Here is a 72,089-nt window from a genome sequence, read left to right on the forward strand (position 1 = left end):
GCAAATATGACTATAATATGTTGACTATAACTGACATCACAAAAACGTTCTGGAACAAACCGACCTGATTAAAGAGAACTAGCGTAACTCGTGCAATTTTTCGTTGGACTTCTTCGAATCATACAAAAAATCTCAACACAAAGCCAATAGCACCAAGCAAAAGCGAGAAAACGTAAGCATAGCGGATTCCATTGTCTAAAAAATACACACAATAAGTATATTGAATCTTTGTTCCAATGCCAAAAAACTTTTAAAAAAACTTTTCCTAAGTGTACAGCTCTTCCCCGAGACAAATTAAGGACCAGCCGCTTAGGCAGGGGAGTTTCCTACAACCTGGTCTATCGATTAAACCCTTAATCCCAAATCTGGATGGGTAGTTTTTGAAGAAATCGAAAAGATTTGAAAAAAAGCCAAAAAAGTCAAAAAAGTGGTTTTTCCTAAGTCTATAGCTCTTCCCCTAGGCAAGTTAAGAGGACCAGCCGCTTGTGCCGGCGGGGGAGTTTCCTACAACCTGGTCTATCGATTAAACCCTTAATCCCAAATCTGGATGGGTAGTTTTTGAAGAAATCGAAAAAATTTGAAAAAATGGCCTAAACACCAAAAAATTGACTATTCCTAAGTGTTTAGCTCTTCCCCTAGACAAATTGAGGACCAGCCGCTTGGGCAGGGGAGTTTCCTACAACCTGGTCTATCGATTAAGCCCTTAATCCCAAATCTGGACGGGTAGTTTTTGAGGAAATCGGAAAGATTTGAAAAAAGGCCAAAAAAGTCAAAAAAAGTGACTTTTCCTAAGTCTACAGCTCTTCCCCGAGACAAATTAAGGACCAGCCGCTTAGTCAGGGGAGTTTCCTACAACCTGGTTTATCGATTAAACCCTTAATTCCAAATCTGGATGGGTAGTTTTTGAGGAAATCGATAATTTCCGAAAAAATAGGCAAAAAAATCAAAAAAGTGACTTTTCCTAAGTCTATAGCTCTTCCCCTAAGCAAATTAGGGACCAGCCGCTTGGGCAGGGGAGTTTCCTACAATCTGGTCTATCGATTAAACCCTTAATCCCAAATCTGGACGGGTAGTTTTTGAGGAAATCGAAAATTTCCGAAAAAATGGGCAAAAAGTGAAAAAGTACCGAGTTGTGAAGCTTTTCTAAGACCGTAGGGGGGTGGGGTAGGGTAAAAATTGCCCTAAATTTCATGCAGGCAGGTAGGTGAAACGCTACTAAATCCATTGGTACCACTTTTATGAGAATCTGACGGGTAGTTTTTTTGGGAAAGCGAATTTTTCGAAAAAGCGTCTCAAAAAAAAAAAAAAAAAAAAAAAATAAAAAAAACCAGATCTCATCTGGAGAAAAAAAATCGTTTTCATAAAACCTGTTTAATAAATCAAACAGGAATTGAGGAACATAAGAAGGCAGACTCACCGGTAGGCCTCCGCCTTCAGCAATGCAGCTTTGAGGAAAATATCTTGGATGTTAGTTGGGAAATTATGGATATGTCGAACAAATAAACAAAACTGTTAACATATAATGAAAGAGAAACCGGGCTTGAACACCGCTATGAGTTTAGGAGCAGGGAGTTAACAATGAAAACTTCTTTGCAAAACATTTTTGACGTTTTATATAAAACGTACATTTCTAAATTGAAATTATGACTCAGAATTTTCCAGTTAATCTTTTAAAAGTATTTTATTCTAAAATTATCAGACCAGGAGCGGTGTAAGCTATTGATTAAGGTGTTGTTTCTTGAATCATGAGAAAAAAGTGCTTTTTTGTGAAGTGGTGCTTTTTTTGATATGAAGTTATTGCCGCAGGATTTGCTAAATAAAGCACTTTTGATCAGGGAAAATCTATTCTTTTCTGTTTTTTTTTCTATAAAATTGTCAATTTGTCATCTTCTTACAACTCACAGATCTTCGTTTGGGTTTTTTCTTTATTTTTCTAGAAAGCTTGAGAACGAATGCGAAAATTTTTATCGAGATTTTTATAAAAATTGTAGGATTAATAGTCTTTCTTTTTCTCATTATTAATTTTGGTTCATTTTTGAAAAGCTAGTGTAATCATGGAAATCTACGATCTGATTGAAGAGATGTGTTTATGTAATTTTTGTTGAATGGAGCAACTGAGCTGAATATTATTTATCAAACAAACTGTGAGCCAGGAAAATACCCTTTTTGAGATCTTTGGGAAGTTTTTCCGACTCCAAACAATCACAAATTTCCTTATATTTCTTGGGGCGGCATTAGAAAGACATGGTTCTTGATCAGAAAGAACCATGTCAAACTGCGGAGGATTCTCAGTGTTACTAGTTTCTGATATTGAATTTTGTATTTCTGCTGATTATATATATATATATATAATCTGAATGTATATATATATATATATATATATATATATATGTGTGTGTGTGTGTGTGTATGTGTGTGTATGTGTGTGTGTGTTTGTGTGATTGTGTGTAATTATAGTGTATTACAAATAAAAAGTTTCGTCGGAAATTGTTTTGTCGGAAGTTGTTTGGTCGGAAGTTGTTTTATGCAGAGTATGCTAGTGGCCTTCGCAATGTGTTTGGCCAGGGAAATTCTCCGTTTTAGAAAGCTGCTTGCCGTGGGTTCAGTACATATGCTGAGATTCATTCAAAGCGATCTGAAAAAAATTTCCGTTCTGTTGCCAGCCGCGTACTGAATCTCAAAAGCTAGCAATTGAAAAAGACATCCATCATCTACTAAGTTTTCATACTGGTCTTTTTTGCGGTCTTTCACTTCAGCGGCAGCCATAGCATGGTACCAAACCGAGCCCGCATAAATCCTACTGGAGTCTTTAGAGTCTACCACCGTTACATCCCTCAAAAACTGAGTATAAATAGCCCTAGCAACGAGCGCCAAACCGTCTGGTCGCTTCTGGGCGTTAAGACTAGAGCATCTCCCCGTCGTTTCGAGGCAAGAAAGACCATGCGAACTAGTTTCGGTAACGTTTTTTCCGCACACGCATTTATGCTGTTCTTAAACTTTGAGCCTAATCGAAGTCCTATAGTGAGTCTGAAATGCTGGATCGATAGTTTTAAGCTTAGACTTTTACACAGGATGATTTTCAGTCACTGAACCAGATTTATCTTAGAACGCATTTAATCTTCTTACTTCCCTTGGTTAGAATCATATGTAACCAACGTTCAAGTGCTTTTTACCACTAGAAAACTAAAATTCTGTTTCCCATCGCTGAAGTAAGCATTTTCTAATGACCTCAAGTCACGAGTGGTTTAAAAACTGCCATGTAGTGGAAGCACTTCCAACTATGTCGGACAAACTGTTCGACATTTGACCACTAGAACTAGGGGCCCAGCTAAAAACTGGAGAGACCTGTTTGATTATTTTTCATTTTTCTAACGACTCTTTAATTTTCGAATTAATTAAATTTTGTCCAAGCATTGCAAATATGACTATAATATGTTGACTATAACTGACATCACAAAAACGTTCTGGAACAAACCGACCTGATTAAAGAGAACTAGCGTAACTCGTGCAATTTTTCGTTGGACTTCTTCGAATCATACAAAAAATCTCAACACAAAGCCAATAGCACCAAGCAAAAGCGAGAAAACGTAAGCATAGCGGATTCCATTGTCTAAAAAATACACACAATAAGTATATTGAATCTTTGTTCCAATGCCAAAAAACTTTTAAAAAAACTTTTCCTAAGTGTACAGCTCTTCCCCGAGACAAATTAAGGACCAGCCGCTTAGGCAGGGGAGTTTCCTACAACCTGGTCTATCGATTAAACCCTTAATCCCAAATCTGGATGGGTAGTTTTTGAAGAAATCGAAAAGATTTGAAAAAAAGCCAAAAAAGTCAAAAAAAGTGGTTTTTCCTAAGTCTATAGCTCTTCCCCTAGGCAAGTTAAGAGGACCAGCCGCTTGTGCGGGCGGGGGAGTTTCCTACAACCTGGTCTATCGATTAAACCCTTAATCCCAAATCTGGATGGGTAGTTTTTGAAGAAATCGAAAAAATTTGAAAAAATGGCCTAAACACCAAAAAATTGACTATTCCTAAGTGTTTAGCTCTTCCCCTAGACAAATTGAGGACCAGCCGCTTGGGCAGGGGAGTTTCCTACAACCTGGTCTATCGATTAAGCCCTTAATCCCAAATCTGGACGGGTAGTTTTTGAGGAAATCGGAAAGATTTGAAAAAAGGCCAAAAAAGTCAAAAAAAGTGACTTTTCCTAAGTCTATAGCTCTTCCCCTAGGCAAGTTAAGGACCATCCGCTTGTGCGGGGGAGTTTCCTACAACCTGGTTTATCGATTAAACCCTTAATTCCAAATCTGGATGGGTAGTTTTTGAGGAAATCGATAATTTCCGAAAAAATAGGCAAAAAAATCAAAAAAGTGACTTTTCCTAAGTCTATAGCTCTTCCCCTAAGCAAATTAGGGACCAGCCGCTTGGGCAGGGGAGTTTCCTACAATCTGGTCTATCGATTAAACCCTTAATCCCAAATCTGGACGGGTAGTTTTTGAGGAAATCGAAAATTTCCGAAAAAATGGGCAAAAAGTGAAAAAGTACCGAGTTGTGAAGCTTTTCTAAGACCGTAGGGGGGTGGGGTAGGGTAAAAATTGCCCTAAATTTCATGCAGGCAGGTAGGTGAAACGCTACTAAATCCATTGGTACCACTTTTATGAGAATCTGACGGGTAGTTTTTTGGGAAAGCGAATTTTTCGAAAAAGCGTCTCAAAAAAAAAAAAATAAAAAAAAAAATAAAAAAAACCAGATCTCATCTGGAGAAAAAAAATCGTTTTCATAAAACCTGTTTAATAAATCAAACAGGAATTGAGGAACATAAGAAGGCAGACTCACCGGTAGGCCTCCGCCTTCAGCAATGCAGCTTTGAGGAAAATATCTTGGATGTTAGTTGGGAAATTATGGATATGTCGAACAAATAAACAAAACTGTTAACATATAATGAAAGAGAAACCGGGCTTGAACACCGCTATGAGTTTAGGAGCAGGGAGTTAACAATGAAAACTTCTTTGCAAAACATTTTTGACGTTTTATATAAAACGTACATTTCTAAATTGAAATTATGACTCAGAATTTTCCAGTTAATCTTTTAAAAGTATTTTATTCTAAATAGTTATTTTAAAAGTCAACTGTGATTGGCTTTTTTTTAAATGTTGGCTTAAAACCAAAATGTATGTGAAGTATTGTCATTAATATTTGTAATTTGCTTTTTATCGTCATTTAGAAAAACGCACGTGCACTAAACTTGATGTTTTTGCCTTCTGATTTCTGCATTTTGAAAGAGAAAAAATCTTTTTTTTTCAAGTTTATCCGGGTAAAAGCTTTTGTTGCCCCCCACGAGTAAAACTAAGACATGATTCAACAACAACTGACGGAATCTCAGCAACACGAAGAGCTGATTGAAAAAGAGACAAAATTCAGAAATGCGCTAACAACAAAAAGTCGACGGAAGAAACAAAACAAATCCATATAATCGAAAGTCAGCCAAGCACCTGATGCAGGCATATCGATGTGGTATTTCCGAGAAACTGAATTATTTTCCCACAACATTGTAACAGAAGATGAAAATCACAAAAAACAATAACTGTGAAAAAAGATGACTGCAAACTGCGTACACTGACAATCATTGCTCCCCCCGAAGCAGAACATTTTTATAACTAGCTTCAAAAGCGAAGGAATTCCAAGCTCTCATAGACCCAAAAACCGTTACCCCAAAATAGCCAACATCAATTTTTTGAATTTGCCTTATGTATGCAACGATATTGAGGCAAAAATATTTCTCCAAATACCGGAAGACATAATTCATAGCCTTATTATCCAACGTGAGACCTGTATTGTAACCAAACCGGTTTAGTATGTTGATACAGGAAGAGCCATTTTAAAAGTAAAAATACAAAAAGAAGAAGAAGAGAAAAAGCTGACGGACTGTTCTTATAAATCGAGAATGAATGGCTTCAAAATATGGGAAAGTATGGAAATCTCGTTTCAAATACCTTCACTACTTAAATGTCAAAAATGAGAGATCTCTCGACGCCCAAGCAGTAGGTCAATACGATGATTGGTGCAACATAGGAAATCAACAAACCAATAATCAGTCTCCACGAAAACCAAGCTCCACTAAAACCAGCGACGAGAAAAACGATAACGAAACAACAAGCGATAAGTCTTGTATCGGCAACGATAATGTCAAAGGAAAGAATGTCGAAATACCACCATCCAAAATTTGCTTATTGAATCAAAAACAAACAGTGCAGCATAGAAAAACAAAAGGATGAAGTTCTCAACAATCAGATCGTAGATTTTCATTCTTACTCTGCCAAGGAAAAAAAGACAGTTTAAATATCGAAACTAACAAACGAAAATTCTCATCTGACGGAAGAAAGCTTACAAAAAAAGAGCGTGAAATTTCACTAACCTCTTGGTCATTTTTGACACCGAAGAAAGGGCCTAAAATGAAATCTAAAACTTCTGGAGAAGACTGGTTGGAGAGAAGTTTTAGCAATTTTTCTGTGTGTCAAAAACCAGATATTTTTTTTGATTATCATTTTCAGCAAAGGAAATCTAGCTAAATTGCGGTCACTTAATAAAAAAAGTCAAGTATTAAAAAAAGTCGTCCGGTGTCATTTTGTGCATTCAGGAAGCAAAATTATCAAAACTTACAATTATACATCTGAGTTTACTGGATAAAAATAGGGTTTCATTTGAATTCAAACCGGGCCTAAATAATTTGGGTGATTTCCTAATGTTATGCTCATCAATTTGAGTCCTGCAAAAACAATTGCTTCAAGTACAGGTTTTCAAATGTTAAAATTTGTCAAACTTGATTGGTTTGTTATCAGCTTTTATGCGAACTCAAACTTATTACAAGCAACTTTGAGTTCCAAAATTTAGCATCAAATTTTTCCCTATTAATCAAAAACTATCATGCGCGTGATTTTAAAGCACTCAGTTATGACAATATTCACAGTTCTTCAATTATTAAGTTAAATGATGCACATATGAAACGATTTACCCAACTCAAAGAACAAATTATTTATTGTTTTGGCCGTGTTGATTTCGCACTCAAGAATGTTTTTGCAATTATACACACTATGACGAACAACTTAATTTTTTTGCGCGCTTAAATTATGTTTTTTTGAATTTAGAAGTAAGTTATGACTAAAATATTAATCTCTGACCATTTTCTCTCAAACGTTTTTGTTAAGCCATCAAACATGTATCAACGCGGCCCTAGTTACTGGAATTTATATGAAAAGTTTTTAAAATACAATGCTAGCTTAATTCGTAAAGATCCAAAAAAAAACTTTTTTGAAATAAATCAACAATTAATTACGAAAACTTTAAGTATAATTTTCAAGACTTTTTGAAATTTATTCTATAGAACAAAAAACGTTTAGATCAGAAAGAACTCTATAATTTATCCATAATCTCTAAATAATTTAAATGTTCAGGAATTTTTTTTCTCAGAGATTGCATTCACAGCAGAAAAGGTCCATATCCGAGTTTATTTGGAAATTATCATTTGCTGCAGGAAGACTTTCAAAATGTCTCAAAGGAAAAAGGTTTTTCAAATTTTCGAAAAAATCAGAAAACTCTCAGCTATACTTTTGAGCGTGTGCCCAAACTTTGCAGTCAATGGACTTCAAAGAACACAATTAATTCAATCAAGCGAGTTCATGTGGATCAGAACGTTTATCATACGGATGAGAGTATTCTTAACCATTTTTAAAAATATTTTCAAATAATTTTACATCAGACTCCGAAAAACTAGTGATGACTTTTTCAAAATACTAGAAATCAAACAAACTAGAGAAAAATGTGAAAGATGAATACAATCATTTTACAGATGATGAAATTCACTTGGCTATAAACAAACTGAATTTTAAAAGCTCTTCTGGACCAGACGGCCTAACATCCCGGCTATACAAGACTTTCATGGATGAATTTTGCTCAATTTTCGCTAAAGTATTCCCTCATTTTGCTCAAGGCGGAAAACTCTCAAACAATTTTTTTAAGCAATAATCAAATTGCTCCCGAAATCTGAAAATGCCGAAGCAGTACAAGATTTTCACCTGTTTAGTCTCATGAAAACCGACGCGTAAATGTGTGGCCATGTAATCTGTAAAAGAATCTGCAAAAAAGATCTTTTCAAAATTGTAAGAGTTCATCACCACGCGTATTTGTCTAAACGACAAAAACACACAGAAAAACGAATGTTGAAATAAGCTATTTCTCCAGAACGATTGGCTAACCGAGGTTCATATGCAGTAGAATTAAACTTTTCTAAAGAATTTGAGTTGACAGACCACTTCTCATCAAAATTTTGAAAGAGTTGAACCTTGATAAATTTTCCGTTAGAGCTAATAAAACCTTTTTAATAAGACGAAAAAGCAGTAATTGAGGTAAATGGTCTCTTATCTATCGGCTTCAAAATTCATCGCGGTAAGAGACAAGGTTGCCCTTTTTCCGCATTTTTTTTCACAATTTTCATCGAACCCCTTCTTCAAGCAATTGAATCTAAAGAAGCAATTGAAGGTTTCTGGTTATTGTGTTGCAAACAAACTCAACTGGTGATGAACATAAGTAGAAGTAAATTAATTTCTTTACCTGATTTATCACCCTATAAAACAGTCAAGGAAACGAAAATACTTCGTTTCTTGTTTTACAGGTGCAAAAAATGAAAATATTGAACAAATGTTGAGTTCTCAAATTCAAAAACAAAGTGGATTAATTTCACTTAGTAAATTTTTGAGAACAAATTCATTAACACTGTCAGTTTATGTTATCCCTAAATTTTTTCATATGGCTCGTCATACTAAAGTTAACTTGAAAACCGTTAGTAACTGCCAAGGTTCATTGAAAGCTGAATTGAAAAAATCAAACAGACTCGATATAAGAAAGAAGTTAGAATGTGGAGTAGGTTTACCATGCCTTCACTCCAACTTTTCAGTCTTGAAATTATCGATTTCTTTGCTTTCGATATATTGTTACCAACAAAAACTATTCCCTGAAAGAAATCGAAAATTTGTTGAGAAATACGAACATTTCAGTTGAAAAAAATTCGAGTGATTTTGCAATATTTTCAAATGGTACAAACAGCCGTTCAATTATAACGCTGCAGGCAAAATCGCGAGATGTTTCTTATTTCTGCTTACAAAACTGAAATTTTCATCGAGCTGCAAATTTCCGCTTGTTTTTCGCTGCAAACCGTTATCTCTGTTCAGAAGAAGAATTAAGTAATTTTACAGGCAAAGCTTGGAAACACTCAATGCTTGATGTCCGGGAAAAATACTTTCTTTATAAAATCGCATACGCTGTTTTTAAAGATCGCTGTTTTTTTTTTTCTTGAGAGAATGTACGAATTTTTTTTGTAATTTGTACTGCGAAACATTCGAACACCTAATTTTCAGTTGTCCCTCGCTACAAACTTCAAAAAACATATTACAGATTAACAATTGGCGGGACATTTCTGCATCAACAAACATGGCAAAGCTGAAGTAAGTTGTTGCAGTTATTCGTGGTGCATACTCGAAATCAGCGAAGTTATGGAAAATCAAATTGCAAATTTTTGTGTCATGGGAAGTATGGATGATAAGAAATAAAAATTGCTCCTTCTGATATAAACTACCCAGGATATGTTAGACCTGAGCAAGAAATCAGGTTACCCGGTATTCGGTAAAAGTAATGTTAACTGACAAAAAAACTGCTCAGAAGAAGAAAGTAGATATTTCAAGCGTACCAGGATACTCTGTATCCAGTACTACAAAATTTATTTGAAACACAAGTCAAAGAAAAAACAAAAAACAGTTTGCCGAACAGGATACCCAGTAACAGGTTGAACAAGAAGTGAACAGGAACAGTTCAGAATTTAACTAGACGAGCTCTTAATAATTTACAACCAGTTTCTTGTGTTAGCAATTAATTTACTAACTCGATGAGTTGTTTTCGATTAATATGATGTATTTGATTTACCTGTTGATTATGAAACTAAAATCTAAGTAAAAATCCTGCCGATGCTCATAGTTGCGAAATTATTTGAAGTTTACTTTTTATCAAAAATTTCTTGAACCATATCTTTCTGGTTCTTTTTGGGTTTTTATTAAACAATCCATTGGGGGCACAACTTTGCCCAACATTAGCAGTACTGTTGTGATTCTGGGGAGCGACAACATCTAAAAAATGGAAGTTTTTTTTCTCGATTTTTTATAGATGATTTCGAAGTTTTTTCTCATATTAATTGGAAATTGCTTGAGTATTTCAGAAGCGCAAGTTCTGTACATCTTTTACACGTTCTCACTGGTGCCCAGATCTTTTTACGAATGGTGGAAAAAGTTAAATTACCTGAACTTTTTAAAGCTTCCTCTCGTGACAGATTGCCCATCAACGCTGCTTTGAAAAAGATTTTTGGTTACTTACATGATTTGAGTCAACCAGAACTTCGTGTTGCATTGAGATTTGCGAGTCTCGAAACTGTTCATCCGATAATGTTCTCTTCGAAAACACTAAGCCTTATTCTTCAAGCTTAATCTTGTTCACTGTTACGTTCGTTGGAAATAGCTCTGTTCTTACATGGATTTTATGGTTCAATTTGGTTGTTACAATATTTTTTTACACAAATACTCATGCAGCTAAGTAATTGTTTTTTACGATGATTCGAATGATCAAGTCTTGTGTAAAATCATGACAAAATTTTAAAGGAAAAAAAGTATAATCCTAGGTTGCGCACTGGAAACTGAGTGATGCTAAAAAACGCTTTAAGGGAGAAATTAGGCGTGCATGATTTTCCTAACAGTTACAAAGTAATAGGAACTTCCATCGAAAACTAGCTAGGAATATTTCAAAAATTTATTATGTGCCGTTTCTCAGAAATGGACAAACATATTAATAGAACGACGTTTAAAAATTTCTCATGTTTCCAGAAAATGAGAATTCGAGCCTTATTCAAACTTTAGAAAGCTGGCAGATCGGTGCTGTATATTTATTAAAGTTTTGTTTGGAAACGTCGATTTTTTTTGCCCTATGTCAAAACTCGTTAAATATTCTCATAAGATTCTGCGCCGCAGTTGTTTTTTTTTTTTTGCAGAAAACTGGCAACAAAGCTTTTCGACTACTTTTTGGATCATTTTGAATTAAAAAAATGACGTTTTTTGGCCTCGCTTGTTACTCAAATTGAGTGTATTTTAGCGCTCATAGTAAAAATTTTGGTTTAACAGCGAGAGCTCTGGGACGCTACTGCTAGGGTGGGAGTTGCTGTGAACAAAAATGCGTGTGACTGATTCGTGCGAATTTCTTTCGTGTGAATCAGGAAGCGTTTTCCTTGAAACGAAGAGAACGGATAGTTGTGGAAATCACGATTATTGAGACAAGTCACGTTCACTTTACTCTCTCAGCTTAATAAGATTCTCGGTTACTGGTTTAGTTTAACTCACTCCTTCGTTTGTTTTTTTATATGTTTTGGCCCTTCCTAAGTTTTAGATGGTCCATTTTTCGACCATTTGATTTTGATATTTCTGCTGGGGCATTTTTGAGCTTTACCTTCGTGACATTGCTTTTCTCGAATTTCCCCTCTCCAACTTAAGTTTTATCCTTGAATTGAAATTTAACAAATTTGTCTTGGGTTTTGTGGCTGATTTAATATTTTTTTACTTCTTTTACTTCTTTTATTTTAAGAACATGTTTTTTAATTCCAAAAATTTGATCTCGGTAACTATATTTTGTTAGAGAATAACTGTTCATATGAATTTTTTCAATCAAAATTTTTAAAATTTTTTTTATAGCTTTAGATTTTTAGAAATCCAAAGCCTTTGTGACTGGGTTATATGAGGAGGGACAAGTGAAGTAACTTCGGTTACCAAGATAATTTTTGACCTTCTGATTATTACAAAATTTAGAAAAAATTTTAAGGAACAGCTAATTTTTACTCGATCTCAAATTTTCATGATTTCTTATTTCGTTTATGCAAAGCATGTTTTTATTCAGCAGTGAAAATCAATTTAAGTGTTAGAGTGATGTATTGAACAACAGTTATGCCGGCTCAAAAAAATACAGCTGCCAAGGGTGATTATGTGTACTCTGATGAATCCTTCGATGAAGACTCATACAATTCCGACAATGATGCTAGAAAAGCAGGAAGAGGTTCTGTTTTACATGATAGATTAAAGTCCGCTACTACTACTAACATCTGCTCGAGTGTACAATCGCCTATCACACCTATTACTAACAAAACTAACTCGCGGCAATTGCAAATTAAATCTCAGTTGCTCAAAAACAGAGGTTGGTTGCTTTCTGTTGGTTGCGTGGAAAAAAGATTGCACCCGAATTTAAAATTTCTCCCCATTTTTGATGGCTTGGACAAAAAAGCTCATTTTAATCTTGCTTCACCAATAATGGTTTTTCTTTGAAGACTTTGTGAAAAATTTGGGAATACAGTCTTTGATGAATGGCTGCTCATATTGAATTTTAGTTTCAAGCTCAATTTTACGAAACAAAGCTAATAGTTTATTTTGTATTTTTTTTAACCATAGGCATTCGTTTCAAACGCCAGTGATGCGCAGCTCCGCTTTGCCTAGGGGCTGAATTTAAAATCATTAATTTAAAGGTGCACCATGACTAGGGTTGTGCAGTTACTAATAAGTAAAATTCGTTTACTAGTAAGTGTTGAATGACTAGTTCACCAACTAAAAGTAAACAGTTTGAAACGCATGTTCCTGAATGCACGGTCAATAAAAAAGACTGAAGCAACCATCTCCCTCTCCTTAGACCTGGCACATCATAATAACGACGTTTCTTGTCTAACAGAAACATGGCTGAAAAGCGAAATCGAAGACTCCTATATATATATTCCCGATTATAATCTACTTCGTCATGACCGCAACCCCGAAAACTCAAACAAGTCAACTGGAGGTGAGGTTTGTGCCTACATTCGATCTACATTCAATGTTAAAAAACTCACACATAACAACTGCAACTTGTTTGAAGTGTTGTGGCTCCTCGTCGACATATCTCCCCGCATATCCTCTTTGTTGTATATTATCCTCCACTCCATTGATCAATAGAAAGGAAAACTATTTAGACTATCTCACAAAAACGTTCGACGAATTTCTTAGACAGTACCCACACGCAGCGTTCATTATTGGTGGCGATTTCAACGACTTCGACACTGGCGCAATAGAATCTTCTCTTGGGATACACTCAGTTTTCACGGGTGTCACCCATAAGCGACCGCAGCTTGATTACGTTATGGTATTGCAGAAGGCACCAGTGAAGCAATGCTTCTCTATGAAGACTACAATAAAGACAGACCACTTAGCACTTGTTGTCAAACCTAGAGTTCCCATACCTACAGTACGGCGTAAGGTGTCTTCCGTGATCAACGACATCACAAAAGATGCCAATTGAACCTCGCTTTGGATGAATTTGATTTCAGTCCCCTTTTTTCGATCAAAGACCCTCAGATTGCCTCGGACTATATGATCGATACTCTGTTTGATCTATACAATTTATATTGCCAACTCAAAACCGTTAAGCTTTCCAATAAAGACCCACTCTACATGAGCCCACTAGTGAAACTCCTATTGAAGAAAACACAGCAACTGATGAGAAGACACAAACATCGTGATGCCGATCTCGTATCCTCGCAAATCAGTGCCCTGCTTGTTAGCAATATTGCCTCGGACAAAAAAGCTAAAGGGTCAGCTAAGTGGTGGAAAAAAGTCAACACCTTGTCTGGTTGGAAGCAGAAAGAAGTATTACGCATTCCTTTCTCAGCAGAAGAAATGAATAAGTACTTCTGCAGTATATCCACTGTTACCAACTATCAAGATCATGTTTTCCTAGATTGTACTTCATCAGAGTTGCCTCAACTAGAGCTACATCAAGTTTATATTTATCTAAAGCGGGTCAAGATCACTGCGGCTGGGCATGACGATCTCCCACATTGGTTTATCAGAGAAAATGCACACAATCTGGCTGAACCGTTACATCATCTCTATAACCTTTGTATTCGATATCAAATATTTCCTAATGTGTTCAATTTATCTAAAGTAGTACCCATTACGAAGTCGAAAGTTATCACTCAATGCAACATGCTTCGGCCCATATCTGTTAACCCGATACTTGCTCGGATTTTTACGATCAAGACTCGTATACGATCAATTTGTTTCCAATTCATACAATTTGTGGCTGAATAAGAACCAATTTGGTTTCAGGAACAAATCTTTGACTATTTGTGCGCTCATCAAATTAATGGACGACTGCAAGTCTCTCGAGAAACAGGGATGCGCTTATATCCGAATCTTTTCTTTGGATCTTAGCAAAGCCTTTGACAGAGTGCCACACCATCTCATAATCTCACAATTATCTAAAGTTGTCCCGAGTGTGAATCCCTATATTGTAAACTTGATTCGTTCTTTTTTGATGCACCGGAAACAGTTTGTTGTTTATGACAACCCCAGATAATCAACGAGCAGTACCAATAGTGGTGTACCGCAGGGGACTGTGATAGGTCCCCCGTGTTTCAATTTTTCATATGACGACTGTCAAGTTACTCAAACCCTGGCGACATCTGCAAAGTTTGCGCATGACAACACCCCCTGCATCGGTGGTAAACATGGAGTTGTTTCGGCGAATCAAGCCACCGGTCACATCATGGAATGGTTTGAATCCAATAATCTTATCTTGAACAACGAGAAATCCAAAGAAGTTCAGATCAAATTATCTCACTCAATTACTATTCAACCTGTTCATGACATTGAGATCACCGACAAACTTAAAATTTTAGGCATCACGTTCACCGATAAACTCTCTTTTGAACCTCACATAACAAAGGCAACCAGAAAAGCCTCATCACAGCTATTTCTGCTGATTAAACTGAAAAGCCGTGGATACACCAAAACTGAACTCAATCTTCTCTACAATCAGCTTGTTATGCCCATCCTATCGTATGGTATTCAAGTATGGGGGGGGGGCGCACCCCATATTTGCTCGACAAGGTAGACCGAGTCCAGAGGAGGGCTGTTGATGCAAGCGTTATTCAAGGGTTTGTCTCAATCAACGACTTAGTAAGGAAAGAGGAGGAAAAACTTTACCGAATTATATCGAGAGATGACAATCATATTCTTTCAAGTATAATTCCATCTCGATCAGAGTATAGCGAAGCAAAATTGAGAGCGCGAAACCCAGTCGGCATTTATTTGATGAAAGAAAATATATGCGGCATTTCCCTGACAGGTTCTTGAGAAACTACAATTTGTAAATGTGTTTGCCAATCATGTTTATTGGGAAATCTCTGAGAGGTCTCGGAATATAAGCGCTTTTAGTACGGTTCTATAACTTGGCATACAAATCACTGATATTGCCACGAACCATTTGACCGGAATGAAATTTCGGATTCTAATTGATTTTCCATGAGAAACTACAATTTGTAAATGTATTTGTTAATCAGCAGTTGTACTTTACTGATTTCAATTAAGACTCATTTATTTATTTAGTTAAGTTACTTGTAAGTTACCACTTTTTTTTTACTAATAAGTTACTTTTACTTAGCAGTAAGTTTCACAATGTCAGGGTCTGCTTGAAATTACCAATTTTGAGGACTTTTCGTTTTACACAAACTCAAAATACGCTAAATAATCACTATGATCAGTATTATCACGTAAAGCAGCGTTGCAGTATATGAAAACACGTTTATCTGCTCTATCGATTGATAATTGAGCCTCATTTCTTTCAAAATTTTCTTTTTGGTTCAACTTACTAGTAATAAGCCTTATTTTACTTACTAGTAAGCTACTGGTACATTTACTAGTAACTTACTTACTAGTAAAAAATTTTGCACAACCCTAATCATAACCTACTTCTTATGGTGTTTTTTTGCGCGTTCACATAAATTTCAATAACAGGTGATAGAAATGTTTCCTTTTTGTTCAGGTGATGTGAAATAAATTGTTTGTGGCCGACCTTTTTGCATAAAAAAAAATATTTTGAGTAGTTGAAACTTTTTATTTCAGGCAAGAAAAGAAAAAACTCCCAGCTAAGCATTCTACCGTCCCAATTCAAAGATGAGGCCATCCAGCAGTGGTGTCACGAGCAAATTACGAAGCGAAAGAACCTGCAGAATAAAGTAGGAAATTCTTCTCACCAATATAATGCGTTTTGTATATAATGAAAAATTCGTTAATCTGATTATCCTGAATTACCGAACAATTTTACCGTAAACTCTGGCCCCAACATTTTGTGATGTTGAATCTAACTTTTGAGGTCATGAAATAGACATAAATCTTTGTGACTATATCATCTTAAACGAGAAGAGCCGGTTACTGTGCAAATTCTCAGCCTAGTGCAAAGCAATCAGTTGCACCAGAGTAGTCTTTCAGACCTTTACTGAGGGGTCTGAAACACCAGGATTTGACTCTGAAAAGGGGTGGCAAGCTGCATAAAAACCCAGCTTACCAGTCCCCCTGCCTTAATTGGTACTTAGACATCTTTTTTTAACTGGCAGTCCCAAACAAGAAGTTTAAAGGCGGACGCCCCTCTCCTCAGGGATTCAACCCCTGCCTTAATTGGTCCTTAGTCATCTTTTTTAACTTGAGAGTCCCAACAAAAGTTTAAAGGCGCCTTCGACGCCAATATATATCTTTTTTGAGGGTAGAGCGCGCGCCGTAAAAACGCAATTTTGTGTCAAAAGTCTTCTCAAAAGTGCGTAAAAGTGTCGTTTTTGACCTGTTTGTTTTTTTTCAGAAAGTTCGCCTGCCGAAATAAGGTCTTTTTAGAGACATGCACTCTACCTCGACAAAATCCTAGATCTGAATTTGAACACACCATTGCTAAAATCTTTCACAGCCCCGGGTAATCATCGGAATAAAGCCTAATGCATTTGAACTTTTTCTGCTCAAATTTTCAAAACATCTGGTGGTTAATTGGTTGTTGTGGAGATTTATGAAAATTAATATTGTGGTGATTTAAGGAAACGTGATATCAACAAGTTGTACAGTGAACCACCACTGGTATTTTGTAAACCCTTACATTGCAAACTTAATGTAAACCCTGATATGAGAGCATCAGTAAAGCAATCGAATTGCACTTTTGGTCAAAATAAATAATTGTATTAAACAATTTTAAGTTTAAAAATTTGAAGCTCATTTGTATTAGCTCATCAGTTAATTTTACTTTGATAAACGTATGAAATCAAAATACGGATGGATAAGTTTTTTTTAAATAATTCGCGATGACATTGAGTTGTTTAAAAATTGTGCATTGAACGGCCTCCAAATAGTTTCCAAAACAGAAAGCAGCTAAATTCCAAAAATTTATTGGACAACAGTTACTTGTCAGTTGAAAGATTCTCAATCGAACCCAACAGTTCATGTTTAATTTCACACTCTCAAAAAGGATAAAAAATTGAATTTGGAGACGTTCTATAAAGAAATTTTAAAGAAAAGCAGATTAAGGGTTTTTTATTCGATATACTGATTCACACTTATTTGTTTTTCCCAATTTTTCTTGAAGTAATTTTTGTTCAGGTTGTAAATTGAATTTTGCATTTTCATTCTTAAACAGCGGAAGTTGTTTTTCGAAAAATTAACTCTAGATTAGTTCGTTTATTATAATAAATTCAAATCAATTGAACAACGGGTCTGGCGTAGAGGTAAAACATTCGAATCCACCCGGAACTTAATTTTTGTTTTCAAACTAGAAATGTTCTGCTTTTTTGGGGCAATCGTCCGCCTTTTTATTTTTTTTTCAGCGTAGTTACCGGAAACTTTTTCAGAGATTTACTTTCCTTCCAATATTTTTGAGGTCAATTAGTAGAAGTAATTGATTTGATTTTTTGTGGAAATGTTTTTTGCGTTTTTCGAAAAATTTTAATACTAATTTCACAAAGAAAATTTTAAAAAATTTTTCATCAAAAAAGTTTTTATTGTCGATTAGCACAGATTAATTATTCATGCAAATATTATTCCAGCAATTAGCATTATTTGGTTGTTACCGCTTCATAATTTTTGTTCCGATGAAACTTTAACCTCAGTTTTTTATTTGGCATGTTGTTTTTTTTTTGAATGATTTTTATTCCAGACAAATTGTTAGAATTTTCAGACAAATTGATACAAGTCGGTTTAGTTTCCGAATTGGGTCTTGCATTAACTACATATAAAGCACTCGTAGATAATATATAAGCCGTACATTTTGGTTGATTTTCGGCTTATTGGCTGTTGATATTAATTTTGTTTGTCGGCTTTTCTACCTAAAATTTTGGTTCGTACGAACTTTTAGTCTTTTTTTGAAGACCAATAAGACTCTGGCTCAATTTTTCTCAATGCTCAAAATCAACCCCATAAGGTTGTCTTGAAATACTTAAATAATTTTAATTATGAAAAAAAAAACTTTTTGTTTTTCTAGTTCCTTTTCAATTTTCTTTCGCTCGAAGTCTTCTTAGCTACTTCTTCAGCGTCATGCTGTTTTAATTATATATTGTTGAATCGCAAGTGGTGCGAAGCTCAGCTTCGCCTTTTTGTTTAATTTGTCATCCGCGTCATGTCGTGTTCCTTTTTTTTAAGGCTTGCAACGTTTTTTTTGGATGAAGTAAATTTACTTAGTTTGGTAAGCAGGCAGTTATAATGTCTTGTTTCGTCTTTCGAATACAGTAGCTGATTTTTTGTGCTCGCTGTTATTTTTCTCGAGATAAATTTTGAATTCTTATCTTAAAATTTTTGATGCATCTGAAAGATATTGATTAGCTAAAAGTGAATGACATTAGTTTATATACCTCATTGAAGATCTCGCCTCCCTGTTTTTCTTCGTTAAGTTATGCTGGTTTAAAAACTGCCAATTGAGGATAATTAATGCGCGGAAAACTTTTCTTTGCAAACTAAAAACTTCTATGTCTTGCTAGGCTTCTTTAAACATAAAAGTACAATTACTATTTAGAATAAATGTTTGGAGCTGTCGCCTTTAGTTTTATGCATGTATTTACTCCGTGATTTGATCAATAAACTGGAGTTTCGCCGCATAGACCATGCATTCATGGTTAGATTTCTCTTGACCCTTAAGACTGTTTTTTTCCTATGTCTGCAGTGTTTTGACCTCCTAACCACTCCCAGGAAGCGTATAGCTGGTCGAGTGTGGTATCATATTAGAGCGTCTCCAGTCGTGATTTGAATTCTGAAAAGTTTTTACGACAGATTTCTGTGTGTCGAAAAAACTGTTCTCAAGATTTTTATATTCGTCTAATTTACAGTAAAACGCGGAATAATTACTCTATTTCTGGTTTTGTATTTTGTCAGTTATGCTTCATGTTTCTGATTATCGAAAACAAAAACTTTTTATTCAAAATGATTCCGATTTTTAATTTTTTTTGTGCAATGGCTAAATAAACTGTTGTGTACTTTTGAGTTTGCTGTTTCTATTTGCTTGAAAAGATGCATACTCTGTACAAAAGTGATTGCTTAGTGTAAAATAGTATTTATATATCTTTATTATTTCTAGCTGGGAGAAACGACGAAGCGAATGGAAGACCTGCTGGAAGAAAACAAAGACCTCAGGAAGCAAGTGAGATTGAGTGAGAAGAGTCTGCAGAGGATAGAAAAAGACCAGAAGAATGTGCCCTTTATGCTACGTGAGCATTCGGCCGATATTCGTCGTCTCCGTCGCAATGTGGAAGATGAGCAGAAAAATAAGGATGATTTAGAACGGAGGTGAATAGAATAGACATGGGTTCGAACCCGGTTCCTTTCTCTTACCAATTGTTAGAAAAGCGGGATTTCTTTTTAACTTTTTCCTCCACATGGGATCTAGTAATGAATAACCATCCTATAAATAGTTAAATCAATGGTTAAGCGTGTGCGGAATTTTAGATTCTTGAAGTATTTGCCATCTGGGGTGGAGGGGGGAGTGTTGGTGGCGCAGATAGTTTAAATGAACCAAAATTTATTTGCAAGATATTGCTCATATTCATATGCCTGGGCGGATATTTTTTTTGTCCTGGTTAGGAAATTTTGTGTTTGGTGTCCCTATGCCCTCTGGCTTCTCTGAGTGCAAAATGTAATTCTGAAGTGGATTTTCATATATTTTTGTTAGTTGTATTCAGGCTCATCCATTTGAGCCGCTTGCGGTTCATTTGAGATTTACTTTTATTTAACCTTTTCCTGTTTATTTACGCCTTTGTTTCCTATTTGTTATTTTTCTGTATTTGACCTTTTGTTGACCTTTCCCTGTTGTTTTGTTGTTTCTGTAGGAACAAGAAGATGTCAGAGGAGTTGATTCGGATGCGGGACGAGAACAGAGACTTGAAGAGAGTTATCAACGACAAAGACCTCAACAAGAAACAGCTGGACATGAAGATGCTAGATGAAGCAGAATCCAAACTGGAGGAGGCCGAGAAGAAGAACGAAGTGAGTTTTTATATAACCATCATGTAATAGTTATGTAATTATTACGCAAAAAATTATGTTTGGAGTATTTTAAAAATTATAATATCTGACAAAATAAACATTTTCAAAGATTAGATTAGATTCGTTATTATTGGAGAATCGCATACTTTACAAAAAAGGCTCAAAATAAATTTGATTACTTGGATTAGTCATTATTGACACTGTTTTTGCCCAATTGACACTGTTTGACAGTTTTTCTAGGGTAAAAAGCTTTACTTCATAACTATCGAACGTTTTTTTCCGCAAAAAAATGCCCACTAAAAGAACGCCCTTGCAATCAATAAACTTTCAAATGCAAAATAAAAATTACAGTAACATTTTCTAATTCCTTTAAAAAACAGAATGTAAAATATAAATGAAGAAATCAGAAAGGGCAAAAAATACACCTAATCAAACGCTATAACCAAATCATTCAGCAAAAGTTGTTTTTCCGTAAGAATTTGCCCGGTGAGGTCTTAGAATTTGATTAGCTTTTGCTTATGTGCAAAATGCATGCTATATGCTGTATATGGAATATACCTTCTTACAGGGAGAGCTACTTGTCGTTTTGCCGTTTTCCCAAAAAAGATTTTATATTCGTCTTAAAGAATATGGTTTTTTTTTCTACAGAAATATTTCTATTTTTTAACTAGCATTTTTTGACAGAATTTTTAATACCATTCGAAAGGTACTGAGCCCAACTTTAAAAATATGATTTACCTGTGAACATTTTTCGTAAAGTTAGGGTGGTTTAATGAATGCCAGTTTGGGACAATTAACGCGCGATATATTTGTGCTATTAACGCGTAAGCGGAGATTTATTCCTTATAAGGGAAATCGTGTCAATTTAGATTGGGGCATGATCTTTAGTCTGTTTAATATTTTGCTATATGCAAAATATATCGCTGTATTTTTTACCTAGTGTATTTTGAAAATTTTATCTATTATTGTCCCGATTTTCGAAGAAAGTGAGGAATATATATGCCCGGGGAGTTTTTTTTATTCAGACCGATTTTAGAAAAGTAAACTGCATATGTGCGTCGATCCGAGAATCTTGGGATTGCCAAGCGAGTATGCATGCTCTATACTAAAGTGCGGCATTGCTGGCTGAAATAATACTTTGATATTTTGTTTCAGTGCACAAATTATTTATGCGTGGCGAATTATTTGCACTCATAATTGTTCCAAATTAAATTGAGGCAAGCCAATTGGTCTTACTAATTCTATAAACGACTCAATTTTTTTGCATTATGATCTGCCTAAAATTTGCAGTTTGTCAATACGTCTTATACCAAAAACAATTCGAGACCAATTAATGGGCAGTTGGAACATTCAAGGCTTTGCCTTGATACGCGCAGTCTTGTTGTTCCGACTTTCGTAACGAAAGTAACGGAATATTTGTGCTCGAGGTGGTTGTTTTTCTTCAGCCAAATTTTGACTTTATAACTAGCCATTTTTGACGGATTTTTTAAAAAAATGTCAATCAAAAAGTATTGTTGTCTTGAGCTTAAATTTGAAAAAATTTCACCTGTGATCTTTTTTTTGTGAAGTTGTGGATTTTAAAGCTTGCTATTTTGGCCAGCTTGGGACAATTAACGCGCGATATATTCCGCGCTTTTAATGCGTGAGCGGAGATTTAATCCGTCTTAGAAATCGTTCCAAATTGGTTGAATGAAGCTTACTTGCCATAATTGATTTGTTACAAGGAGCGAAATTTATCCTTTTGTACTTTATATGGCGTGTGGGGGGATGATTTTGATATAAAAAATTCAAAATTTTGAAAAAAAAATTTCATTTTTTATTTCATTTTATTTTTTAATGTTTTTACTGCTCCATAAACCCTAAAAGGCAGTCAGAACATTCAGGGCTTCGCCCTGATACGAGCAGTCTTGTTTTATTTTAAACTACTCCATAGAAATTAAAACGAAACGCAGTCGATAATTCAGGGCTTCGCCCTGATACGAGCAGTCTGGTTATTTAAAGAATTCGCACTGTTTTTCAACTGTTTAGGAGAATGAGCGGCTGATAGAGTTGCAGCAGAAGAACCACAAGTCCGAGTCCAGCAGACTCAACCAGAGGATCCGGGCACTCCAGATGGAGAAGGAAGACATGGAGAAGGCCATTCAGGACCTAGACCAGAAGCTACAAGTGAGCTCATCCTATCTCGACTAAACTCATATCTTTTTATTTTCATTTTTTAAGAAAGAACTATCTTTTTTTCAGTTTTTTGTTCCGACTTTCGATACGAAAGTAACGGAATATTTGTGCTCGGGGTGGGTTTTTTTTTCTTCAGACAAATTTCGACTTTTTAACTAGCCATTTTTGACGGATTTTTTTAAATATCATTCGAAAAGTATTGTTGTCCTGAGCTGAAGTTTGAAAAGATATTTTACCTGTGATCATTTTTCGTAAAGTTATGGGGGTTTAAAGATTGCCATTTTGGCCAATTTAGGACAATTAACCCGCGATATATTTTGCGCTATTAACGCGTAAGCGGAGAGTTAATCCGTCTTAGAAATCGTTTCAAATGCGTTTAACGAAGCTTATTTGCCATAATTGATTTGTTACAAGTAGCGAAATCTATCCTTTTGTACTTTATATGGCGTGTGGGGGAATGATTTTCATAAATTTCAAATTTTTGAAAAAAAAAAATTTTTCCTTTTTTTATACATTTAGTTTTTTAATGTTATTACTGCTCCATAAGCCTTAAAAGGCAGTCGGAACATTTAGGGCTTCGCCCTGATACGAGCAGTCTTATTTTGTTTTGGTTATTATTATAATTCATCAAAGCAATTTCAGCGCTCAAATTTAATAAAATATGCTTACTTTTCAAAAAAGAGATTTCTGTAAATTGGTCGTAATTGATGTAAAAATGTAAATAAGCCTCAGAATAAATATATAAAACTATTTTGCTACTGGATTCTGAATGTTAAAGCAAGAGCCTTAATATGATTCGCAAATTGCTGATTTCAATCTGCCTGAAATGGGCTTAACACTATCTCCGTCATAAATCCTTCTGCCCCTTGCTTTCATTTGAGGTTCCTAATTATTAAGACGACATTATTGTTCCGACTTTCGATACGAAAGTAACGGAATATTTGTGCTCGGGGTGGGTTTTTTTTTCTTCAGACAAATTTCGACTTTTTAACTAGCCATTTTTGACGGAATTTTTTATATCATTCAAAAGGTATTGTTGTCCTGAGCTCAAATTTGAAAACATATTTCACCTGTGATCATTTTTCGTAAAGTTATGGGGGTTTAAAGATTGCCATTTTGGCCAATTTGGGACAATTAACGCGCGATATATTTCGCGCTATTAACGCGTAAGCGGAGAGTTAATCCGTCTTAAAGGTGTTCCAAATTGGTTGAAAGAAGCTTATTTGCCATAATTGATTTGTTACAAGGAGCTAAATCTATCTTTTTGTACTTTAAATGGCGTGTGGGGGATGATTTTCATAAAAAATTTCAAATACAAAAAATTTTTGTTTTGTTTTATTACATTTAATTTTTTAATGTTATTACTGCTCCATAAAACCTTAAAAGGCAGTCGGAACATTCAGGGCTTCGCCCTGATACGAGCAGTCATGTTACTATTTAATAACGAAGAATTGCTCGGTTTTGCAGACGTTTCAGTTACCGTTTTATTTTCCAGGAAAAAGACAAGGAGCTTTCGATCCACTACATTTATGCTCAGAGATTGACCAAGCCACCTTCTAGACTATTGAACACTCCCCCCAAGGCCCTTCATGTGAACAAACAGACCATGACAGAGCCAGACATTGCACAGCAGAAACTGGCTGACGAAAACCTTCTACTGCAGGTACCTTCTGTAGTTAATAACAAATTTAATTTCGAACGCATTGCAATACTGACATATAGGGTTGTAACAAGTTTGAACATTCAGCCTTAATTAAAAGAGAAAATGATCTAATCTAGAATCTTACGCACAAAAAAAACTTAGTTTTTCAGAAAGACTGTTCAAAAATGAGGTTGTTATGCTAAGTTAAGTCTGTATGGTCGAGTTTGTTATCAGTCCAAAGTTATAGCAGTTTAGCTTAATTTGTTTTTTTTAAAGATTTTTAGTTTAGATTTTTAAGCATGGATGTAAGAAATAGATTGAAACCAACGTCGAAGTGAGCAGTTTTAAAATAATTAACTTCGGTAAAACTTGTCGACCAAAAAGGATTTTGCTGACAATTGGGCATTAACTATAGAGTGTGTTGTTACAGCAAGAGGTGAAGCATTTAAGAAGTCAGTTGCAGTCCTATGGGGCCACTCAAGAACACATGGACCAGGAGAGACTGAAACTGGAACAGGAACAGAGGGAGAGGGGGGACAGGGAGCGGGAGTTCAAACAGCAGATGGAACAGGTAACGCCTCCCCCCCCCCCCTCCATGAAACGCATGGAGCCGCAACCAAAAATAGCCGTTAAGATGACATTTGTGATGTATTTTAGGAACATTAATAGCCAATGCGAGCAAAAGTTTTGTAGCCAATGCGAGCATTTTTTAACCTAATTGTTTTAACCAATTTTACTATTCGGCTTCCATAGAACCAAGTATTTAGCTCTTCTGCATAGTTTGCAAGATGCATATTTTGGACGTTCTACATCGAGCAAAATTTCTAACTTCGAGTGGAAGAGAGTTTTGAGCATTTGCCCGTGGGAATTTTGAACTTAATACCTGTTTGCTACAAGATAAAATTCCTTGAATTTTTCATATTGGGTGCCAGACCTGCCGTGGAATTGTTGTTTTGTCGCTGAGACATGACCACCAAGTTTTTAACCTGAAGTTATAGCAAGAACACTGATATTTCAAGTTGGGCAAATTTGGGAAACAAATGTCTTGAAATGTTGGAATTCTTCATCATCATTCTTTCTTTCTTTATTTTGACACCCTTTCTTGTTCTCAGAGGTGTTGAAGGCAGGGTGACCACTTAGTCTGTTTAAATAGACTGATCTGTTTCAGTCTGTTTTCGGTCTGTTTTTTTAGCGAAGTCTGTTTTTCTGCGTATATCGTCTTTGGTGCCTTTGACTAAGAAACGAGATAGGAGTATACAAGCGGAAAACGCCGAATGAAGAACTACGTGCAGTGTCAGCCGAGCTGAAGGCTGCAGAAGAAGCTTTGGCAGCTGTGCAGAAAAAGAAAGCCGCTTGCAGGAATGTAATGACTCTGTTTCTGCCCGTGTAATTACACCGAAGACTTTAGTCAAGGTGTTATGGTATCGTGTAACGGGTTTTTTTTTATAATGTTGTCTGTTGTCAAGTGTCGACAAATAACGTCCACAGTTATCAATTATCATGTGGGCTGGACTATATCGCGCTATGTCACGTGATTGCGTATGTTTGTTTCTTTATTTGTTCATCTTTATTTATTTAATTATCTGTTCTTCTATTTATTTAATTATGTTTAGTTTGCTTATATTTATTTATAATTTATGTATCTACATATTTATTTTTGTTTATTTTTATCACGTGTTTTGTTTATTTATTTAATTATTCTTTCTTTCATTTAGTTTTGCTTTTATTATTTCTGCGTGTGTATTTATTTAATTTATTTATTTTCATTTATTTATATTATGGGTCCTTTTTTAGTTCTCGAACTGTTATTCCATGATCTTTGTCAATATAGCAAAATTTTGGTGTATACATGTCTTAGTACGATTTTTAGCTCTAGAACTGTTATTCCATGATCTTTGTCAATATAGCAAAAATTTGACGTATACATGTGTTAGTACGATTTTTAGCTCTCGAACTGTTATTTCATGATCTTTGCCAATATAGCAAAATTTTGGTGTATACATGTGTTCGTACGATTTTTAGCTCACCAACTGTTATTTCAGGCCCTTTGTCAATATAGTAAAATTTTGGTGTATACATGTGTTAGTACGATTTTTAGTTCTAGAAGTGTTATTTTATGATCTTCGTTGATATATCAAAAATTTAACCTATACATGTGTTAGTACGATTTTTAGTTCTAGAACTGTTATTTCAGGCTCTTTCTCGATATAGCAAAATTTTGGTGTATACATGTATTAGTACGATTTTTTGTTCTAGAACTGTTATTCTTCAATTATTAGTTGTTCAAGTTGTTTGGTTTTTGCTTCAGTTTCTATGCCTTCGGTGTATTGCGCGTAGCGCCTATGTTTAATAATTTGTGTAATTAATTTTAATTTTGAAGTTCAATTTAAAGTTGATTGCAGTCATTGTTTTTCATAACTTGCAGATTGATGATTTTGGTCTGTTTTTTAGTCTGTTTTTGGTCAGTTTTTTTTTCATTCGATTCGGTCTGTTTTTTGTCCGAATTAAAGTGGTCACCCTGGTATTTTTCAGTCTTTCGGACGTGCATATGAGATGACTGGTTAACTTTAATTATAACTTTAATTATAACTGGTTAACAATTAACTTTCACTCATTTTTGCCTCAAAAATACTTTTAATACTTAATGTTGCCTCAAAAAAAATTTTTAGGAAAAACTTTGAAGGAATTAGCAGCCAAATTTAAACCATTTTCTCGCCCAGTTAGACAAAAATGAAATGATGACATTTTTAAGGTCATTGCTGGGCACTATTTTTGTTTTAAAAGTTCATTAAGCCCTTCGTTAATTTTGCAAGTAAGGAGTGTCTTATCGTAAAAAAAGGACAACACATTAGTAAATGCAATATAGTCTGATTTGCTGCCGTTTTTGGTGCTCATTAAGTTCGTTATTTTTCAGCGGCTCGACTCTTTCGGTTTTTCGTTTAATTCGTTACTTGTTTTTACTTATAGCTTACTATTTTGACTACTGTTGCTGTCTTTTGTTTCCAGGCCAGACAGGAGGCGGAGGAGGAGTCTAGGAAAAGGCGTGAACAGATAGAGCTGGAGGCGGAGAGGGAGAAGCGGGAGCGGGAGGAGGAGGATGCGAGGAGGAGGAAAGAGGAGAGTGAGAGGACGGAGAGGGAGAGGATCGACTGGGAGATCACCCAGCGCAAGAAGATCGAAGAGGGTGAGAATTTACACTAGAAACTAAAATATATTTATTTTTAAAGTAAAAGGTTCGAATCTCGGACTATGGTGAACAAATTTTTGCCTAATCTAACGTAGTGAACGACAACGCTGTCCTCCTGTTTTGGTTAAGGGGAGTGATTGTTCACTGGAGCTCGAATTCCGATGTCTATTACCAGTTTTTATCGTTTTCAATTCTGATTATATATATATTTTTTAAAAAGCCAAGGCTTTTCGTCGGGATAAAATTGAGAAAAATTGCAGAAACAACTGTGTTCATTGTTGAAAGAAAATCAGATCAAACTTAGGATTTTACTTCTGTAAAAGTTTAAGAAGCACAGAAGAACTAAAAATTTTGTCCAAGTTTACATTTTTTACGACTGATATCTAAGTTAATTTAATAATCTGAAGAAACTGTGGCCTGCGCATTTTTTTTCACTCGATGTCACGGGGATCGATAGTGGTATCATATTAAGGTATTTCAGAAATGGTATTTCGTCGGAAAAGGTATCTCAAAAAGTTTTCTGGCTGCCGAAAAAAAACAGTCTGAATGTTTTTACTGCTTAGACCAGAGTTACTGCGGGGGAGTTGGACTTCCCGTTAGTCTGATTTAACAACTTTTGTTCATTACGTTGTAGGAGACATTCATCTTCTAAAATTGTGGCTGATTTAAATTAAGAGGGTCATTATGATACAATTGCGTTATCTGCGTATCTTTTGATCAAATAAAACAATCTAGAAACTGCTTTCCAAAACATCCCCATTCGTTGACTACGAGTTTAAAAGTTTTAGGATAATTAAAATCAGTTTTTGTAGCTGTCGATTCTGTTTTATATGCTGAGATAATCCTCATGATAATAATTGCGTACTTATTTTTGGTATTTGATATTGTTCAAAACTTTTGGTTCTTAGTATTTTCTTTACCAACAACTATTCGATACCAATTAAGGGGCACTCAGAACGTTCACGGATTTGTTCTGATATTTGAGCCTTTTTGTTCTTTTTATTGAATTAGTTTTTGATTAATAAATGATGATGTTCTTGAGAAAAAAGTTTAACTGCTGTTTTTAAAATATATATATTTCCCGACACACTATGTTAAGGAAAAAAGTATTAATTTCGTATCTTGTATTGTATCAAGAAGGCCGACTGGAATACTTTGCCTGAATTCATTTTAAAATGATGGCGCATTAAAAGAATGACTATTGTGCTGTGATTATCCCAAATTGGCAATGTAAAAACCAAGATAAGTTTACAAAAAATGGTCGCAGTTGAAGTATGTTTTGAAATTGAGGTCATTAATAGTTTTATGGAGGACATTATCAGGACATTAATAGTCTTACGATGGTTTAAAAAAGTTTTGTCAAAGTTTTGTTAAAAAAACAACCACGCCGAGAACGAATTAGTACCTCTTAATAATCTCACGGTTTCAACTACTACTTTGACTCATACTATTATGTATAAGACGCAAGAACCAACCCTAGAAAAAAAGTGGTTCCTACTATGCTCGTGGAACGTTAGCACATTATAAGGAAATTGTCTGTGTTACGCAAAACTCTAGAAAGAAGAAAGATATCGGTGGGCTATCGACAAGAATCTCATTTTCGTAATGGTGACCAAAATATTTAAAATTTACTGATGAACGAGTTATGCGCCTAAGATATGTATTAGGGCATACTGTGTGTGCTATTGTATGTGCGTACGCATATAAGATAATAGAGAGGATTCGGAGAAAAATTATTTTTGTAACACGCTAGAAGATACTATGGTATCTTTACCTAATCAAGAATGTACTTTACTGATTGGCGAACTGAATGAACATAGTGGAGAGTGGCACCGAGAATTGGACTGCAATGTTGGACTTCCTGTTTTGGGACTCAGACCTCAGAAGGTCAGAGACTTATCAGTTTCTGCCAGTCACAAAATCTAGCCGTACTAAGAACTTTTTTTCAAAAACGCTGCGATGATAAGTATTGTAATCTTTAGAGTGGAGAAAGTTTCACCCAGATTGGTTTTATTCTAACCCGATCGTCGCAAAGAAGCTGTTTTAAAAGTTTGAAAGCTCTCAGCGGCGAAAAATGTGGTAACCAACAGACTTGTTTTCTGTAATTTTTCTCTTGAAGTTCCCAATTACGGCCATTGCTCATAACCAGTTAGAAATTTAAATCGTGGAATTTAAATGAAGGAGAAAAACATGTGTAGTTCTAAGAAGCAATGAGAAAAGCTAAAGAATAATCAAGTACATGCGAACTGAGGAAGCTTCAAATCAACACTTCTAGCTTTAAATCAACAATTTGACTTATACTAATATGTATAAGACGAAGGATTCTACCCGAGAAAAAAAGTAGTTCCTACTATGCTCCTGGAACGTCTGCACATTAAAAGGAAATTGCCTGAGTTACGCAAAACTCTAGAAAGAAGAAAGATATCGGTGGGTTGTCTACAAGAATCTCATTTTCGAAATTGTGACTAAATGTTTAAGTTATACTGATGAACGAGTTATGCGCCTAAGATATGAATTAGGGCATACTGTGTGTGCTATTGTATAAGCGTACGCATATAAGGTGATAGAGAGGATTCGGATAAAAATAATTTTTATAACTTTTACAGGCGAACTTCTAGAAGAAGCGATGAACGTACGTGGTGAAACAATCGAAAAACCAGCGACAAAAAAAAACAGGGTGATTGAACAAAAAAAACAAGCTAAGGAGTTAAAAAGAAAAAAATTTTGTTCAAAAAGTGGCCGAGGTCCGTAAATGAAGAAGAAAGTCTGATATATCGAAAACAGAACACAGTTGTCGAAAAGCTAGTTGCCGAAGCTGAAAATACATCAAGCCAGAAATGATGTCAACATCAAGAAAATTGGTGCAAAGGTTGTGGTTGAAACAACGTTCAATGAATGTGAAGATAAACTCCTGACACGTGATCAAGATGTTCTCTCGCAGTGGAAAAGTTACTTCTCAAGTTTTGTAAATGAGACTAATCGGAAGATATTTTTCAAATGGCTGGCCTATTGTAGAATTATACTATCCAGTAAATAGCACTGGCCTTCCGAGAAAATAAAAAAACCAGAACCAACAGGGCTAACTTTGGACATGGTAAGTTTTGCCAGAGAATGTCGACTTGCTGGATTTTTTGAGTCCTTAAGGAAATCTGGAACGATGGGATCAAAAATAAAACTATTACCTTCACAAAGCAAAAGGCGATTCTTTAGAATGTGGATCCTACAGAGGAATCTGATTAATCGCGAATGCATTAAAAAATTTCAAAAAAGTGCTGAATAAACGTCTCAGACAATCGATAAAAATATGAGACATAAAATTTAGTTTTATGAGAATTAGAGCAACTACCGATGCCGTTTTTCTGATTACAAATTAGAATGTGACCCAACATATTTATCAATCTGAAACCCTAGATACTGTCAAATAGTTCTGCTATCTGGGTGGCATGATTTCGGTTGAAAGTGACGCAAAACGCTGCATCTTCAGTCACAATAGCAGCTTTCTGGACAAAAAGAGGGCAAATTGCGCCTCTGGTGCTGAATAAAGATATTGAGTGGGGTTAAAGGTATCATTGCTACGAAGCTTGTCTCTGGTCAGTTCTGATGTACTGCTCGAAAATTAAGGCTCAGACAAAGGCGCTTTCCAGCTCTCTTAAGAACGCTTTGAAAAACATGCATCGGTTTTAAAAGCTCTGAGTCTTTTGAAAAGAAAGATTTACCAACGAAGCAGTAATTGAAATTGCAGGTTTTTTTGATCTGCACAAGCTACTAATGCGGTCACGGCTACGATAATCTGGCCATGTTCCTTGAAGAGAAAATGACCATGGACTAAAATCAACAGACCGTGTTTCATCCCAGGACAAAAATCAGCAGGAAGACCTTACAAAACGCTGCATCGATAGCGTTAAATGAAACCTGAATACTTGAAGCTCCAAACTCACAGACTGCCCTGATCGAATGTCATGGAAAAACGTACTATCTTTAATTAAATAGCTTGAATGCTATTAAAAATGATCTCAATTGAATGCTAGAGCTCGTCAAGCGTTTCATATTAACCATTGCTGTCGCACTTTCCAAATGGCCAACCTCGCCACAATGGGAAAACGGGTAATAAAGCGTTAGTAGTATTATTAATTACCGTGGTTATTTTTCAACAATTTATTTAACAGAATCAGATTAAGTGTCCATCATTCTAGCTCTAAAATTTACCTTGCATTTTCAAAATTGCTTAGGTAGAATTTTCTCTGTCTCGAGAAAATTAACAGTTATTAGATCATTTAACTTGGGAAATCAGTTTAAGCTTTGTATTGAGAGTTTGAAAGATTTTGTAAAAAACCTCCTTGCATTACGAATTGTTCAAAATATGATGCACCAGTTAATCAATTCAGGCTAATGACCTACTTAACAATGTCTCCCGTTCTCCCCTATGGTATCTACTATAGAATTTCTACCCCTTAAATAACTCAGTAAATTAGCTCTTTAGCGTTCTATTGAGAATTTATAATGTGCTGCATGGTCAAAAATTCGGCTTATTTCATCTACTTAGAATCGCGTCCCCCCTTTCTTGAAAGGGAGAGATTGTTAAGTAGATCCCATACAAATCATGTCTTAGTTTCGCAGGTTTATTTCAAGCAGGCAGTCACTAAAATTTCATAAAAGAGTTTCAATGTGGTTAAGAATTATAATTTAAGAGTTGAAGATGTTTTGTTCTGGTTTAGAAATCATTCGGGAGATGAAAACACATTACCAAACTCGACTGCAGCAAGTTGACGTGCAAATTCTAAATCAACTCAGGGAGAAAAAGTAAACTGCAAATCAACAAAAAATAACCAATATAACCAAAAAACAAGCTAACCAGAATAAATACCAAGTGAGATCTTAATTGTCTCAATATGGTTTGAAAAGCGCGACGATGCGTATAGTTTTTGCCTTCAAACGGCTATTCAGTTTAACTCAGACAATAACCAAATATTTAATGACGACAAAATAAGCTTTTTTGTTGTTTTGGTCTGAAACTAACCTATATTGTTTGCTCATATACTTTTCTCTATTGAACACGTGTAAATGTGATTCTCCGAAAAGAAAACAAGTCTGAACTGACTATTGTGATCTTCATATTCGCCAGTGGTAAACCTTTTTTTGGGGCAAAGATTAAGCAGAGACGATCAAATGTTCCAAGAATTGGTTGCCGATGTTTCTGCCTTTTCTGCTTATTTTTTACTCTATTTGTTTTACTCATTTTGCTTTATTTTACTTTTTGTTTTGCTTTCGGTCAGTTTCTCAGCTTCTTTTTGGGCAGTTTCTCAGCTTATTTAACTTTATTCTTTTAATAAATCCGTGTGCTGCTCTCTTCACAATGAAATTTTGGATCGTTTTTGTGTTTATGGTCCCACAGCAAGTTTCGACAACATGACGAAAGGCAGTAATGTCCATTTATATAACCAAAATCAATAAATTGAAATTTTCATTTATATTTCAATTTGATTAAAAACGAAAGGTAAGTGGAGAAAAATTAAATAAAAAGGACTTTAGTTGTACAGATAAGGCTTGAACTTTTGTCTGGAGACACCAACTTACCATTTACAAGCGTTAAGAATTTAAATTTTTTCTCTTGCGTATTTTCTATTTAAAAAAATGGTAAAAAAAAGAAGTTTCGAAAACAAAATGGAAAATTGTCAACTTTTTGTGTACATTTTTTTTCACTTAAAATTTAAATTCCTGTTTGATAAAAAAATGTATTATCAAATTGTTATTGCGATCGGGTTTTTTGTTTATTTTTTTTGAGACGCTTTGGAAAATTTGTCGACCTTTTTTTAGGTCAACCAAATTGATTTTCCGAGCTGTCCCAAAGCACTGCAAAGAGCTTGCTTTCGCCCAAATTTCTGCGCCGCAGGCAAAATTTTGAAAAAAAAACTGGCCAAAAAGGCGTTTTTTAGGCACTTTTTGGAAAATTTTTACCAAAAAATTGTGTTTTTTCGGCGTGCGCTCCCCTCTCAAAATTAGTATATGTTGGTGCCTAAGGCGCATCTAGAAAAATTTTAGGGTCCGTCACCAAATATCGATGACTTAAAATAGTTCAAGGGGGGACCCTTTGGGTCGGCAGGGGGTGGAATCCCTGAAGAAAGGAGCGTCCCCCCCCTAAATCCGCCCCTGACTCTCCCGAATCTGAAATTTTGGTTTCAATGGGTTGAGTGGGTTGTGTAAAGCTCCCCTGCATCAGCGGTTACGTCCAAATTTCTGTTTTTACATAAAGTTATGACCCTCAGAAAAGTCAAGTTTTCGTTTTTTGGCTTTTTTTCTAATTTTTTGATTTTTCTGAAAAACTACCCTCTCACATCTGAGTTTTTGATTCCAATAAAAAAACGAGTTTTAGGAGGCCCCCTGTGTAAACGGTTACCCCAATTTTTTTACTCAAAGTTTATGGGTTTCAGAAAAGTCAATATTTTGATTTCCTGTCTTTTTTAGAAACTTTTTGACTTCTCGAGAACAACTCAAGCTGATACCAAGTGTTTAATCGAAGCAACATGTTGTGGATTACCTCAGTGCATAAGATGCTACGTCTCAAAGTTTTTATCAAAAATATGTCTGGGAAAATTCCAAAATCACAAAGTTTTACTCATATTTTAATAGAGCAACAACTAAGGTTTCGGGTGAAGCCCAATTTTTGAAATTAACTTTTTCATCCGACATCAGTACAAAAATTCAAAAAATTATCAAACAGGTATTTCCAGCTTTAGCTGGTCCTCTAGTTTTTAGCAAGATTTTTAAACTAGTGAAATTTTTAAATTTATTTTACGAAACAACTAATTTAAATGGACATTACTGACTAAACGCTACCTCTAATCTCATCAGTGCAGGTTGTATAAAGGTATACTACTCAGAATGGCGATAGTTAATGCTAAAATTGATTCTCAAGTTATCGCTTGTTTTTAGTAGTAACGTAACTAGATTTTCTTCTCTGGCCTGAACTTTTTTTTGTAACTTTCCAGGAAAGAAGAGGCGGCAAGAGCAACGGGAACAACAGCATCAGCCCCAGGAGGAGGAGGAGGGGGAGGAGGATTGGTTTCTCAAGCTAATCACAAAGAAAGAGCAGCCCAACTCGCCCAACAACAACAACAGCTGCAACCACACTGCCACGGCAACAACAAACAGCACTCTCCTCTCACCTGTAACAGGTACGCTCACTCCTTTTTTTTCTGACCACCTACAGAGGTAAGAACCAACTTTGGACAAAGGCTTTTCCCCACAAAGTCAGGGGTACAATTTTTGTTTAGTTGGTGTTTGAATTTGTAACTGGTCGAAAAATTCTTTGCTACTTGTACAACGACCAGCTATTCTTGTCTGCTTTTGCGGAAAGCGAATTTTATCAATTTGCGTCCAGAACTTTTTACCGTAAAAACGAGTTTAATTCAGTCAACAGTTGGCTTGGTAGTTTCGCTTTTAGATTATTTGTAATGCTGCTAATACGTCTATACTAAAGCTGCTGGCTTTTAGTTGAAGCTATTTTCTAATCACGTATTTCTTTTTTCTTACAAGTTGTTAATTTTTTTCGAGTATTCTATTCACAGAAAAACGGTTTATTTTTTTGGTAGAACCTTTTTTCGTCTATTGTTTTTGGCTAAAGGGGTTGATTATTTTCGGTTGAATATCTATCAGCCTAAATTTTTCATCTAGTTGCTTCTGTCATTTCAATTGCGATCAAAGATGATGTGATAAGATTGCAATTCGACATGAAGAATTAATTATTCGAGTTTAGTTAATTACAGGTTTTCAGGAGACTTTTCTGGTTGCTTATTTTTCTCCATTAGTCAAAGTTTCGCTATAGTCAAAATTTTTGCAATCCTAAGAATAGAAGCAATGTTGATATTTGTGCTATTTCATTCGCTTATACTCAAATTTGATTAACAATTTTTGTTTTCATTTTCTTGTACGTTTTTTTGGGTTAACCTTGTTGGGTTCAGCCTATCGTGATGCTTGTTTTCGATTGTGCAGTTGCCTTAAGAGATCATATGTGTGGATATTTAAACAACTGTTTAGTTTACCTAACTTATTGACGCTGAACTAGTTTTGATCTGATTCTGTTATTAGTTTGAGTATAACCAACTGTCGAAATGTATCTAGTAAAATTGAATTTCATAATATTAATCAATCTTAAGCATGAAGTTGATGCTTTATATGTCGATTGCGCCTATATTTTTCTCACCAAAACAAGTTATTGCTCACATTGATTTCAAAAGAAACTTGCTTCACATTGGTCTACAACAGCTTTTTTGTTCTTCTCAAAGTTGCAAATCACTCGTTCTGTTTTTAAATAATTGGAAATAAAAGTATATCTCAGTCTATTACATCAACTGATTTGAAGCTGCGCTGTACTTGTGTTTTTGAACCATTAAAAATATAGGCTGTTTTTTATGCTGCAAATTTTGTTGTTCCAACTCGAATTAACCTCGACAGAATTTTTGTCCTCGAATTGGTTTCTGTCGAAGGACATAATTTGATTTTAACTAGTCTTTTTTGCCAGTTTTTTAAAATATTATCTCCAAGATATTGATGTTCAAATTGATATTTAAAAGTATGCTAAATCATTTGCAAATTTATGGCGGCTTGGATTTTTTTTGACGTGTAATTCAAATTCACATTAATAACGCGCAATGTATTTCGAGCTATTAAAGGGTCAGCGGCAAAAGTCATTTCAATTTAAATTGAGTCTAGCAGTTTTCTTTTTTGTCACTTTACATAGCGTTGGGTAGGATAATTGTTTCAAAACTGGAAAAAAAATTGAGGGATTTTTCAAACAATTTTTCAGGCAAAGCATTTTTCACTTATGTTGAAGGGCTGTTAGAACATTCAGGGTTTCGCCCTGTTACGAGCATTCTTGTCTTTCTTTAGCTTCAGAACCTTTTTCTTTTCCCCCACCTGCGATTTTTTACACGTAATTTTATGCTCAGATTGCCCGATTGTTATAAAAATTGACATGCGACTTCTTCAGCACCGACTGCGGTACCTCGAGGAACTTGTTAATAAAACTAAGACCGAGATTTTATTTAACTCATCTTGTGATATAGAAATAAGTATGAGAGCAAAATAGTAAATGTCAACACAATTGAATCGGAGTATCAACTTAAATCCTCCATAAATTGATAGAGAATAGTTACGCAGTTTAGCACCAACGTAAGTAGCGGTTTATCGGGTCCTCAACAAACTTGGAGTCCAAATGAAAACATACTTGAAATATCATTACTATGACGTAATATTCTGTGCACGGTTTACGCTGCACCATATTTCTCTCCTCTAGGAGGAATTTTTGGGAATGAACAAATGTAACTGAATATAAGATACAAAATTATAAGTTAACACAGATTGATTAATAGGATGTACATTTTGGTAGACAAATAATGGAAAAAGTACTCAGAGTTCAATAACGAGTTTTCTGTGGCTAATTTTCAAAATTTGTAAAGCGAGTTTTGTGCGGTTGAATGAGGGAATACTCCTTTTTCTTTCCGCCTGAACGGATCCTCCGATGATGACTGCCGGAAACAGATAAACTTCCTCAAATATCCTTGCGAAGAATGAGGCGTCTTGACCGAAGACGACTCTTCTATCAGGATTGGCTTGTTAAAGCGTACCTTGTTGTCCGGAGAGACGATTTTTGGGCTACAGACTGGGAGTTGAACTGACGGGTAATTGATTTGATTTACTGAACGACAAACCGGGCTAGCGTAGAAGGCAGTTTGCTTTTTTCTGACGCACATGTAGGGATAGCGCTTTCGAGCTTGGTTGACGGAGAAGGAACTAAGGAGATCGGAAAAAAATTGGGATTTTGAAGAAAACTGAGTTTCGTCATCCGACGTGATCGGAATAAGGTCGGGGCATGCTAACAACGAGGCTCCAGAGCTTGGGGAGCGTACTGAAGACCCCCAGACGTTGATGAGGATATTGTTAGATTGAGGTTTGGATTTGAGCTGCCTTGTTCAGGTCTGATGCCCGGAGCCCGTCCAGAGGGGCCTTCCACGGTCAATTTGTTCGGCTGTTTTGGTCTGATCGATTTGATTTAAGGCGAACCGAAATGAGTTTTTTTCTGATAATCTTATCTGTATCGATAACATAAGTTATCCCAGCAACACGGATAATTTTACCCTTAAAAGGTTTGAATAGTTCACCTCCGACTTCCTAACTAGTTTTTTTCAGATTATCTTGACCTTTTCTGGACTATGAATAAATAGGTTATCCAAATTCCGTTTACTACTCGACGATGACGGTTTTTGCTTGCTGGCTTTGGGCTTCTGAACCGTAAGGTCCCTGCTGACAAATAGTGAGAGATCACTGCGACCGAAGTATATGGGCCTCCAAAACACGAGACTTCAATGGGCTTGACTGCCCCTTGCGGACCACTTTGATCCTAGTCCTGCTGTCACACTGCTCTTTGCACTGTTCGGTAGCGAGGAGGTCTTCGTTCCAGGTGCTGATTTTCTAAATCAACACGTGGTGATAGACGTTCGGCGGCAATACATAATTCAGTATTCGGTTCCGACCAATCTGTAACTCAAACGTTGAAAATCTTGTCACAGAAACATTGTGACTCGAATACTTTCACTAATCTGGCGAAGTGTATCCTGAAAGAAAAACAAAATCAGGGCTTAGTTTAGCCGCCTCGAATCTTCTTTTGATAGTCTGTATCGCCCGTTCCACCAAACCACAGCCTCGGTGATCCACAACAGGGCAGAAATGTTGTGAAATGTTTTCCTCTTTACAAAAAGACTCGACAAACTTATTTTTAAACCGTGAATACTGATCGGTTTCAATTTATTTAGGATTACTATGCTGTTGAATATAGGATTCCAAAAATTTGTGTTTTTTTTTAGCCCTCAGTCGACAGTGTGAGCATGGCTGAAGGATACTTAGAGAATCGGTTGATTGCGACCTGGATGCATATTTCATTACCTAGATTATCCTGGATAGTACCACATAAGCTAGTTGTACTTCTTCATTTGGTTTTTGTAACCTAGATAGAGGTTGAGAATAACTAAACGAGATACGAGATTTCAAGGTTTTACCGCTATTGGTACATTGTGGGCACTCCTTGCGCATTTGCACGATATCTCTGTGCATCCGAGGTCACCAAATATTATAGGCGGCGTCAACTATCGCCAACTGTCCAGCATGGTAGCGGTGAGCCGGGCAAGAATCGCCCTCTGCTACACGTTCGGAATGTGTTGATTATCCACCCCAATACATCCGTCTACCACGCTCGAACACTGCAAGAAAGACTTGAGATAAGCATCAATCCGGCTGAATCCTTCGTAATCTTTGTAGAAAAAGAACCCGTTGCATGATGCGAAAGCTAGGATCTTCGTCTGTGATCTCTGCCAACACGTCAGCATCGAGGATTCCCACCAGACATGACAGTCACTTCTTATCTGGCGCGACGATTGACTTCTTCAAGACACCCAAGCTGAGCACTTGTTCCCGTGGGCGGTGATCGGTGCGACTCCGATTGTCTGATATTAGTCGGCGTGATCTGAAGTTTCCAAATACTCGGGCATATACTCCCTTTGCCGCTGTTTTCTCTGCTGAAAAATTCCGCCGCTGTCGAACTGCCCCAAATCTGTTGCTTGACGCGATCTGTTCACTGCAAACCAAGGTCTGTCCAAGGGAACAAGTTGGTTGAGCAGGAGTTCAAAACTGTTGTCTCGAATGGTAGACTGATCCATAAATCTCCTGAAATTGCACGAAGAGAGAGATGAATAGATACCGCAAGTTCATGGAAATAGTGAATTAGTTCCACCAGCAGTCGAAGAAACAAAATTGAGACGAGAAGTGTGAGAAGACAACACACTTGGCATCACACTAGACTCTCGTTCTGCGATTTTAGTCGTAGTGATACATCTTCGTAATGATAGCGATAAGACCAAGAATGTTTTTGAATGCGGTCTTTTGATTTTTCCACCGCTCAAATTTGTTCTAACTACTCAATTTCAGAGATGGGCGAAGTGGGGCGCGGTAAACCTGTAAGCAGAAATTTTTTAGATGGTTTAGTATTCCCATAAACGACCTAAGTTGCTTTAGGATTTTGGGAGGTTTGAGTGCTAGGGCTGCATCTATTTTCGGTCTCTCAGGACGATAACTTTCTGAAACTATATCAAATTCCAAACATGATAAGAAATTGTGAGAAAATTTGGGAGCAACGCCTTGTCATCTAGACGAACAAAACTTCCTCGACTAATCGGTTATGCTCAATTACTGAACCATTAGAGTTTATAAGGATATCATATAGAAGCAGAACACTTCTGACAATCCTTGTAGTGTGTTGTCCATTGCTTTTTCGAATTTTTTGCCATGTCTCTAAGACCGTAACAATTGGTCTTGAATCTATACGTGCCCATATGTTCACCACATATAATTTTACATTTGCAATGGCTACTGACTTTTTCACTCAATTTGATCTGGCTCAATGCGTATTTGAGGTCCAAAGGTGTGAACCACTCGTCTCCACTAATTCTCGATGTAATAATTTGAGTCTAATTGCTCAAACGGTTTGGCATCGGATGTCGGTTTTTGTGGATTTGGTCATTCATGAGCTTCGCATCTATGGCTAGGCTCACCGTACCATCCTTTATTGCCGTAATGACTATCGGAGAGATAAAAAAGTTCTTTTCATTTTTGTAAAAATTTTGATGGCATGTGATTTTTTAATAAGTTTAGTCGTGACTTTTTTTCTAAAACGATAGAGACCTGAAATTTGATCTCAGGTCATTCTTTTTTCTACGGGCTTTGTTTTTGATTTCTCACATAGCACTCCAGTGAAAAAATTATCAGGAATCATAAATACTCATTGTACCAGGTTGAGTCATTTATAAGAAAGCCTCTCAGTCGTGACTCACATTTCAAAAAAAAAATTTGAAAAATTTCTCTTAATGTCGAGAAAAATTGTCTGAGTGTTTCCGTTTTTGAGTAATTGACTCAGGGTAGTAGGTGGGAGGATTTTGCGCAACAGTATGGGTATCTGCAGTGGAGAATTTAGATTGTTTTTGAGGGGGGGCGGATTTTCCAAAAAAAATTATATAGATTTTGTCGACCATTATTTTAAATAGGACAAATTGATTTTACGAGAGCTCTTAGAAATTTATAAAGACCCTATTTTGACCAAAATTTTCTTTGCCGAAGTCAAGTTTTTGAAAAAAGAGGTCAAAAATGCCGTTGGTGAGGGGGTTGATCCCTGAGGGTGGGGGCGTCCGCCTCCTCCCGTAAATCCGCCCCTGGTATGTGATATTGCCAAATTTGTTTTCTAGTTAATCTTACCTAATTTTTGAAGTTGGGTCTCAATTGGTTGCTCGAAATTTTTTATTTGTTTCTTCAAATTAAAAAAAGCGAAATTGTTTGACCTTGTTTGCAGGTGCCAGCGACGGGAAGCAGCGGCTGCGACACTCACAGGAACTGCCGTCCAAAAACAACAACAACAGCAGCAGCAGAGCTCTAGTGGGGTCTCGAAAGAGCCCCATCCCCCCTCTGGAGGACAAGTACATCCCCCTAAACAGCACCACAGCAACAACAGTCACCAATCGGAGACACTCGTCCGAGGCCTCGGACACACAGACCCGCGAAGAGGTAACCACTCCTTTAAAAAACAACCTATAAGCTCTCTATTACCAACTCCATTTGAGTTTTGAGCTATACCATAGGTTTAAATTACTCGAGTGAACTATGATCACTTTTTTAATTACAGGAAATCTTATTTTGTATACGGAGTCCAAGAACGTTTCGTCAAAAAGCAATCATAAACTAATTTGTCTATGAATAGAGTCTATTTTATTTTCGTCTCTTGTGATTTTTTTCTCGTTTGTCTAGAAGAATGCATCTGCTTAAAAACAGGTTTAACAAACAGCTAATTTTATTATACGTACATTTTATACAGTGCTGGTTTAAATTATCCGGACAAAAAGAATAAAAATTGAAATTTAACAACAGTGTTATCTCCAAAAGTGGGCGCAAAAGGTTTTTTAAAAATATATTTAAAAAGTTGGTGTTTAAATAAAAATGACATTTTTTTGGTATCAAACAAAAATGCATATGTTTATACAAAATTGAGGATGTAGCCCTTCTTAAGTTGTGTAGGGCTACATAAGAGGCTTGCAGTGATATAGTTTTGCCGTATGAGTGATACGAACTTGATTCAGACTACCCTCACTGACAAAAATTGTTTCGGATTGATTTAAATTAATTTTAAATCGATCCAAATCGATTAAAAATGTACATTTTACGAACAAAATTGAATTTTAAATCGATTTAAATTGGTCTTTCCGCCTCACTTAAAGCCATTCGAATCTCACTTAAATCCATTTTAAATTGTTTTAAATCGGTCTTTCTTGAAATTTTTGGATCGATTCAAGTGTCTAAAAATCAATTTAAATCGATTTGGATGGATTTTTGGCCTCACTTGAATCAATTTTTTTGCTAACACGGCGAAAAAAAATCATGCTATTTGAAAAAATAATAGAATTCAAGAAAATGATCCTCATAGATCAGATTTTGAGCTCGAAAATATGCAATGACATCATCAAAAATTATCATAGTAAGTCAGATTTTGGGCAAAAACTTATGTAACAAATCAAGAAACAAATGGTCAATATAGATCAAATTTATAGCTCAAAGTATGCAGGGAAATCATAAAATGATATCGATTTGTTTAAAACTATTTCGTATTTTTTATTATGCTACCAAACGCTATGGATGTTAAATGAAAATCGATGGGCAATGAAAAAAAGCAACACACATTCTAAACTTATGAAATTAGGATGAAATAAAAATAGATTTAAATCAGTTTTAATCACCCTAAAAACTAAAACAAGATAAGGCTGAAAAAATTGGATTTAAATCAATTTAAACTCGATTTGGATCGATTTTCTTAGCTGGGATTTAAGATCAATTTAAATCAATTTAAAATTGCTCCAAACAATCTTAACCTTTTCCATTTAATCTTCATACTTTTTTCATACTAAAACTGATCTCAATTAAATCTACATACTTTTTCATACTAAACTCATACCTAATCGATTTTTGTCAGTGTGTGTAAAATACAGTTTTGTTCAGCTTTTTTTCTGTGATGACTCCTATTCGTTTTGTAGGTGCTGAGACAACAACAAAGCGAGCTGGAAAGGGAAGAAAAGGAGAAGAAACTGCAGCTAATCCAGCGACTGAAGAACATTGAGAACAGTCAGCCCTCCTCCTCCCCCAACGACAAGACCCCAATCACCCCCTTTGCCTCAACCCCCCTCAATCGCCCCTACAATCAAGCACCAGTGACCCCCTACTCGAGACAAAACTCAAAAACAGGGGGTGTTGTTTCTAATTACAAATTCATGTACTCGGAAAATGTAGACAATAGTTCGAAAAACACAAACACTTCGGGCAAACTCGACTTTAAACGAGACGACACCGAAGCTCAACTGAACGCCATTCTCGGGGGAACTCGCGAAAGGAGAAAACAAGTGCAAAAGCAAGACCAAGTGAGCTCAAATTTCAACTCCGAAGGTCAAATAAGTTTATTCAATGGGAAATCTAGCCGTTCAACTAGCAGAATTCACAATCGCCAGACTCCTAATCATTATGACCGCGAGCGCAGCGATAAATCTCTGATGTCAGTGCCTGATATTTCGAAATTGGAACTCAAAACACGTTCGGCCAATCGATACGATACAGATATTGAGGAACTTTTGCTCTAGGTAGTAAAGCTAAAGTGCAGATAAACTGTTTTTGATGCTTTCCATTCAAAAACCTTTCTGTTAAATTTGAAAATTTTAATTTGGAATTGTATCAAATTATAAAAACTTGCTCGTGACTTCTGCTATAATCTGAAAAGGGAAAATAGAAAAACTCGAAAGCATCAATTATATATATATATAAAAAAAAACAAATTCCAGTCATTATGCCAAATGTTGAACATATGTAAAATCTTAAAATATGTACAAGTTATCAAAAGCTAAACCCCTTAACTAATTGTACTTCATAATTTGTTTTTGTTTTCCGCACATTGAATTAAGCTACTTCAGCTATACGATAAACTTTTTTGAGGACGACAACAATGATAACATTGATTTCTAACCATGTAATTGTTTTTGGGACATTGGACCACTATTTTTCATTCCTGTGAAACAGAACAAGATAATGTGTAAAGTTTTTCATTCAAAAGACATTTCGACTTTCTTATAATTAAAAAAAGCAATAGCTTTTGATAAGTTTACGTAAAATGTACATGCTTATTGCGCGACAATAATATGTTTTTAAAGCTATATTAACAGGACCTTTTTAGTTTTCTGCTTTTGTTTTCATTCCTTAAATTAATTGAGTTAAATCACCAAGTTTTTTTACCCAGCTAGACGAGAATAGATGGTCAACAGTCGTGCAACAAGCAATCAAAAAGTTTAGTAAACTCGAATTGGATTCCGCAAAGTTGGTTTATGTTTTGAGTTGGTTTGTAGTGAATTTATAGTGTAGTTTTTCATGCAATAACGTGTTCCCACAAATGGTTTAAGCAGTTGTCGCCCATTGAAAGAATTGTTGCCTATGAAAAAGGTTTAAACATTATTTTGATAAAATTGCATTGCCCTGTTGCAAAATTTTTCTCCGTTATTTGAGCAAACTTTTGGCTTTTGCTTATTAAAAACGCAATTATTATTACTTGATAGTTACTGGTAATAATTACCTTTGCAATAAGCAAGGGTATTGCAGTCCTTTTCGAAATTTTTTTCCTGTAAACAACTTTGTTCACAGAATGGTCACTTTAGTAGGAATGGTAAATATAAATTCTGATATACTCAAATTCTTGAAATTCAAAAAACTACCATTTAAAAAGGCTGTTTCAGGTTGTAATTAGTTTTTCAAGTTCACCAAATTTATAAGTTCACTCCTTAATTTATAAGTTCGCCAATTCTGATTTTGCGTAATTTAATTTTTCAATTTTAAAAAATTTAAATGGTTGTTATTTTGGCTTAGTCAACTTATGTTGCGTAATTTTGAGTTTTAAATATAATCGTATAGGATTACGTGCTTCAGTATGGGTGGGTCGTAAAAACATTTAAAACTTTGTGAATTTTTTATGACAACACTTCTGTTTTCGGACCAACAGATTTCGACCCAAAAAAATTGTTGCCGCTCGGTGAATAATTTTCAATTTTTTTAAGGCTGCTATGAACTTCATCCGATACAAGTATGAAGTTTTTGAAGCTGTAGTTTTTCCAATGTTTTTTTTTCAAGTTATTTTTTCAAGTAATTTTTCAACTCAAGTTTTCAGATTCTTTTTACTTCTGGCTTTTTTTCCGCTGACTGTATTGTAGCACAATATGTAGCGCGATTCGAAGTTTCTCAAGCTAGTACAATACTGGCTGCTGTATTTTGCCACATCAAACTGAGTTCCAATTTAAAACAAATAATTGAAATTTTTGGGTGTTGTTTTTTTAGCGTTTTGTCATTTTTTTCAATTCGGAGGCTTTGTGTATTGCAAGTGGTGCGAAGATCTATTTTGTTTCTGTTTAAAAATTCTTTTATTTTAAAAAAAAATCAAGGACCAATTTCTTTCGAAGGTTGCTTTTATGTTTTCTGGATTTTATACGTCCTTCAAGTTTTTTTTGTGCATCAGAAATGCAACTCCACCTCTGCGTAATCTAACCTAACTATTGATTTTTGACACTCTAATTGCAACCTGGCAGTTTTCTTCTTTTTTTCCTTCATTTTTTCAGGTTGACAAAAGTGACCTTAAGAAGAAGTGTTTAAGTCTTATTCTTTTTTCGATAAGTAGTAAGTAAAGATATTTTCAAAACATGTGTAATAAAGATAGCATGAAAAACTGTCGTTTTTTTTAGCATTTTTTGTACCGTTTGCACTTCAAATTTTTTTTCAGTCAAACTGATTCTATTAAGACAATCAATTATTTTTGAAGAAACTTTCGTTTCTCATTTTCGTCGTTTCAATTTTTTAAATTTGAATACGACGATGAATAGAAGTTTCCCAAAATTGTTCCAGTCTCGAGAAAAACCGATGTGACTTTTTTGAGTGTAAGTTGAGCGATCGAGGACCGCACGGTAAATGAAAATAAGACTACGACCACTTGACTTTACTTCAAGTGATATATGTTGCAAGTTTGCCTCAGTAGCTTCAACTCATACTAACGCGAAGTTTTGCAAGATTTTTTGATAGCTTGAAGGGCAACATAAAAAATTTAGATATTTCAAAACAAACTTCATATGTATTAAAGAAACGTCGAGTTGTTTTAATAAGTTGAATTGAATTATAGAAATTTGATTACATCAAGATGGCTAGATAGATACTATTTAATAAATCAAGACGTTTGTCAAGGTTTTTGTTTGCGTGCATTGCTCTGCAAAAAATTTTCAGCAAGCATTTATAGCCTGCATATTTATTGTATGTATCCAATTAGTTTGTAATAAATTTGCATTTTGTCAAGCAACAACTGCTACCCTTGACTATCTAAAAGTTCTCAAAATTGAAGCGTTTATAGAATACTTAACTTATTAGCTCAAACATTAGACAGTTTGACACCAATTAACAAAAGCTTTTAAAAGCAATTGTTGCCTACAATAATTATTGCTGCTTATAAGAAGGCTTTAACATTTGTTGCCTACAATAAAGATTGTTGCTTATAAGAAGGCTTTAACAAAAGTTTTTAAGCGTTGCGTTGCAAAGTCTATTTTGCATACAATATCTGCGTTATTTTCTGAACAATATTATGATTTCCGCTTAATAAGAATAATAATTCATAACGCTTGTTGTATGGAGACTTTTTTATCTGACTTTTAGGACAAAAAAAAAACTTGATTTTACTTTTAAAAAAAGACTAGTTTTTGATAATTGACTTAGCGCTTGCTTGGCGAAAAAAAACGGTTTTCTAAAAAAATTGGATCAATCATACAATTTCTTTCCTCAAATGACGTACCGTAGAGTGTCCTCCCCAGCATGTAATACTTTTGTAATTTAGTTTTTGAAAATTTTCAGTTCAAACAAGCGCGCTGAATATACTACTGAAAAACTTTTTTATACCAAATAGCTATTTTATCCCGTTAATAGCGTAGTCGGTTAGTCATATTTTTGTATCGACTCATTTTTTTTACTAATTAGATCAATTTATGTTGCCCTCGAAGTCAATTTTAAAAAAAAAATTATTTTTTCTACCCTTAATTGATATGGGGAAAATTGTACGGTTGATCCAAAAAAAAACTGAAATTATTTTGTAAAAAAGTTAGAAATAATTTTTTTTCAATTTCTTTATTTTTGTTAATTTTTTTGATGACAAATGTTGTCAATCATGCTTAAATCACTAATTTTTTACGCAATCGTATAGTTTTCGAGTCTCACCGCCACCCAACAGAAACGGCAGTAATTTCAAGAAAAGTAGAAAACGAAACTTTTTTTTATAAATATGATCGGATCATTCTGGGCTATTTGCAGTGCAACTGACTGTCCTTCTTAAATATTTAGAATCGATTTAAGCCGTGTAAGTTTCTCATCACATGAATTGCAAAAAGACTTAAAAGTGAATAACACTTTAAATATAAAGTACTCATTAAGTTTTAAAGGAATCTTTCAAACGAAGACAATTGAACACTAAATGATTGCATTTGGGATACCTTTTTAAGTTTACATCAAATCATGATACTTTTGAGCAAATATCCGTCATCAAATATGTAGTTGTCAGAACTAAGCTCTCAATACAGTACCTTGAAATGGTAACAAAACTAAAATATAATTTCTTAGTCGAAAAGCGAGAATTATTTATGGCTTTTAGTTATCATTGTTTTTCTGAATAGGCTTAAGCTTTGAAGAGGACCGAGACGCTGGATAAATGCTTTTATGAACTACTTGAGATGGAATACGTCTCTTTTTTTCTCCGTCTTATTCAAAATTACCGATTGGCGTAAACACCCCATGCACATTGCCAGGCCAAGTTTTTTAATTTTGATCGCAAAATCCAGAAGACCTGTATTCGTAAATGGAATCTAATAAATCTGTGCTTAAAACTGTAGTTTGAAAAAGTTTAAAGACAAAAAATGAAATCCGTTACACAATCGATTACGATGAACTAATTTTGTTTCTCGATGAACTACTTGATTTCTCCATAAAAAAAATTGCGAAAAGTTATTTCAGACTTCATTTATTATTGGGTCAACGGTGAAAGTTTGCATCTGAAGATTAAATCAATTGTTGTAGAATTAAGTAACGTGACGGAAGAGCTTTTTTATATCTTGCAAAACCAAACGCGGCCTCAGAAATGCGCAGCTTTCTTCGAAAATTAAAGCTTTCTGAGAGACGACCAAAACGGGGTGTATGACGTGCTTTTAAATGAAGTAATACTGAGTTAACTTATGCTGATGCAAGTTTCTGAGCTAACTTAAAGAGTTCTGGTATAAGTATAAAGCGAATATAGAAAAAACGTTAGCTTTATTTTCAGTTTGTTTTTATTGATGACTAAACCAACTTTCGTCGTTTGATTTCTTGCTTCTTTTTTGTTTATTATAACCAGTTTATTATGGCAGAAAAGTCGGCATTTAATTTTGACGTCAATATTGCAAGCTCGCCTCACCAAAATGGAGCAGGTAATAATTGATTAGTGTATTTTTTTGTTCAGGGAAATTTTAAAATCAATTTAGCTGCGATCAGTAAAAGAAAGTGCAGTTTTAGTCCTTTAAGTAAAAAATATAATGAACACCTATCTATCAAAGTGTGGGTAGTTATCACTATCAGATTTCTGCAGAATAAGTGTTCGATTGTTCCGATTTTCGAAATAAATGAAAAACTATTTTTGCTCATTTTGAAATGCCTGATGATATTTGCTAAATTAACGGAAAGAGTACAAAAATGAGCCCAAAATTGATTTGTAATTATATCTGCTTATCCTTTTAAATCTGCAAATTCCAATTTTGACCATTTGAAAGTTCAAAGTTAATACACGTTAATACGCCCAGAACAATTAATACGCGCTATTTTACTAGATTTAAACCGTAACGCGCAGCGTAGACACCGTGCTTATCCGACCCAGAAAGTGTTCAAAGATGAATTGAGGCCAGCTAATTAAACTTGAGTATCAGTTAAAAGACAAAATATAATAATGTAGTTCCTGGCGAATCGCAGAGGATCTATCAGTAGGCCTTAACAGTCCTGTCAAGGATAGTCCATGAGTATTATCTCTCCACATTCCAGTTGAAATTCTGTTGAGCGAGGCTCTTTTTTTGCAATTCATGGCCGTTTTATTGCGTCCAGAACTTTTACGTGGTACCCTTCCAGCCGAAATTGGTCAAGCTGTGGTAGAACTAAAGCTTGAGGTCAAATGAGAGCTGGTCCTCACAAACTATCATTGCCATGGCATGGGATCGAATACATGAGCAAAAAATTCACCACGTTATTCTTAAAGGGACTAATCATCTTTTATGCACAAAAAAACTTTTGAAAAAATTTTCTGTCAGACAAACTGAAGACACCCAGTGCCTTTCAGTTTTCTCATGGTAAGAGCATTCTTGTTTATAATCTATCTGAAAATTTTCAAAAGTTATCCTCAAAATTATTTTATTAAACTTGTCAATTATCAACGTAAAGATTTAGAAAAAAGTTTTAAAAAACTTATTTACGATCAAAGTGTGCAGTAAAGGTTCAAAAAACTATAATAATATTTCAAAAAAATATTGCTTTCATTTTTTTACCCATGGCCGGTGAAACTAATTGGAAAAATCTGGTGGAAAAAAAGCAGACAATTTTTTTTGATGTCGGAAACAATCAGCCAACTGTAATTCGTTTCAGAATCATTTTTTGGAAACATCCTTGTAAAAAACACATGATTTTTTTAATTTATAGGCTCAAAAGTGATGAGGTTCTATTAATCATTATATTTTGTAAAATCATTGAAGAAAGAAATGTGAAAATTTACTAAGCTTGGCGTCAATAACTGAAAACGACACATGTTTTGACGTTTATGAAGCTTTAATGCCGCTTATCCCGAAAAATCCAAATTTTTTTGCAACATATTTGTTGGTTTTTTATGCCTCAGCAGGGCTGCTTAAGATGTTTGATTCTTCTGGCATCATCGGCTAGATTATATTCAGTTGAGAATAGTTAAAAAGATCCCGTCTTCATTTTTGGCGCCCAGCTCAATCGTTTATCAAAGTTTGCGTTAAAAGAGTTCCAAAACGCAAATTTGGGTTCATTAATTGAAGTTGTTTTTCAGGTGGTACGCCAATAAGCAGAAGTGCCAATAAACTGAAAATAGAATTACCATTCCAACAAGCCAAAAATTAGTATTTTTATGCGACATAAAAACAGATCTATTCATACGTAGTTTTGGTGTAATTTACTCTGATGTAACTTCGGTTTCAGGATATGGCGGTTTGTAGATATGGTTTGTTGTTTTCAAGCTTCAGTTCAAGAAGATCCTTTCAATTATTTTAATTAGTCCTGGTAGCGAGCAAATCAATTATGGCGAATAAGCTTTCTTCGAACAAATTGGAACGATTAATAAGACGGATTGAATATCCGCCTAATCGTTGATTGACCCAAATTAACCAAAATGGCAAATTTCAAATCCCCATAACTTTACAAAAAAAGTATCATTGTTGAAATATCTTTTCAAATTTAAGCTCAGAACAACAATACCTTTTGAATGATATTTAAAAAACTCCGTCAAAAATGGCTAAGTGAAAAGTCGAAATTTGTCTGAAGAAAAAAACCCGACTCTTGCACAAATATTCCGTTACTGTCGTTACGAAAGTTGGAACAAAATTTTTTCACTTGAGAGCATTTTTCCTAAAATTATGGGGGCTCAAAGGTTGCCATTTTGGCCAATTTGAGCCAATTAATGCGCGATATATTTCGCGCTATCAACCCGTCAGCGGAGATTTAATCCGTGTTAGAGATCGTTCCAAATTAATCGAAAGAAGCTAATCGGCTATGATTGATATGTTAATAGTAACGGTTTTTTTTCTTCAGACAAATTTCGACTTTTTAACTAGCCGTTTTTGACGGAATTTTTTATATCGTTCGAAAGGTATTGTTGTCCTGAGCTTAAATTTGAAAAGATGTTTCATCTGTGATCATTTTTCGTAAGGTTATGGGCGTTTGAAGATTGGCATTTTGGCCAATTTGGGACAATCAACTCGCGATATATTTCGCGCTATTAACGCGTAAGCGGAAAGTTAATCCGTCTTAGAAATCGTTCCAAATTGGTTGAAAGAAGCTTGTTTGCCATAGTTAATTTGTTACTTTAGTACTTTATATGGCGTGTGGGGGGATGATTTTCAGAAAAAAAACTTAAAATTTCAGAAAAAAATTTCATTTTGTTTCATTACATTCAATTTTTTAATGTTATTACTGTTCCATAGACCTTAACAGGCAGACGGAACATTCAGCGCTTCACCCTGACACTAAAAATCTTGTTACTATTTTCTGATTCAATGATGATTAATAGTTTTTTCGGTACTCAGTTTCAAATTTTGAAACGGCAATTCGAATTTCTTAAAAAGTTTCGACATTTTTGAGTCGAATGCGTCTTATTTTTGGACTCTTTCCAGTAGTGTTTTCCCTTCAAATCTAGCCGCGAAATTTTCACAAAAGGTCCCTTTTTAGTAATAAGTTTAATTTCCTACTTTTGGTTGACCAATATCAAAACTTTTTCTAAAAACACCGTTGGCGCAGATATATTGAAACTTGAGGGGGATTGAAAAACTTTGAGGAAGCTTCCGACTCTTCAACTTTTTGAAGTGAAGTTGCTTATACCATTTGAAAGATTGTGTTTTCTTGAGACCAAAATAAAATTTATTCTGCCGACAATCGTTTTTTTTGCAACGTTATGCGGTATGAAAACTGTCATTTTGGCACCCTTGAGATGGTTGATTATTAAAAGGAGCTACTTCTATAGGTTTTTGAGCTGCAATAGAATCCAGCGCAGAAGTGATTCAAAATGGATTAAATTAGTTTGGAAAATTTACTTCAGACACGATAAATTGCTGTAATAATGTTTCAGGGTATGCCCTGATACTGTGCCGTGGTAAAAAACACAGACTATTTTTTGATGAAATCTTTCAATATGATTTTTTCCTTAAAATTAACAGATGGACAGAGCTATGTTCGCATTGCAAACTCAATTTCTGAATAACTTAGGCAAATTTTGTTTCAGGACCGAAAAAAGAAAAACCGAAACAAAAGAAGACATACGCCTTATTTTCACCAGGCGGTAAAAAGAAGCGTAAGTGTTAATTGCTTTAGATCTTTCCAAACATCTGCTCTTAATTGATAACGGTTTTTTGGAAAGATTTGATTGGTGGCTTGAAAAAAGAGCAGATTACATAATCCACCTTAGTTCATAATTCGAGGTGGTAAAAACTGAAAATTATTTTGTTTCAGAGACAGAGGACGAGTTGCCAGAAATCGGTTCACCGACGAATGTTGTTCGCAGCGGGGTCAGTTTTTTTATCAGCAGTCATAATGCGCCCATTGCGGCAGTTACCGCATTGTGGATAGCAAAATTTTGTAAAAAATCATGCAAAACCCTGGAAATTTCCTGCAGTAAGATTGTATAGGAATTTTTATATCTTTTTTACTAAGTTCTTACAAGATGCTGCATTGAATATATTTTCCATTTTTTTTGCGTTTTTTCATTTTTCTTTCTGTAGTTTCTGCTAGTTTCTAAAAAAACCCAGCATTAGATATTAATGAATTATGTGTCCCATGACGATAAGTAGTAGATGTTGGAGGTTAAGTGGGGGGGGGGGGGGGAGGGGGGGGGAGGTGGCAGACCCACATGTTTTAAGATAGGGAATAGAGCATCCGGTCTGCCAACTATGTATTAACATTGGGTATACAGTCTACAATGTATTAAGATAGGGAAAACGAATGGTAAGGTTTCAGTGTGATGGTAAGAGAAAGAAAAACGTAATTTTTTTGGTTTTTGAGTGGAAAATTCTAATTTTTTCGCAAAAATTTCGGCGCCCGTTACCTAAGTGTTATATATCAAAGGTTAAAAGGTTAATTACGAGTAGTTTGTGTAATGAAGGACTTTTAATTAGTTTTTTGATATATGGTAAGTCGATGGTAAGAGTTTTTTGGGTAAAAACTTGGAATTTTTATGAAAACATTTTCAAAAAACTTCAAACATGATAAGGTTAGCTATTATTTGACCTAATTGATTAGATAATCTTACTTTCTATCTAATTGAAACAATGCTGAAAACTACAGAGACTTCGGAAAAAGTCAAATTTTGTTGAGAAAAAAATGCAAAAATTTCAAGTGTTTGGAAAAAATTGCAAAAACTTCAAGTGTTTGGAAAAAATTGCGAAAATTTCAAGTTTTTGGAAAAAAAATTGCAGAAATCTCATAATTTTGGTTAATGTATTGTTGCTTTTGATCTAGTTTTAAACGTATTTTTACGTATAGATTTTAAAATTGAGCTCAGATTGTATTTTAATTGGCATCATGTTGAGACAATGATGCAAAATTTTGCATAAAAAAATGAATTTTTCCACAATTTTTTCTCAAATTATTGAAATACGATAAAATTTACTTTAATTTGATTTAAAAAGCGGGTTACAAATGCCCTAAACACTAAAAATAAAGCTCATAATGGCAGAATCAATATTGAAACTTCCAGAAAATAGTGAAATTAATCGTAATTTTTGAAAAAGTATAGTAAAAAATAATCGAAGCTATCCAAATTTTTCCATTTTCAAACTTTTTTTGTTGATTAACTAACTTTTCATCCAGTTTAGGGAGAATTGAAATAGGATTAAGGCAATAATCTACGAAATTTCTAGATCAAAGTCCATGACTTAACTCCTCCTCAGTTTTTTCTCAATTATTAACCCAAATTTGTACATCTGAGAAATTTTTCACGTTAATAATAATGAATTTTATATCAATAATGGAAACTGAACAGTTAATTGCTAAAATTGACTAAATTGGGACAAGATTTTCTTAAAAGTTTCTTCGATATTGGTTAAAATTCAACAAAATCTTCTTCATAACTATTGATTATCTCTCTGTTGCTTCTGCAACATAATTTTCAAGATTTCCCGAAGAAACGTTTTATGTTTTTTATGGTTTTTTTTGCTTTCTGCTTAATGCATGTTTTCGCTATTGAACACACTTTGCACGAAAATTTAGTAAAAACTGGAGAATTTAGGAGGAAAATAGTATCAATTGAACAAACAATTTGCTGGCAGAGATGAAATTAGAACTGATACCGTCTGGTTATTACGATTAAAATTGTAAATGTCTTCCTCAAGGTTCCCCTGTTCAGTTGCTACAGTAAACAATTGGAGCTAAATACAATATTTGGGATCAATAACTATCACTTTTCTTGCAAAATAGATTTTAAATTGCTTTTTATTCTTAATTTATAACGGAAGTTTTCTCAAAAATATCCAAGTGAGAAAGAATTGGTGCTAGTTGAAGTATTCAAAAACAAATGTAAAAAATGAGAATAAAAAGTTGCCATTTTACGATTTAAGAAAAAAATAGGAGCAGCTCTATTAATTATAATCTGAAAATCTCCGGAAATAAGCAAAAAAACCTAGTTCCTAACATCTACAATATAAAAACTTCTATAAAAACGCGTCTCAAAAAATTGATTTAGCAAAGCAAATCAAGATGCAAACTGGAACAATTGTGTAATTTTCCGATTTTTATTAAGAAGAAACTCTATATAGTAAAAATGTAGTAATGTATTGTATATAGTAGTGTATATTGTATGTAGTATTGTGTATGTCTGTAGTATTGTGTATTGTATATAGCAAGGATATGTAGATCTGGAAAGCAAGTTTTTGATTTATGTTCCATGTATCTACTTACAAAAGATGTTTGAATGGGTTTACTTTACAAAAACTATCCTCAAACATCTGATTTTTCATATAGTTTTACCTATTATATCAAGTGATAATAAACTTTTCTAATGAATTACATATAAATACAAATCTTTGACACTTTTATGTCGTATTTTTTTTTCTCTAGATACACTTTAAAAGCTAAATTTTAGTAAAATTATCCCAAAACTCCTAATGAATTAAATTGAGTTTCTATCTCAAATTAGCTTTTTCTGATTTTCTGCTTCATCTACTATCTACCAAATAATCCAATTTGAACAAAATTTTTCTTGAAAATTGAAATTTAGATGGAAAAATGTATAGTTTCAACGAACGTTCAATAATTCGAAGCTGAATTAATACCACAAATCCTTTGCTAAAGGCCTTTAAATGATTTTCTCAAGATCATAATTGTATATTCAAGTTAAAATCTGCATTTTTATTTTATAGTAAATTCTAAGTTGAGAATGATCTATATCATTATCTTGAAATTATCTTGAAACACATACATTTTTTCCAGGTCATTTATCAATTTCTTTTCTGAAATCATCAGAAAAAAATAGAAAAGCATAATTCTTGATAAGTCAAACCCCATTATCTGCTTAAAAACGCTCTACTCTAAGAACACTTTTACAAGAACTAAACAAGGAAAACTTTGAAATAGTACCTACAAAAAACTTTCAATTAGTCGATGTTTTACAAATATCCAAGTTTTACAACTTTTAAGCAAATATTTAACTACTCATTAGCATATGTTATGCACTTTTTTTCTGACAAATTTATCGCAACAAAGTCTTCACAAGCTTGCAAGCAAGGAAGTTTTTACTGTTGATTAAAGGTTTCCGTTCGAGTTCCATGGAAAGTTTCACGACAATTTGAACTCGATTTTTGCTGTCTTTATCATCAATCAAAACCTTTGAATAAAAAACAAATGACAGTTCAGATATTGTGATGAAAACACTGTATAATTTCTGACTAAATTTGTTACAATTGTTTTTACTTTTCAGATTCAGTAAAAACTAAAACTCATAGTAATTCATATGTTTTAAAAAAAATTTAAAATTCTACCTTCTCTTGAAGTCTGTTTAGAGACTGCTGAGCACATATTTTAAGATTATGCTGAAAATGCTCCTTCTTGAAATGATTTGCGAGTTCCTCGCTGCTAGAAGTATAAAAATTACAGTTAGAACACTTCAAAACACCACAGGTTCTACAATGTCTTGATGCGTTTAAGCGAGTGTATTCTCTGCCACATTCAAGGCATGCAACTCTTTGGTTTCCATTCAATGACGGCATCTCAATAGTAAAGAAAGATTAAATGGGAGATTTAAAATGTACCAAAATTTTGATAAGATGAGTTGAATAGCCTCAAAAAATGAATAAAAGTAAATAAAAACAGCAAACTTATGAACCAATTGTTTTTAAGGTGAAAGCAAATCAGAATGGATATGCTATTTAGCCTAGCTGAAATAAAAATCATCCAATCTAACCATGGAGTTTTCAAAAGTATCAACCAATCAGAATCGAGCATTAATTACAAGGACATTTTTATCTTTTCTGATAACAACCAATCAGTATCGAGCTTCAATAGTCATGTAATTTTCAACAAATTCAATGTCAACTAATCAGAATTGAGCTTCAAAAGTCGTGTATTTTTCAACAAATTCAATGTCAACCAATCAGAATTGAGCTTCAAAAGTCATGGAATTTTCAAGAAAATTGATGTCAACCAATCAGAATTGAGCTCTTCTTCGCATGAATTTTTCAATAATTTTATTTTAATTTAAAGACTTTGAGGATACTTTCACAGGTTTTATTTGTGTTAATAACCAATCAGAATGAAGTATTCACAGATTTTAAAAATTTTTGTAGATCAGAACCAGTCTATGTTTATGAAACTTCTTAATCAATCAATTTTATTGAATTTTCCAACATAACTAAGATTTGAAACTTGATACCTTAGTGGGATAAATGAGATTTCTTGTCTATTTTATATTGTTTTTTCGATTTTCAATTCAAATTTTGAAATTTTGATCAAGATTTTTTCGATTTGTTCTATTTCTAACCAGTGAAAAAAGCAATTACCAAAATATACGTTTTTATCTTTTTCTTTTTGGTATATTGTAGTATAAACAACCGGAAATCTATTAAATTTGGATAAACGATCAAAAGAATTTCTGACAAACCTGGATTTTGTATTTGTATCAAATTCAAAACAGTAATCGAATTGATGTTCCTTATCTCTAATTTTTGTTTCATAGGCTCTTCCGTTGTTTTGTTTTTTACTGATCAACCACTCAATCTCAGTTAACTCTTCTAAATAAAAACATTGTTGATTGTTGATAAATTTGGCAGTACTCTTCTTTTTTTTATTCTCCTCTCCATCTTTTCAACAAAACTATTAAATTTTCTGTGTTTCTATACAAGCTAAAATTATTACAATCTCCATCAACTTCATCTGTCCACCACTCTTATTGTTTTTTGTAGTAGTTCAATTTTAAAGTCTGATAAATTTTCAATTCAGACATTGAAAACGCTTTTGATTGAAATATTTTTTTTACTGAAATATACGAAGAAACTTAAAAAACTCGAATTGTTTTAAGATTTTTAAAGTATTTTGTAGTAACAATCACCGTAAATTTTTTTTTTCTTATTTAGAGTTTAATTAGTTTTAAGGAAAATCATATAGCCAGTCAGAACCTCAAATTAAGGCATAAAAAATTGGAAACAACCAATGAAATTCAAAAAATCGAAAAAAAATGATAATGTTTTCATCTAAATATACATTCTTGTCTATAATTTAAATAAATTTATCTGTAATTTCATAAACAAATACTGGAAAATCATTTGATAATTGGTTAATGTTTTATGTCAATTTTGATTAAATTGTATGTTTTGTTTGATTTTTCCTCAGGTATTATAGCTCTAAATATACACTTTAGCGAGACAAAATTGTTTTGAACCAATAATATCTCAATTACCAAACATGCAAAACATCACAAAGCTTTACTGAGGTTTACAATTATCAACAAAGATAAAGTCTCCCAATATTTGGGACAGTTCTTTGAGTTCGTTCAAAGTATAGTTGACATATGCAACTTGTTTCATTGCTTCATTCTCTTTTGCAGTGAAGAGTCGAATCTGAATGTAGGGAGGCTTGCTCACACTGTACTTCTTGATTGTGACACACACCCTCCTCATGTTGTATGTTGCTATTTCATATACTCTATTACAGATGTCGAGCTCCTGATCCATAGTTGATTCTTTGCCAGATTTGGCTTCATATATAGGTACGAGTCCAAGATTTTCAGCATCGTGAATAACAGTATTCCGTATTGCGGATATTGCTTCTCCTTCTTTTTCACTATAATAGACTTGTTGAGACTTTTCAAACTGTCCCAAGTATGGAAGTAGTACCAAGTATGGAAAGATTTCCCTATATAAAACTGCGTAGGCATTACTACTACTATATAACCCCGCAATTTTCTGCAAAAATCATTTTTCACAATGGCAGCTGCTATGTTTCAAGCTCTTCCCAGCTTTTACTCAGATTATAATAGTAAATCATTGTTTATTTCTGTTTCCAACGCATTTTACAAAAATTACATAGTAACCCAATATTATTGCGTGTCTACTCACGATTCTTTCTGTTCCTTGGAAAAATGCAAATTTCATATAATTTCAATTGGAACATCTCTTAGCCAAATTCTTAAAGATTAGACAAATATCAATACATATATCAAGAAACTGATTGTCTTTACACTTTGTACAAGCACAGATTCTTTTCGAGTATTGTCACATCAAGTGGGGAAGTCTTCAATCAGCTTAGTTATGGAGTTCAGCATAATTTACGATGGAAAGGAGCAGAAAAAAACACCAATCGTATCAAGGAAACGACTTGTTCGCAAAAAGTTCAAAAAAAACATTATCTAAGTTCTAATCAAAAACTTGCATCTACGCAAACTCTTGGCTCAGCATTTTTAGACACAATTCGAAAAGTACAAAACTCAAAATATGAATCTGATTTGTTCAAAATAATTGATTGTTATATTGATGGTTATGGTTCTGTAGATAGTGAGCGTGTCAATTTTTCTATTAATTTTGATTATTTCTTCATAACAATCATGTCAAGGTTAATTAAATTTCAATTCAACTGCTTTGCATTTGAAATGTTAAAGCATCCTCAGAGAATGCTGATATCCAGTTTCAAGCTGGAAAATGGAACAGTTATAACTCCTCTCTTCAACTTTTATATGGAACTTGGATTGCAGTGCACCAAAATGCACCAAAATTCAATATTCTCCTCGGAAATGCTTTAATAATTTCGTTCAGTCAGTGGTTGATGCTAGAAGAGAAGGAGATCAAAAAACCCTTTGTCAGGAGTTGTAGCAGAAACAATGAAACTTTTGGGTAATTCTTCGTATGGATATCAGATCATGGATAGATCGAGACATACAATCACAAACATCTGAATGATGAAAAAACCCATAAAGCAATCAATGAACCACTGTTTAAGAGACTTAACTCAGTTGAGAAGGACTTATATGAGGTGGAGTTGTTGAAATCAACCATTGAGCACCGAGAACCCATCATCGTTGGATTTTTCATACTGCAGTATGCGAAACTGAGAATGTTGGAACTCTACTATAACTTCTTTGACAAATTCTGTGATGTAAACAAATTTGAAGAGTTGAAGAGTTAGAGATGGAAACAGACTCGCTTTACTTGGCATTAGCCGAAGAAAATTTGTACGACTGTATCGAACCAGATAAGAGAGCTGCTTGGGAAAAAATGAGGGAAAGGGACTGCAGAGACTCTTTCAAGGCGGATGCAAAATCTAATAGAACGTGGGAGAGTACGCATAAATAGCATGAAAAGCGGGAGCCGGGACTTTTTAAAGAAGAATTTAGATGAACAGAAATGCTATGTTTGTGTAGCAAGACATATTGCTGCTATGACAACAAGTCAGATAAGTTCAAATTTAGCAGTAAAGGATTAAATAAACGGGTTCTAGAAGATTCTGGAGACGGTCCGATGTCAAAATACAGGAGACTGCTTGATGAAGCAATTAATCTTACATCTACTAACAGAGGATTCAGAACTATAAATCATATGGTTGCTACATATGAACAGACAAAGAAAGGACTAAGCTATTTTTATCCAAAAAGACAAGTACAAGATGATGGAATTCATAAAAAACCATTGAACTTATAAGAACTGATCTGGTGTAGTAAAAATATTCGTGATGTCGTGTTATATTGGTTTTATGATATTATAATGTAAAATGTTGCGGTAAACTTGTTATACAATGCAGTGATTTATATACTTTTTTGTAATTGAATTTTTTTTCTCAAATTTTTTTTTCGAAGTCTCTGTAGGTTTCAGCCTTGTTTCAATTAGATAGAAAGTAAGATTATCGTTTCATTAGATAGAAAGTAGGATTATCTAATAAATTAGGTCAACTAATAGCTAACCTTATCATGTTTGAAGTTTTTTGAAAATGTTTTCATAAGAATTCCAAGTTTTTACCCAAAAAACTCTTACCATCGACTTACCATATATCAAAAAACTAATTGAAAGTCCTTCATTACACAACCTACTCGTAACTAACCTTTAATAATTAACAATTAGGTAACGGGCGCCGAAATTTTTGCGAAAAAAAATTAGAATTTTCCACTCAAAAACTAAAAATATTACGTTTTTCTTTCTCTTACCATCACACTGAAAGCTTACCATTCGTATTCCCTATCTTAATACATTGTAGACACTATACCCAATGTTAATACATAGCTGGCAGACCGGATGCTCTATTCCTTATCTTAAAACATGAGGGTCTGCCACCTTCCCATGCCCCCCCCCCACCACTTAACCTCCAACATCTACTACTACGATACGAGATTTACATGGGAAACACTGAACAAACACTTAATATTAAAAGTATTTTGTAGCTTTGATGACAATTTTCAAAAAAAATCCAAAATAGTTAGATTGGAATTGAAGATTGGTAACCATCTTTTTATAAGTAAACAGATTTTCCGGCTAGTTAATCTAATTTTACTTGAATATTAGAAGAAAAAAAAAATTTGCTGTTGTTCGGTCGTTTGTTCAAAATGTATATATAACGCATATCAGTTAACTTTCAAGATGCTTAGAGGACTTATCAAGAATCTTGCAACATTTTGCGTTTAAAACTGCTTGTCAAAAGAACAAGAAACCTGTCATGAAATTCGAAAGGTTCTGCGTTTTCAGAAATTTTGCCTTATTTGCATTCCAGAAACACTAGAATAAAGTGCAGTGAAAAAAATTCTACTAATTTGTTTCTGATTTCCAGAAATTTTCTGTTTTTTTTCTATGGGTGTCGTAGCAATATTCTGTGCTACTTGCATAGCAGCGGTCTATTCTTGTTTTTTTTTCGCTTGTATTAAAATTTTTGGCAAACATTATGATGCAAAAAAAAATCTTTATGTTTCTAAAGTTTCAAGCGTTTTAGTCGTTTTCATCGCTTTCAATGATTTCGAATTTCTCTATTACTACAAAAAACGCACAAAAAACAACACCAGTTTGAAAAAAACTCTTGTTTTCATTTTTATGGATGTAGTAGCAACATTCTGTGCTACTTGCAGTGCAGCGGGCTATCCTTGTTTTTTTGCTTGTGTTAAAACTTCTGACAAACGAGATGATGCAATAAAATCTTTTTTTTCTAAACTTTTTAGAAGTTTTAGTCGTTTTCATTGCTTTCAGTGACTTCAAGTTTCTCTCTGTTTCTACAAAACCGCACAAAAAACAACACCAGTTTGAAAAAAAGTTTCTAGTTCACTTCTATGGAAATGGTAGCACCATTCTGTGCTACTTGCAGTGCAGCGGGCTATCCTTGTTTTTTTTCGCTTGTGTTAAAACTTCTGAAAAACGAGATGATGCTATAAAATCTTTTTTTTTCTAATTTTTTTAGAAGTTTTAGTCGTTTTCATTGCTTTCATTGACTTCAAGTTTCTCTGTCACTACAAAAAATGTACAAAAAACAGCACCAAAATGAAAAAAAATCTAGTTTTTTTCTGAGGATGTGGTAGCAACAATCTGTGCTACTTGCATTGCAGCGGGCTATTCTTGTTTTTTTTGCTTGTGTTAAAATTTTTGACAAACAATATGATGCAATGAAATCTTTTTATTTCGAAACTTTTTAAAATTTTAGCCGTTTTCATCGCTTTCAATGATTTCAAATTTCTCTGTTTCCACAAGAAACGCTTAAAAAGCAACGCACCAATGTGAAAAAAAAGTTTCTAGTTTTTTTCTATGGGTATCGTAGCAACATTCTGTGCTACTTGCATAGCAGCGGGCTATCCTTGTTTTTTTTCTTGTGGTAATTTTTCTTTTTTTTAAGGAAATGTATGTAAATTTTTATCACTTTTTTATTTTGGGTTTTTTAAGAATTGAACTAATTTACAAACATACATCTTGCTATTTTGTTGCTTAAAAACTCACTTTTATGGGAAGTGTTTCAATTTTTTTTCTTTTTGATTGCTTAAAGCATAAAAACATCTCAAAACGCTCCAATTTTGGGCTTTGAGTTTTATATTTTAAAATTTGGACATCGGTAGTTTTTAGAAATTGTTATAGAACGTTTTTTGTCTTTTCTTTTTCAGTTTTACTTTTTGTTTTATGCGCCTGCTAATCGTTCAGTTTACCCAAGGGAGGGAGAAAAGGATTTCTTGTTTCTTCACGCAAAAGATTCACCACAATTAAGCGTCAAAAATGGTTTAGTGATATAGCATAAATATGCTAATTTGTTTCTTGAATCGGATTCTGAACCACATTCGAAAACGTTTGACTGTTGGAGAAATATTTCCCTTTTCCGAGTTACTTTCATTAGTATACTTGAAAAAATTATCCATATTTAACAAATATTTTTTTTTCTTTATTTAGCATGGTCAGAACATTCTGCACTACCTAGTTACGATTTTCGGTGTGTTATACTTACCATACGCTTAAATGAAACAAAAAGTAATTTTTTTTGTTGATTTTTTTTATGTGAAAATTTTTTGAAACTTGTTTCAAATACTTATAGTGTTTGCAATGATTTGATACCCGTTCCCCTTCGCCTTAATTTCCTATAACTCATTAAAGAACCTAGAATAATATAGCCTTCACAATTTTTGGAATTTTACTCATGAAGCCTTTTCTTTGCTAATAGAAACTGACGCGTGGATTAATTGCTATTTTAAACTCACACATTATGTTTTCTCACCCAATTTTGGAGAATCAATAATTACTCCTTAGAGTTGATGTACATATTTGGTGGGATCAGGGGCGGATTTAGGGGGCAAATTTTCCAAAAATTGCCTAAAAACACCGTTTTTTTTTGGCCAAAACACGGACTTTTTACTGCTTTGGTAGAGCTCGGAAAACCAATTTGGTCGACCTAAAAAAGTTCTAAATTTCAAAAAAAAAATGAAAATCCGCCCCCCCCCCCCTCTCGCGAAAATCCTAGATCCGCCCCTGGGTGAGATGAGTCAATTGATAGAAGAAGTGTTTGATGATATATAGACTCAGAACCCGTCCGAGGTGGCTGCGATGGTTCTGATGGCGGAGCAGATGAAGGCGGATAAGTTCATGATCCACGACAGTGTGAGGCCACACGACGTATACTCGACAGACGACGAACTAGACGAAGACGAAGACCACATCGCTCAAAACACGCCAGAACAACAACCAGCCAATCTGGTTAGCCTAATCAGCAACTTGGTTTTCATAACAAATTATAATAAAATTGAAGTCAATTGGAATGCATAATGCATATGGAGATTGGTACAGACTCAAACTTGTATCGCCTATAGTCGTGGTTTTATATCCAGACCAAAAATTATTTAGTTTTGGTATTTCTAAACAGATTTGGTGAATTTCGGCGCTATGCGTTGATTTCTTTTCTTTCGCAGCTTTCATAACCATAGCAGAACGCAGTAATTTAAAAATACGCAGTAAAAATTAAATCCTTGATTGCTCTAACAATCTAGTCAATCTAACAATCATGCAACTTCAAACGGTGTAAATCTCGAATTGGTTTAAGGCTAAACAAACTAATCAGGCTTTAAAAAATTTTCGCTAAATCATATCTGTGACAATTTTGCCCTAAAATTTTGCCCTAATAACAAAAAGTGGGACTATCTTGAATTTATTGAATTAAATTGATTAGGTTAAAACGCGCAAAGAGTATTATAGTCAATTTAAGACCAACCGAAGACATAACGATCGTATTGTCAAAACCCTTAGGAATGTTTTTATAAAATTGTTTTTTTTTTAAAAACCATTTATTCGGCATTTATACAGTGAAAAAACTTCATCTCTACGTCGCCAAACTCGGTTTCACAACAGAGCACAGTTTCATGTTCGCTCGATTCTGGGTTTCAAAGACACATGTTTTTGCATGTGTTAGCTGTTTTTGCAGCTGGAATCCAAAAAAAATGTTGCCTACAAGTCCTCTAACAAAATATCTTCAAGCAAATTCAACTGATAATCCAGAAGTTTTTTTCCAGAAGGTTTTTCAGAAGTTTTTTCCAGAAGCTTTTTCATGTTTTTGTTGTTCATTTTCAGAACTTTTCAGAAGATTACAAAACTTATCATTAGACTTCACAATAATATCGAATCACAAAGTAACTTGTGCAGCTGAAGTTTGCGATGCGAAACTTAGAAACAAGTGGTTAAGCCTTATCTGCTAAATCCCAGGTTGACCTCCATTGACCAAAAATACTACTCATACAATTCTATAATTTAAGTCTTTGAAAAATACTACTCATGCAAATTTCATGCATTTCGCTAAAATAGTGACATCGAATTTTCAAAAAACTTTTTTCTTGTTTTGGCATGAAAGTCGGTGTATCGTAACAATAGAAAAAAGAATATTTGAAAATTGCATGGCTTGCAATTTTTTTGATGGCGGCAAGTAATTTTGAAATTGTCCAAAAAAATTTTTTGGTTTTTTTTTTCAACCGCAAATCCAATTTTGTACTCGAATAAACATTTTCCAAAAACAAAAATTTTGCATGCAAAGTTTAGTTTTTTGTGTGCATAACGTAGTCCTGGATCCACATAAATTAGTTTTTTTTTTCATTTCTCTGGATAACTTTTTTTCAAAAACGCTAAAAACCCATATATTTTTTGTCATCTTATCTATGCCTTAATCAATGTCTGATAAATTCAAAACTCAAATTTTAAAGATCATCATCTTTCAATTTTTTTGCAAAATTATGAAAGTTTGATATTTTCTGTATATCATTTGTGTAAAAAAAACTTTTTTAAATTTCAGGTCATTTCCAATGCATTGTAAATGCATGACGCTCAAACCTTTGGCGATTCTATTTTTGATTAAACCATGGTTTTTGTCAGTTGTGTTTGGTCACGAACACAACCCAAAAATTTTGAGAAATTAAAATTAAATAAAATCAACTTTTTTGGTGCAAGGGAAAATGCTAGTCGTACAATTTTCATAAATGCAAAATCACTAATCAAAGACCTTTTATGCAATTTTCTGTACTTATGGATTTGAATGAAAAGTGTATGACTAGCATTTTTCTATATATGAAAATTGGATGATTAGCATTTTTGGTTAACCCGGGATCTTAGAACATTAGCAGTTCAAAAGTGGAGCTTATTGTCTCAATCCCCCATGCGCATGTATCAATTGCTTAGCCAGCATAGAGAGGTATAATTTTATAAATGTCTTAAATGGCAACATAAAATGTTGATAATGATAACATCAGCAAGAGAACATTGCCTTAAGGCTCAAAAAAGAATAAAAAGGGAGGGGCCTGGACATTAATGTTTTGATAAAATTGTTTTATTTGAACTGTGACAAAAAGTATTTCAATTCAATATAATGAGTTTGTGAAATCCAATGACAAATTCTAAAAGTCATTAACAAAATCTGAAATCCACTGACAGTTTGGAATCCAGCATCAAAAACAGCAAATTGAAATCGAAACCCATTGACGAATACTGGAATATCGCGAGTTTTCATGGAGTTCGTTTCAGTTGAAAAACGCGTTTTTCCGATAAATCCGAAAAGAGGATGATTTAGGAATTGTCTCTGTTTCCCCTCTTATACCTGGATTCCAGAAGTTTGCTCGCTAGCAAAAAATGACTTAACGTTTAAGCATTTGTTTATAGATTCAAGTTTAACGATCATATGTGAATACCGGATCATACCGGATAAAATTTTGCAGAAACAGGGAGAAAGTATGTAGAAGCCAAACCAGCATTTTTTACCGAGTATGGCGTCATAATTTATTTTTCTCTGCCACAGCAGAGAAAAAAATCAAAGAAACTGTCAGACAGTTTTATTTAATCATTTTTTCAAACGCTTTAGTCAAACACTTCAGGTTGCTTAAAAACTTAATAAAAAACTAGACCAAAGGCTTGAGAAATTTGAAATCATTGCAATCCATGTTCAAATTTTACAACTGCATTTTTATCGTCAAATTCAGTTTATTTCAATTCAGCTAAACCCATCAATAAATCATCCTTGCTGAGACTTTTAATGATCTGAAATTGAAATAATTTTTGATCATTAGATCAGTAGCACTATTTGGCTCAACAATGAAAAAATTTACAGTGCTTCATTATTGTTCGGCCTTTCAAAGCAAATGACGGAATGTTTGTTTCCTCGGAGGTTTTTTTTCTCTAGACAAATTTCGACCTCTTCAACTAGCCATTGTTGACAGAGACTTTTTGTAATCATCTGAAAGATATAAATTTCGCGCTACTAACTCATTGGCGGAGATTTAATCCGTCTTAAAAACCGTTGAAAATTGGTTGAAGCAGACTACTGTTAGTACTGCTTTGTTACTAGGAGCGAAATCAATCTCTTTGTACTTTATATGGCGTGTGGGTGGGATGATTTTCGAAAAAAAAACTCAATTTTCAAATGTCAAATCTCAAAATTAATCTATTTTTTTTTTAAACGAACACTGCTTCAAAGAGCTTAAAAAGCAGTCGAAACATTCAAGTCTTTGCCCTGATAATAGCAGTCTTGTTGTGCTATCAAATGGAAAAAAAAACTATGTGTTAAGTATCAATTGACGAGTCTAACTGAATAAACAGTGAAAATTGAATGAAAAAAATTCGGATTTATTCAATGATTAAAAATGGGTAAAGATACTTAGATTTATCCTTTTTTAATGTTTGAGTGTCCTATATTTTGCAAATGAGTTGGAAGCAGCCAAAAAATCATTTGGACTTCAAAAAATTTGCAAACAATGCGAGCTCTTCTCACTGATACAGTGCTGATTTAAATTTACCGGACAAAATAAACAAAACTCGAATCTTCAAACGGATTTTTCTCAAATTGGGTTAAGAGTAGACAAAAAATGAACAGAACTCAAGTTGCTTAGATTTCACCAGAATTAATATAATGCAATTTTTTCTCCAGATTTCTCAACCAAGATTTTATCCCAAAAATCGGCAATTTTGGCTTTTTTCAATTAATCAAAAATTACGCTGAAACTGCTTTGTTAATTGATGAGAAATAGTTATCACAAGATTTTCCTTACAAAGCCCAAGAAAGTTGTAGAAGGGTTAATTCTCCAAAAAATTTTGTGTAAGAGAAAATATTTTTGCGTGATAGTCAAGAAACGTGATTTTTGCTATATAAAACCCAAAATTTTTGCTTAAAAACAAATTTTAAAAAATTTATTCCAATTTTTGGAGATTCAACCTTTCTACAACTTTCTTGGGCTATGTAAGGGAATTCTTGTGATAAATATTTCTCATCAATTAACAAAGCAGTTTCAGCGAAGTTTTTGATTAATTGAAAAAAGCCAAAATTGCCAATTTTTGGGATAAAATCTTGGTTGAGAAATTTGGAGAAAAAATTGCATCATATTAATTCTGGTGAAATTCTAAGCAACTCTACTTCTGTTTAATTTTTTGTCTAATCTTAACCCATTTTGAGAAAAACGCGTTTGAAATTTCAAAATTTATTCGTTTTTTCCGGTTAATTTAAATCAGCTCTGTAGTTAACGATATAATTTAAACTCACATTGTGCAAGACAAAGAAAAAGACCCTAATTGCTGCTTCTTCTTAACCAGGAAGCTGTTCAAACGCCGTCACCAACCGCAAAGAACAACTTGACACCTCCTGCTGAAAAGGCGGAGCCGACCATTCTCATTCCAACTGACGCAACTAAGATCAAAAAACCCCCGCCTGTTCCGAAAAAACCGGCTAACCTTCGGATGACAGAAGAGGAAATGGTGGCAAAACTGGAAGCGCTGGTAGGAAGTCGTGAGTTGGGTACTAGGTTCATCAAGCGCGAAATGATTGGATCAGGTGCATCAGGAAAAGTCTACTCGTGCACTGACAATGAAAACCAAAAGAAGGTAATGTTATTATGTTTTAATTAGTTGTCCAATGAAATAGAAATATGTTTGAGAATGCACTGCGAGTATAGAAATCAACCACCAGAGTGGCTCGAGACAATTTTTTTCGTATTTCCGGTCTTGTAGTCTGTGATAATATTTTCGGGCATGAAAGAAATTCCCGAAATTTCTTGATTTTTTTGGAGCAAATTTCCAAAAAAATTATTGTTAAAGTTCTTCAGTTTTTTCGCCAAGTAAGGTCCAAACATCTGGAGTTTTCCATTCCTTCGATGACCCAAATTGGGGCGGTAAACAAAATATGGCTAGAATTCAAACTTATAAAAATGTTTTCTGTAAATCAAAAGAACGTCTAGATCCATAGTTATTGTCAATACATTTGTAATACTGATTAAATCCGTTCGAACAGAAAATTATTGCATATTAGGTTTTCCACGCAATTTTTGCATTGATTTTTTTGAAAAATTAATTGAGAATTAACTGCGCACTAGTTCAAAACTTGTTTAAAATGAGTGCAAGTTTTGATTACGAAGCGTGAAAAGATGATGCTCCATTCAAATTTACTGACGCCTCAGCTCAGGCTAATTGCATGTCGATCAAAGTCTGCTAAACGCTCCATATTTTAGCTTTTATGCTAGAAGATTGGTCTGCTAAACGATCGGTCCCCCTAATTTGCATTTAGATAAGTCTGGGGTGCGATGGTGATAAGTTTTTCAGAGTAATATACGTCGAGATCTCATTTATCAATCACAGGTTTGTGTTCACATCAATGGCGTTACACAGAGCCGAATAACCAGTTTGCCTCAAAAAAATTGTTTTCCGTTGGCCGAAAAAAACGTTCCCAAGTTTCAAAGTTCGCAATTTTTAATATTCAGTTTAAAACTGCCAGTAAGCGCAGTTCACAACTATAACCGGCTCCGATTGCTGTATAAAACCGTATTTTCTGTTGGCAACTTCACAGAACGTAGTCGTAATTGCGGTGATCTTTATTTCGTGTCTGTACAAAACAGTCCCATACAAAACGGTCGAATACAAGGGCCGAGAATTGCCCTTTGTTCAACAAACATAAAGAATAAAATAGTGACCGCCGCAGTCGCGCTAACGTGTTGCGAGCTTGCGAACAGAGGGTAGGACTTAAAACAAAATTTAGAGCCGGTTATCACCGCGAAGCGGCGACGCGCGCGCAGCGCGCCCACTGGCGACCTAAAACCGCATTGGAATGTTTTTTTTTCTTCATTTCATGATTTTTTCGACTATTTTGTATTGGACTGTTTTGTATGGGACTGTTTTGTATATGCACCCTGTATTTTGATGTTTATGTTTTTGTTTTCGACATATTGCAAATAGTTCGCATCAAAGTATAGCAGATAATCCCCATCTTTTAAGAATTTATTCTATGAAATCAAAACTGTTGCTCAAAATTACCTAAGGTATCTTGGATTTATTGGTAGCTTCCCACTTTTAAAAGAAGAAGACGACTTCCCAAAAGCAGTCTTAACTTTGTTACCAATTTAGATTTTTAAGAAAAAAACATTCGGTTTTTCCGACAAACTAGGAATTCGGCTCCGTAGGTACGCATCCTCAAATCAACTAACTCTATCTGTGGGAATTGAATTTTTTTTAGAGATGGGAGAAATTCGTTACAAGGTACTATACTATGGACGCAGTTGTTAGAGATACAAATTTGTTTTTCGGGTGTCTTGCTTCTGAAAGAAAAATTCAAAGTTCAACTCAATTGGAAAATTGGACTTACGACTATAGCGTGGTACTAACATCCACCAAATAAAAAATTTCGATAAACTTTACATTGCTCGGAAATCAATTACGTAATCATTTTAGTAATTTATCAATAGCTATGAAGCTTTGTATAACCAATTTTGCAATGTTAACAATTTTGCTGGGGAAATAATTATGAAATTCATGCTTTTGATTGCGTTTTTGATTCCCAATACTATAGTATTCATTCTATTCAATGTTCGGAAAAACAGGTTTTTTATATCAAGGTTGCCGCAAATGTTTAAACAACATTTGACATGAAAATTTGCATCGGAAAATTGTTCAATTTGTCAAATAATTTTTCAATCAAACGAAAATTTTTGAAAAAATAAGATAAACATTTTTACTTGAGAATCGAGAATAGTAAAAATAGTCAAATTCGAGAATAATAAGATAGTTTAATCATCAAGAATAATAAGATAATCGAGAATAATAAGATAAAAAGATCATTTTTACAAACTTTTCTTATAACATTTCATGATCGCACTGATGATGATTTAGTTAGTGTTTTGTGCAGGTTGCCTTAAAGGAGATGAAGTTAAAAGACCAGAAGAAGTTCGTGTACGTGGTGAGTGAGATCAGAGTGATGAAACGAATACACCATGCAAACATTGTCAATTTCATTGGCTGTTTCCTCACACCAAACAAGAAATCACTCATGGTAAGTCTAATGAGTTATACAACACATGTGTTATATGACAGATTATAATCGGTTATCAATCTTTGTAAAATTGATATCTGAACTTTTTGACTGGTTATAGGTGATTCCAATCCATTATAAAATGTCGTTTCCAGAAATCTTTACCAAAAAATTATAACCAAAAAATTAAAATTTTATGAAGGCGCAATAGAACGCACCTCACAATCTGAACTATTTTGATTGATAGTAAAAACTATAAATTGCTAAATCAAAAAAATTAGCTTTCCAGATCCAAAATTTCAAAGAAAAATATCTGAGAGACCAAAAAAGCCTTTTGAACAATTTTTGGAGGAACCACAGCCGACAATAAATTTTTTGTTTGTCGAGAAAGTCTTAACTTACCCATTGTTGGTCGAGAAAGTATAAACACATCTGAGCCGGTTCGAAAAAACAAAATTTTTAATAATATTGGTCGAAACAAATCGAATTTTGGTCGAAAAAGTCAAAGCATATCTTAACTAGGTCGAACAAAATTGAACATTTTTTTGATGGGTCGAGAAAGCCGAAACATACCAAAATTTTGTCGAGAGGTCAAAAAACTCAAAACCTGATAAAAAAAATTGAAACATACCAAAATTTGGTCTAGACGGTCGAGCCATACTGATTTTTGGTCGAGAAAGTCGAAACATACCTTGAGCACCTCCACCCGGGATGTAATTTTTTTTGGATGGTAAAATAAATTGTTAAAAATTTTGATTGCAATTTATGTTGTTCAAAAGCAAGTGATTGGAGGAGCAAGCAACCATTGGCAGTACTAGCTTTTTGCTGAATTGATTTTCTGAAAGGCAAACTTTGAATCCAGTTTACAAAACATTGTAGAATGTATCATATTATTCGATTTGCTTTTGAAGCTCAGTTTTTCTTTTTTTTGCGCAGAAAATTGATTTTTTCAAACAAAAATGATTTTAGCGTTGCATATTTTCTATAATCCGTTTTTTTCAAGTTTCAATATTAAATTCAATTTTGCGCGTATGAAATTTATCTATATATAATCGAAATCCGTCGAAAACGTTTGATTTTATTAAAACAATACTCTGGAGGTACCTATAAAAACTATATTTGCCCTCTTTTTTTATCAAAAAAACGGCCAGTTCAAACTCAAGTATGTCAGCTCGTCCAAAAAACTTCAATACGGTCGAAAAAATACTTTGGCGACAATTGAATTATTACAATTCTGACGATAACTTGTACCACTTTCCTAAATTTTTGCAAAATCCAGCAGCTGAAAAAAACTAGCAGTATTATTTTTTTTGCGACCCATTCGGAAAATTACAAAAAACAAGTCTAGATTTTAGATAGTATCTTAGCCCCTGATTGTTCGATAGATTGTGATGGAGTTCTTGTGGAATGCATTAACCAATGTGATTTTGGCTCTCCAGGCAAAGATGGACGAAAAATACATTGCCTACAGCAGCTACGAGGCCATCCTGGGCCTGGAATATCTACACAGTAATAGTATTATTCACAGGTGGAACATCAACTTATATTTTTTTTGCAAACAGGGATCTTAGAGACTGCAAATGTTTACAATTTTAAAAATCCTTGCTTCAAATTTTTTTCAATGAGGTATGATGACGCAACTTCTGAGCTTAATTTATGATTTGTTTGAGTCAAAGATTTCATAAGAAATTGAATTTTAGGAAACAGCAAATAAATAACTGTACTAGTTTGATAGCAATCAAAATAAATTGTTCAGTTAAAGTAAACTTATTGCAAAACAAAACGAAGAAAATATGTGAAAATTACACATACAAAAAAGTTCAGGTCTGTTTATCATCCATTTTTTGGATCCAACGGAATATATATGCTTGGATGGCTTGTTTATTCAGAATATTTTCTGCTTTTCAAACAGAAAAATTTTTGTTGACAACTTTTTTATGGCAATGAAGACATCGACTCACCTTTAAGTGTCAAAAAGATAACTTACTTTCTGTAGTTTTCTGGGTTTTGAAATTTTCAAAATTGGTCATTGTTTTGAACTACTTGTAGATTTTCTCAATGATATTAAATTTGTAGCCCA

The 72,089-nt window shown here is 34.2% G+C and overlaps 2 protein-coding genes across 3 annotated transcripts in view; both read left to right on the top strand.

Annotated features, from left to right (window-relative positions):
* The first annotated feature begins 11,847 nt into the window (after nt 1–11,847).
* On the top strand, nt 11,848–43,361 carry LOC134842267 (myb-like protein X). 2 transcript variants are annotated; one of them, XM_063858534.1, is made up of 12 exons: nt 11,866–12,132; nt 16,002–16,114; nt 19,477–19,685; nt 20,225–20,381; nt 22,410–22,547; nt 24,052–24,219; nt 24,629–24,769; nt 27,205–27,382; nt 32,101–32,185; nt 34,372–34,557; nt 40,776–40,987; nt 42,505–42,691. In XM_063858534.1, exons 1-12 carry the CDS (start codon nt 12,024–12,026, stop codon nt 42,585–42,587), a joined length of 1,779 nt encoding a protein of 592 aa, XP_063714604.1. In that variant the 5' UTR covers nt 11,866–12,023; the 3' UTR covers nt 42,588–42,691. The 2 variants fall into 2 exon arrangements, with proteins under 2 accessions (XP_063714603.1, XP_063714604.1); XM_063858533.1 differs by lacking the exon at nt 32,101–32,185 and having other exon boundaries at nt 11,848–12,132; nt 42,505–43,361.
* A 4,401-nt stretch (nt 43,362–47,762) lies between these two features.
* Nucleotides 47,763–72,089, top strand: part of LOC134841077 (serine/threonine-protein kinase Pak-like) — a 36,980-nt gene continuing 12,653 nt past the window's right edge. The window contains exons 1-7 of the mRNA XM_063856852.1: nt 47,763–47,985; nt 51,552–51,620; nt 51,779–51,834; nt 62,773–62,949; nt 67,309–67,596; nt 69,887–70,030; nt 71,395–71,537. Of these exons, the coding sequence (XP_063712922.1) occupies nt 47,919–47,985; nt 51,552–51,620; nt 51,779–51,834; nt 62,773–62,949; nt 67,309–67,596; nt 69,887–70,030; nt 71,395–71,537 (944 nt within the window). The 5' untranslated portion in view covers nt 47,763–47,918. The remainder of the gene's footprint in view (nt 47,986–51,551; nt 51,621–51,778; nt 51,835–62,772; nt 62,950–67,308; nt 67,597–69,886; nt 70,031–71,394; nt 71,538–72,089) is intronic.

This window comes from Symsagittifera roscoffensis, chromosome 3 (genome assembly GCF_963678635.1).
Source record: "Symsagittifera roscoffensis chromosome 3, txSymRosc1.1, whole genome shotgun sequence".
NCBI classification, from domain to species: Eukaryota; Metazoa; Xenacoelomorpha; order Acoela; family Convolutidae; genus Symsagittifera; species Symsagittifera roscoffensis.

Coding starts and splice junctions, on each gene's coding strand:
- LOC134842267 (XM_063858533.1), top strand. CDS start 12,024: ATGCCGGCTCAAAAAAATACAGCTGCCAAGGGTGATTATGTGTACTCT. Junction 16,115..19,476: donor GAAAGAACCTGCAGAATAAA/GTAGGAAATTCT, acceptor TATTATTTCTAG/CTGGGAGAAACGACGAAGCG. Junction 20,382..22,409: donor AGGCCGAGAAGAAGAACGAA/GTGAGTTTTTAT, acceptor TCAACTGTTTAG/GAGAATGAGCGGCTGATAGA.